The sequence below is a fragment of the Quercus suber genome, unplaced genomic scaffold (genome assembly GCF_002906115.3).
Source record: "Quercus suber isolate HL8 unplaced genomic scaffold, Cork oak 2.0 scaffold_465, whole genome shotgun sequence".
In the NCBI taxonomy this organism is placed as follows: domain Eukaryota; kingdom Viridiplantae; phylum Streptophyta; class Magnoliopsida; order Fagales; family Fagaceae; genus Quercus; species Quercus suber.
Window position 1 is genome coordinate 223392 of NW_027069916.1, and position 70596 is coordinate 293987.

The 70596-nt window shown below is 34.7% G+C and overlaps 7 protein-coding genes and 2 pseudogenes across 19 annotated transcripts in view; 6 read left to right on the forward strand and 3 right to left on the reverse strand.

Annotated features, from left to right (window-relative positions):
- The first annotated feature begins 4143 nt into the window (after nucleotides 1–4143).
- Nucleotides 4144–9492, forward strand: LOC112000512 (probable beta-1,3-galactosyltransferase 12). 6 transcript variants are annotated; one of them, XR_010624630.1, is made up of 7 exons: nucleotides 4147–4765; nucleotides 6055–6207; nucleotides 6298–6380; nucleotides 6497–6596; nucleotides 6735–6848; nucleotides 8314–8456; nucleotides 8939–9492. XR_010624630.1 is itself a non-coding variant. In XM_065762598.1 (6 exons), coding segments are annotated over exons 1-5 (744 nt in total). In that variant the 5' UTR covers nucleotides 4144–4358; the 3' UTR covers nucleotides 6813–6848; nucleotides 8939–9492. The 6 variants fall into 6 exon arrangements, 5 of the variants coding, with proteins under 5 accessions (XP_065618670.1, XP_023888421.1, XP_023888420.1 ...); XM_065762598.1 differs by lacking the exon at nucleotides 8314–8456 and having other exon boundaries at nucleotides 4144–4765; nucleotides 6812–6848; XM_024032653.2 differs by lacking the exon at nucleotides 8939–9492 and having other exon boundaries at nucleotides 4144–4765; nucleotides 6812–6848; nucleotides 8307–8456.
- Nucleotides 9493–11187: 1695 nt separating this feature from the next.
- Nucleotides 11188–12620, forward strand: LOC112029468 (uncharacterized). Of its 6 annotated transcripts, none has more exons than XR_010624631.1 (4): nucleotides 11188–11271; nucleotides 11792–11974; nucleotides 12070–12141; nucleotides 12232–12620. XR_010624631.1 is itself a non-coding variant. In XM_065762604.1 (4 exons), exons 2-4 carry the CDS (start codon nucleotides 11801–11803, stop codon nucleotides 12451–12453), a joined length of 459 nt encoding a protein of 152 aa, XP_065618676.1. In that variant the 5' UTR covers nucleotides 11188–11271; nucleotides 11796–11800; the 3' UTR covers nucleotides 12454–12620. The 6 variants fall into 6 exon arrangements, 2 of the variants coding, with proteins under 2 accessions (XP_065618676.1, XP_065618675.1); XM_065762604.1 differs by having other exon boundaries at nucleotides 11796–11974; nucleotides 12241–12620; XM_065762603.1 differs by having other exon boundaries at nucleotides 11194–11271; nucleotides 12241–12620.
- A 3153-nt stretch (nucleotides 12621–15773) lies between these two features.
- LOC112000503 (vacuolar-processing enzyme) lies at nucleotides 15774–18291 on the reverse strand. The gene is made up of 5 exons (XM_024032643.1): nucleotides 17999–18291; nucleotides 17661–17732; nucleotides 17058–17256; nucleotides 16556–16762; nucleotides 15774–15956 (listed from the first exon to the last, which is right to left on the reverse strand). The coding sequence occupies exons 1-5, from the start codon at nucleotides 18289–18291 to the stop codon at nucleotides 15774–15776; spliced, it is 954 nt and encodes a 317-aa protein (XP_023888411.1).
- A 5849-nt stretch (nucleotides 18292–24140) lies between these two features.
- LOC112000521 (uncharacterized) lies at nucleotides 24141–25580 on the forward strand. The gene is made up of 4 exons (XM_024032675.2): nucleotides 24141–24170; nucleotides 24774–24947; nucleotides 25048–25119; nucleotides 25213–25580. Exons 2-4 carry the CDS (start codon nucleotides 24783–24785, stop codon nucleotides 25411–25413), a joined length of 438 nt encoding a protein of 145 aa, XP_023888443.1. The 5' UTR covers nucleotides 24141–24170; nucleotides 24774–24782; the 3' UTR covers nucleotides 25414–25580.
- Nucleotides 25581–28861: 3281 nt separating this feature from the next.
- LOC112000505 (vacuolar-processing enzyme-like) lies at nucleotides 28862–31721 on the reverse strand (annotated as a pseudogene).
- Nucleotides 31722–37375: 5654 nt separating this feature from the next.
- On the forward strand, nucleotides 37376–38812 carry LOC112000520 (uncharacterized). 3 transcript variants are annotated; one of them, XM_024032669.2, is made up of 4 exons: nucleotides 37376–37475; nucleotides 37986–38159; nucleotides 38266–38337; nucleotides 38431–38812. In XM_024032669.2, the coding sequence occupies exons 2-4, from the start codon at nucleotides 37995–37997 to the stop codon at nucleotides 38632–38634; spliced, it is 441 nt and encodes a 146-aa protein (XP_023888437.1). In that variant the 5' UTR covers nucleotides 37376–37475; nucleotides 37986–37994; the 3' UTR covers nucleotides 38635–38812. The 3 variants fall into 3 exon arrangements, with proteins under 3 accessions (XP_023888437.1, XP_023888438.1, XP_023888440.1); XM_024032670.2 differs by having other exon boundaries at nucleotides 37990–38159; XM_024032672.2 differs by lacking the exon at nucleotides 38266–38337.
- Nucleotides 38813–51484: 12672 nt separating this feature from the next.
- Nucleotides 51485–53753, forward strand: LOC112000518 (GATA transcription factor 21). Its single transcript, XM_024032662.2, has 3 exons — nucleotides 51485–51800; nucleotides 52316–52627; nucleotides 53056–53753. Exons 1-3 carry the CDS (start codon nucleotides 51591–51593, stop codon nucleotides 53407–53409), a joined length of 876 nt encoding a protein of 291 aa, XP_023888430.2. The 5' UTR covers nucleotides 51485–51590; the 3' UTR covers nucleotides 53410–53753.
- Nucleotides 53754–64141: 10388 nt separating this feature from the next.
- Nucleotides 64142–65980, reverse strand: LOC136062892 (AAA-ATPase At2g46620-like; annotated as a pseudogene).
- Nucleotides 65981–69953: 3973 nt separating this feature from the next.
- LOC112016845 (glycine dehydrogenase (decarboxylating), mitochondrial) overlaps nucleotides 69954–70596 on the forward strand; it is a 10023-nt gene continuing 9380 nt past the window's right edge. The window contains exons 1-2 of the mRNA XM_065762584.1: nucleotides 69954–70076; nucleotides 70501–70586. The gene's annotated coding sequence lies outside the window, so the exon portion shown is untranslated. The remainder of the gene's footprint in view (nucleotides 70077–70500; nucleotides 70587–70596) is intronic.

Below are 70596 nucleotides of genomic sequence, written 5' to 3' on the forward strand. Positions count from 1 at the left end.
CACTCCTTTTTTTTTTCTCTCTCTTCACCATCTGCGCAAAACCAACGCCCTCATGCTTCTTCCTCTTCCTCTGAAACACACACTCCCACAGAAAAAATAAAAAATCAACAACAAGATCAACCACAGACACTACAAAACCAGACACACCCACACACGGACACCTCGACGGAGACAGAGAGAGTGGATCGGCGCTTGTGGCGGATTGGTGTGCTTGGATCGGAGTTTCAAATCGGCGTGCTTGTATCAGAGTGCTTGGATCGGCGTGTTTGGATCGGTGTTCTTTTCACCGTGCTTGGATCAGAGTTTCAGATTGACGCCGTGCTTGGATCGGAGTGTAGCTGGATCAGAGTTTTAGATCAGTGTTCTTCTCGCTGTGCAAGGGTTTAATTTATGTGGGTTTTTGCCTTTGTGATGGTTATGTGATGTTCGGCCATGGCCATGGAGCTCTAGCCATGGAGGTTTGGCTTTGTGACGGTGTGTGCGTGTGTGGAGGCAGGGAGTTTGGGATGAAAGAGGGGCAGAGATTTGAGATGAGGGAGATATAGATATTAAAGAGGTGGTATATAATAAAATAATAATAAAAATGATTATTTTAATAAATTGATGTGTATAATAGACAAACTGATGTACCAGAATGTCTAATCAAATTACATTCAGGTTATCTGTAATTGTTTATATAACCTTGATCAACTTAATATATATTGGATGTGAGACTCTCAAAGTCATTCAATCTAATCTGATATATGATCTGTCTGGGATATTACAACTTAATTCAAAAATTATTTCTTTTATCTTTGGATTATACGGGATTGCATTAAAGAAACTAGCACCCTACAATGGAGCATAATGCAAATCAAAAGTGTCATTTAAGGACATAAAATTTATTTGATCAAGAGTCTCAGGTTTGTTTGATTGGAGAATGGAGAAGTGAAAAAGTGATAGGATAGAAAATAGGTGAGAGGATGAAAAAGTAAAATGATAGAAAAAATTTAGTTTTTTCTCCTATGTATTTGGTTGGAGGTGTAGAAAAGTAGAAGGGATTAAAAATCCTTTTGTTTGGTTGGGGAGAAAAATAGGAAGATAGAAAATGTAGTTATATAAATTTACTACATAATATATAAGAAATAATTTATTTGTACTAATTAAATAATATAAAAATTAACACACCATACATGTAAATTTATATTATTTTTCTTTATTATTATAGATAATATAATCAATAATATATATATATATATACACACACCATATTGCTGGGTGGAAGCTAAAAATAAAAAATAAACTAGGCAACAAAAAACGTAGAGATCTCTTTTAATTTAAGAGTACATAAGACAGAGATCTTATGAAAGCTACAATGAAAAAACTGGACAACAAAAAACCTCCTTTGTGCTGTAGAAAGAGAGTGATGACAATAATAGGGGAAAAAGAAAAAAGAAAAAAAGAGAGAAGGATCAGAGACATTGCTGCAGAGAAGATACAAACAAAGCAAGGAGAGGCATTAGACGTGCGGTGAAATGACTGGAGCTCGGTGAGAAGCACCAAAAAAATTTTGGGCAATTTTGTCATTGTGCTGGATAGGCATTTTCATGCCAGTTTTCTCTCCAGCAGCATTCACATAAGATCTTCTAAAATCTTCTAAAATATATCTATAGTACAAATTTTACACATTTTATGCAAAAAAAACACCCACATCAGTGGGTGTAAAAATGTGTAAAACCGGTCATATTTTTCCATGAGCTACAGTACCTGTGTAAATATACACGGGTACTGTAGCTCATATATACATTAAAATAATATTATCATTTTACAATATAAAAACATCTTTTTTCTTTTTCGCTCTTTTTTTTTTTTTTTTTCTCTCTCTTCACCATCTGCACAAAACCAATGCCCTCATGCTTCTTCCTCTTCCTTTGAAACACCCACTTCTACAGAAAAAATCAAAAATCAACAACAAAATCAACCACAGACACCACAAAACCAGACACACCCACACACGGACACCTCGACGAAGACAGAGAGAGTGGATCGGCGCTTGTGGCGGATCGGTGTGCTTGGATCGGAGTTTCAAATCGGTGTGCTTGTATCAGAGTGCTTGGATCGGCGTGTTTGAATCGGTGTTCTTCTCACCGTGCTTGGATCAGAGTTTCAGATTGACGCCGTGCTTGGATCGGAGTGTAGCTGTGTAGCTAGATCGGAGTTTAGATCAGTGTTCTTCTCGCTGTGCAGGAGTGTAATTTGTGTGGGTTTCTGCCTTTGTGATGGTTATGTGATGTTCGGCCATGGCCATGGAGCTCTAGCCATGGAGGTTTGGCTTTGTGACGGTGTGTGCGTGTGTGGAGGCAGGGGGTTTGGGATGAGAGAGGGGCAGAGATTTGAGATGAGGGAGATATAGATATTAAAGAGGTGGTATATAATAAAATAATAATAAAAATGATTATTTTAATAAATTGATGTGTATAATAGACAAACTGATGTGAGTACTTTGTAAAAATAAGTGTGTAAAATAGAAAAAGTAGGTTTTAGATGTGTAAATTTATAAAATTTTTGCATGGACTGATGTGGAAGCTCTAATTCGGAAAGATGAGTTTCTGGTAAGCTCGGGAAGAAAATATACGAGCTCCACCAAAAAAATTTTCTTACTTTCTCTGCTTACCAAATAACACTTAATTCTATTTTCTCTCGTTTATTTTCTATCATCCTTATTCAACCTCAAACCAAACATACCTTAAGAACATAAAGTATAGTACATCGTTAGGTTGAATCCAAAATTTCACAAATTCTGGCATGCCTCTCCTCCCCCTTACCAAAGCATTGGTATGAATCACCCATCTGTCTCCTCAACCAAAACTTTGGCCCTATTATAATCCATTATGTCTGTTTTAACTTGTTTGGTTAAATTCTGATCAATTTGGTGATTTAAGTTGGTACGTGAACAAAACGTTAATTTTTGTTTTATTACTAATCTTTTTTTATTAATTTCCTTTTTAAAATATGAAATTTGAGTTTAGTTTGATAGGGTCTAGTTAATGTGTGCCTTTACAGCACACATTAACCATCCATTTTTGGAAAAATTTTTATGAAAAATTGAAAAAGATGTAAAACCAATGAATTATTTTTTCGTTTTTCCATAAAAAATTTCTTAAAATAGATTGCTAATATATGCCCTAAGGACAAGGACACACGTTAGTAAATCCTAATTTGATATTATTGATGTGAAAATTGTAAGCAATTTGAAGTATTGATTTGATTCATCATAAATTTTGTTCTTGATTTGATATTGAAATTTAGCCCTACTAAAAGAAGCTATTATTCATGACAACAATTTTAACGTAAAGGTGATTGATAAGTAGTGGACATAATAACTTTTGCTACCAATTGATTGATGAATGTAAATCTTCTTTCTCATTTTGAGAACCGAGATGGCAAAGTATGGTTGACACAACATTTCACATGTACCAATCATGATAATTGTACAATAACGAACCCTTCCCACGCACTATGGGTTGGTTTAGGAACCATCTGAAATTGAATTTTTTTTGTCAAAAGTATGATAAATAAAGATAAAAATTAGTTGAAATAATATTGATTCCTCATAAATTTTGTTCTTGATTTGATATTGAAATTTAGCCCTACTAAAAGAAGCTGTTATTCATGACAACAATTTTAACGTAAAGGTCATTGATAAGTAGTGGACATAATAACTTTTGCAACTGATTGATTGATGAATGTAAATCTTCTTTCTCATTTTGAGAATCGAGTGGCAAAGTATGGTTGACACAATATTTTACATGTACCAATCATGATAAACTTTCATTGTATAATAACAAACCCTTCCCACGCACTATAGGTTGGTTTAGGAACCATTTGAAATTGAATTTTTTTTTTTTAAAAGTATGGTAAATAAAAATAAAAATTAATTAAAATAGTATAGTAAAACTTATGAATATAAATAATATCTAAAAAATATAAAAAGACTTGTAAATAATAATAAAAATAAATTAAATAATAAAATAAGTTGGCTCTAAATTTTAGTTTCAAATTTAACCTGTCGGTGAGATAGACACGTGAACTACCAATTTAATACTTAAAACCCAAAAAAAGAAGAAGAGAAAAGACAAGAGTCTAAAAATAGTTTCAAGGAAGAAGATCCAAATCAACTGAAAAAGACACTAAAACTGAAACAACAACTCCTTCTTTAACTTGGTTTAGTACTCACTTCCAAAGCAAGATACTGTTTTATAGTCTAGACACTCATCAATATCTCTCAAAACTCAAAAGGCATTGTGGTTTGTGAGTGTGAGTTTGTCTTTCTGTCTCTCTGAAACTCTCTGAATCCCAACAAACCAAAATTCACGAAAATGCCACTCTTCTCCAACACTCACACTCACCGTTCCTCATCTCCTTCTCTCCCAACCTCATACACCTCCAAACCTCTCAAACCTCAAAAACCCAATTCTACCCTTGTCCCCACCAACCTCCCCTTGCCCATTCTCGTCTTTTCACTCCTTTGCTTTATCTTTGGCCTCGTCGGCACTATCCTTGCCGTTTCTGCTCTCCGGCGACCCATACCCGTGCCCGTTTTCCGATGTGGCAGATCCGAAGACACTTTCCGGGCTTTCTACTCGAAAGGTGACAATGGTGGGGGCTTGGTGGAGCGGCCTAAGCAACTTGGGTTCGTTGGTATTCACACCGGGTTTGGATCCTCCGATCGTCGCTTGGCTTTGAGGGAGACTTGGTTTCCTTCTGACCCAGATGGCCTTTTGAGGTATCTCAGCTTTTTGTTTAGCTAATTGTTGTTTTTTGGAAAATGGGTTGTGATCAGATTTTGCGTTGGCATTGCAAATGGAAATCAGTGGTGGGTTTTGCTTGCATGTGATTGCTTGTTCTTTGTTGATCTGAATTTAATTAAACTACTTTTCAAGTAAGTAAGTTAAAATCGTAATGGGATTGTTCAGTGTCACTCAAATAAGTTTGGAGAGAGAGAAGATTTTACAAAAGTTAAGGTGGCATGGTTTGATTGGTGTTAGTAAAAGTAGTAAAAGGATTCTCTCCGTTTAAAATGGATCTATTTCAATGATCTCATGGTTCAAAATAAATATTACAAATTTAAAAGTGTATTAAGTATTACATATCTAAAGCTGTATTCAATGTCGTCATTTAAAATGTGGCACTCTCTGTACAGTGTACTGTTTGATCCAAGAAATAAAACCTTAACAAATCTTGCCACATCAACTGTTAAGAAAAGGACCAAGAAAAGTTTTGTATTCTTACTCAAGAAGAAAGTGGGATGTTAATAACATGAAATATTGAGAAGCAATTACTAGCTTAAAAAATGTTAGTTTCTTTGTCTTCGGTTACGATTAAATAAATGTACTTGGTTTAGTGGAGTGGATGTTATTGGTTTCTTGTAACCCCCTTCATTGTTTTATCTGCTGAATTCCTGCTACCAGACTCAGAGTATTTATTTTTCGCTTGATCATCATGAAAAAAGAAAAATACTCTATATGTGCTTATTTATTTGTTTGTTTATGGTCTGGGCGAGGATTTTGTGGATATTAGTTGAAATTCATGGCTAGTGCATGGCATGAACCTTCTCTAGTTGTTGAGTTGGTAGCATCATTGGTACCGGTAGGTACATTTTTTATAAACATACCACACTTAACTTTTCTTCATTCATTTTCCTCAACAAGAGAGCTCCCAAAGAAATCCTGGAAATGTGTAAAGTCACTCAAGTAGCCTTATTGTTTTTAATCCTTCTTTCTTGTCAGTGTGGAGTTGGCATTTAAATGTGATGCTCCATTGTGCCTTTCTAAAAGAACACATTTGTGTTAGGTTAAACTTTCTCCATGTTTGCCAGAACTAGTTTTCCTGTCCAAGATATATGCTGTTGAAGTTGTCAATGGAAATGCTTCATTACTGTTGTAAAACATGCGATGCTTGTCTTTTCTATTTTAACTCACTATAAACCCTCTTCCATTCTATTTTCTTGTTTAACTTATCACAACTTTAATAATTTCTGCAATTGCATAGTCACTTCATTTTCATTTTTTATAGGTTGGAACAAGCTACTGGAATAGCTTTTAGGTTTGTAATTGGAAGATCAAAAAATGCAAAAAAGATGGCAGAGCTTCATAAAGAGATGGAGAAGTACAAAGATTTCATGGTTATTGATGTTGAGGAAGACAATTTAAACCTTCCCTACAAATCGTAAGGATTGTGTATATGCACTAATTGTCATGTTGATAATTGGATATTCCTGGAAGCTTATGCAATATTTCCTTTTCCCCTGCCTTGTAGCCTGACATTCTTCAAAGCAGCCTTTGAACTTTTTGAAGCTGATTATTATGTCAAAATTGATGATGTCATTTATTTACGTCCAGGTACATTAAAGTGCCTATAGATCCTTTAATAATGGTCTAATTGCAATGTAATGCTGTTGATGATATACAAACATTCTTATAGAATGCAATGTAATGCTGTTCCCATAATATGTTAGATCGGCTAGCAATTCTTCTAGCTAAGGAGCGAACACATCCACTGACTTACATCGGATGCATGAAGAAAGGACCAGTGATCACTGACCCTAAAATGAAATGGTATGTGGTTTTCCAAATTATTAGTTGACAATTTATTTTTTTGTGATTGCTTATTTACTTTTCTGAAATATATCTCTGTATGCCTAAAATTTATCAATGGAAAACCTCGTACCAATTTTATAATCACACAAATTTCAGGTATGAGAAATCAGGACATCTGATTGGAAATGAATACTTTTTGCATGCTTATGGTCCTATATATGTTCTTTCTGCAGAGGTGGTAGCTTCACTGGCAGCTGCTAGAAATAACAGGTCTGTAAACTTTGCCTCTATGAATTTCTTTGTGTTACTTGTTATTTTCTTTTTGCCAGTGATTGCTGTTTTACATTATTTGCCCAGAAGATGTCTTCATCCATCAGAAAAAAAGTTATCCTTTATAATCTACATATACACATATGTCTGTGTGTATGTGTTATATTTGATAAATAGATTTGTTCTTTACATATGGAGTTAGGCATAATTCTTGAAAATCAAGTAAACCACTTTTCTCTGCCGGATAGATTTTTTAATTACTTGTAGGTCCCATTGTATCTAGTAATTGCTGGCCTTGTTTGTCATGCATCCGTTCTAATTTGTTGGTCCATCAAAATTGATTGTTTGCTTGATTCAAACAATTAGAGGAGTAAAAGATGGTTCATTGATGATCATATTCACAATTCAAAATTTCCAATTTGAACTAATGTACAGCTTTGAAAGCTAAAATTCAGAACAAAGTCTAAACATTTATCTATATGGAAATATTATTGCTGTAATTTCATGACCATGATACCGTATTTAATAAAAGTATGCATGCCCTAAGTATGGGTTATATATATATAAATTAAGAGGGAGGAGGGAAATTTTAAAAGCCACCCTGCAAGAGAGGGGGGGGGGGGGGGGAGGGGGTGGTCCCTTCCTCCGCCAGTGCAGATATGCATGTAACATTTCTATGTTTTGGTTAAGGGGTCATCAAGACAAGCCAAGTTAATAAATCATGATTTGATGCTTACTGTTTAATGTTACAATCTGGCTTTACCAAATCCCACAAAGTTCCTTTATAAAACTGACAGCAAAAATAATACTAGCAAGATTTTTTAGGATGTGTGAAGTTGAACACTGCTTGAACTCTTGTGATTTCCGATGCTCTAGATCTCCTAGATTTACAATTTGTTGTGATTTACAGGTGCACTAACATTTATGTCGTGACATCTAAATTAAAAAGTGAGGGTGATATGTCAGGACAGTATTATTCAACTTTATTGTTATTATACTAACTCATTCTGTCACCTTAAACAAGCATCCTATGCATCTCTTTACGCCATCCTTAGTGTCATCCCTCTCTTATTGAGTACCTTTTTCCCTTCTCTTCTTTTTTTAATTTTGTAGATTTTTTGGTATTGCAAGTAATATTGCTTACTATCTCCGTTAGGAACTTGTTTCTTTTGCATTCCTTCCATATTTAGTTAATTACTTATTAAAAAAAAATTGAACTATAAAATCAGTAGCATCTATATCTTACAGGGGCATGAATTCCTATGCATCTTAATGGTATTCATCCATACTGTGGAATCAAACATTACCATGTCCATTATTTTTTTTTTTTTCTCTTGCCTGTAAGCGATATTTCTTTATTTGTGTAAATTGTGCTTGAGTGATGTCATCTATAGAGATGTATTTAAATTATTCCGACTTCCTACGGTTATCATTCTGCTTACTAGATGCAATTTCTAGTCTTCAGTTTGAGGATGTTTAGCAATGAGGATGTCACAATTGGGTCATAGATGCTTTCTATGAATGTCCATCATGAAGATAACCGGGCAATATGTGACCCTCGATGTACACCTACATCTATTGCAGTATGGGACATCCCAAAATGTTCAAGTAAATCATTTTTCAAACTTATCCTATTGGTTCGTTTCTAATAAATAGTGTACTACACTAATAGCGGATGCCTAATTTCATTTTCCTAGTCTAAAGCTTGCTGATTGATATGTGCTGCTTAAATGTTGACGCATGAAAGTGAAGGTTTGTCTTAAGAGAAGTGAGGCTGATGCAATTATTTAAGTCTAAATAGTTTTGATTTAACCATATGCCTTATAAAATGAGATCAACTTATTACATCTAACCATGTAGGGTTCAAACCTCAGACATTCACTTTTGCACATTGGTAGCTTGCGAAATGCAATGTTTTAACTTTTGTGGTTTTTTACAGTTCTGCATAGATACTGTCATTTTTTTCTTCCCTCACCATCTTGATGATTTTCCTCTTGAATGTTTTCAATTTAATGAACCTAGCACTGAAATCATAAGATATTTTTTTCTGTAGCATGATCTAATATATGAAAACTATTGAAAATATTCAGGTTTATGCAATCCAACTAAGAGGCTGAAGGAGCTTCACAAGATTGGTATGTGCTCCAGAAGTCCAACCTTGCCTCCTGATGTTGATGACAGATAGTGCCTCTCTGGTCTGAGATTATACTCTCTACATTCTGGAAATACATGAATATCAGTTGGGATATTTCTTGATTCCTGGGGGAAAATAGATTTTTAAAGGTACCTACCAGAAGACATGACATCTCCTTTGGCCTTTTGTATCCATCCATTAAGCCTTCTTGTACAAGTGGTGTATTCTTAGTGAGCATTTCTATTGCGCCATCTTCCGTAGATGATTCCACTCTTTACTTCACAGTACCAGTGAATGGGTTAGACATCATCAGTACCACAGAAATATATGAACAGTATTGCAATGTTTTTTTGTGCTGGATTCGAAAATTAATTAGAGGTGTGTACTAAGAGTACAATGTATCTTTGGATCACAACTGTTGTTTGTAGTTTTATGATAGCATCTTATACATGTTGTAAACTCTTGTTTTATACACTGCCAATAATAGCCAACGACATCTCTTTTTATTTCCCTATAAAGTAATCAAAGTATAAAATAGGAAAAACAAAATTGAGATAAGAGTGGGATGTAGGATTTTTATTCACGTCTAGCTGCCAGCAGCTCCAACATTTCCACTGATGGTGGTTTCTTAATCTTCTCTGCCATAGCGGCCGCATTGTAAATCATACCTAACTTATGTTAGCATTTAGCCGTTATTTTTCTACTTATACTTCATTATTATTATTATTTCCTTATTTGTATCTTAAACACACGTCGAATGTATCTGTAGATTCCCTACAACTCCTATTATTGCCTGAATTAGGGAATATCAAATTATCCTTGATTCAAGCGTAATCAGAGCTTCCTAGATCAACTATCATTGTGTATAAATATGAAGTCATCTGTACGTAGCTTAAAAGTTAAAACTCACTAAAAAAATATATAGATTACACAATTTATTTCATTTTCCAACCATTGCTTGACAAAGCTGTTAACTGCCATTGGTTGTCACCGGTCATTGTTATCCAATATCACTTCCAGCCAGGGCTGACCCTTCCACTAGGCTAATTAGGCCATTGCCTAAGGCCCCTCAAGTGGAAGTGAGGTCCCAAAATTTTAAAAAAGAAGGGGTAATAGAAAAAAAAAATAGTTTTAGATGAAACTCCAAAAAATCTTATATATCCTTGTGACCAAAGAACAAAAAATCTGGAATATCCTTGTAAACATTGGTACCCCAAAAAATTCTTTGGTCTAAACAAAATCAGTTATCCCAAAAGAATTCATCCTTAACCTCTAGACAAATCAAAAATCAACTAGATAAAACGCAAATCCGGTCTAAAAAATTACCCACAAAACAATCTCAAATCAAAACAAATCAAAAATCTTAAATTCCTAAAATGTACTCATACATTTTCTCTCTCTCACTCTTGCTCTCTGCCTCTTTCTCAGCTAGCTAGATGATGATAGTTTGCAAAAAATACTGTCTTAAACTTGAATATTTTCTCAAACATGATGTTTATTATGGTATTGATGGTTTAAATTTATTTTCAGAGATAAAAGTTTTAAAAGAAATTTACAAATAAAAGAATATACTCCAATTGACATACAAAATTATGTAAAAATGTTAGATTCATTTTTAAATACATGCATTGCTTATAGAATAGCCATACTTTGCTGTTAGCATAAAAATCACTTCCCTTTGGACTAATAATAGACTAATAGTTATGTACCACAGCGCAATGTGGCAAAATGTTCACTTCATGTGGACTAATGAGCAAAAAATTTCATTTTTAAGCCCAACCAATGTAATGAACACGACAACTATTGATCTTTACAATTTAATACTAAAGAAAAGACTGTACATTAGTTCATGGATCAGTGCATGAGGATTGACTCAGCTAATTAGTCACGTATCTTAAGCCATAAATAAAATCTTCATAAATTGGCACCTCCACCAAAGTGTACAAGGTCCTGTTAAGAAATGAATGTAGTTTATATATATATATATAAAAGAGGAGGGCCATGGCCCAATTTCTAGAGTGAAATTTTATTTGAATGAGGTAATTAAGTTTTGGAACAAGGAGGCCCAAAAAAGGAGGCATTAGTGAATAAATGGGCCTTGGTTTGCATAAAAATTAAAACCCCTAAATATGCTAGGGTAAAACCGTACTTTGACCTGAGCCAGCCAACCGACGGTATATATGGGCTTTTAGGGCTCTCTTTCTCTTATTTGAAAGCTCGCTTTCTGTGTCATTCAACAATTCGACACATCTCTCTCCCTCTCTCTCTCTCGCGCGTGCGCGCTCTCTGGTACGTTTGTCTCTCTCTCTTTCTCGAATTGTTTTTCTTTTTGTTTGGCTTCTTTAAATCAGGGTTTTGATCGACCAATTATTTATTTATTTTATTTTTTGTGTGGATTAGATTTCCGCTTGGTTTGTAGGTTTTGTTTTTTAGGGTTTGGTATTTGGGTTTTGGGGGTTTTCAGGTTTCGAGTGAATGACGGTTGGTTGTTGAATTATAATAAGTATTTTATATTATGTTTCCTTTGTTTGTTATTGTGTATGTATCTCTGTACTGTGTTTGAGATTTGTGTTCAAAACAAACAAACAAACCATGAATGCTTGTGTTGTGTTGTGTGAATCAGAATGAATGAAAATGATGTGTGCTCTTGTGATAAAGAGGGACTTGTAACTGTATGTATGTTTTTGCTGCTGGAATACAAACTTTATTTAACCCCTCTCCCTTTTGGAGAGGGACTTGTAACTGTATGTATGTTTTTGCTGCTGGAATACAAACTTTATTTAACCCCTCTCCCTTTTGGGTTTCGAAGTTAGGAATCATGGCAGGTGTGCAGTATGAGGACGGGTTCGTAACGTTTCCATTCTACGACCAAGACTTTCCTGATATGCCAAGGGAACCAGTGAATCTACCTACCAAAAAATTTACTGACTTTGGCTACCCTGACATAAATATTGGAGTTTGCGCTCCACCACCATGGACCCTCGCCTCGGAGGTATATATGTACTGCTGTGCTACTACATTGTGCGTTGTGAGTGTAGTGTATGTCTTTTTATTTTTTTATGAGGAAATAATTTTCTTTTTCCTCAGCTTTCTGAGCAGAAAAGAAATTTATTTACCTCCAATGCACAGTTGATGTTAGATCATTACAACAAAATTAAGGTTTATTTCTTCTTCTTCTTCTTCTTCTTAATATCCATCATCTATATGTGCTTTATTTATATCTCTTCTTAATTCTTTGATTTTGTAAAGTTGTTGTAGGATACAAATTTTGAATTTGTGAGACTTGTGAGGGTGCAGACATACCTCGGCAGAGGAGATGATCATTATATTCAATTCGAGGCCAAGCCCAGCGGTGCTGCTGACCGCACTCTGAAAACATTTGAAGCTGCAATATACGAGGAGTTTTCTCCCACTCCTCAAGTTTTTCCCGTTACTTGTGGACTAGTTGTCCCCAATTATCGACGCAATTAGTAGTTGTATCCTACTCCACTTCTCTCTAAATGAATTCAAGATTAGCTTAATCTTTGTGCTTGGGTCTTTTGGATCTTATTTTATTGTTGTGACGGTCTGTTTTCTGGTTTTATTCCAGCATAATATAACATTGCAAATTTTAATACAATCAAAATTATTTGTGTCTCTATCTTTCGCATGTATTCAATTGGCTGTTTATCTGATTGTTTGATTCATTTGACTCGAGCTTATCTAATTTTTTGGAAAGTGGTATTCAATGTGTTGTTTGTTTGTCACTACCTCTATGTCAGGTTGGTTAAGGGGGAGTTCATGGCTTTCTCCCATAACTTACGGAGATATAAACTCTCTTTGAATGAAATTTGTAGGCTATATTTGCATGCTTTACTCAATTGCACCTGCCTTGCCTTAAGCTACCTACCATAATTGTAAAGGACTGCATGATCAACTAGATTTATTCCTGGTTGAATTGTTGTTTTTACTAGATCTATTAGTCACTGGAGTTCCATTTAAAACCCAAAATTATGGACAGATGGATATCAAAGAAGGTGATGCATCAGATTTAGGAGCTAGATTTAGGAAAATATTCATTCCTTGATGACAATTGAAAACATTTTGTGCATCAGTAAAAACTAGAAGGTAAGTTTGTGAGTTCTTAAGAAGCGTGGCAACAATTGCTTTTGAGAAACTCTTTCCTGGCTGAGTATCCTTCACAAAGGTGGTGTTGCATCATAAAAATACATCAGTGCCCTGATAATAGAGCTCAGAAGTGTAGGAAAATTAGATAGTGATGCCCCAAAACCTAAACCAACAACAGAGAAAAAGAGGTCGGCAACGATGAGAAATTGAACGAGAATGGAGAGGAGGAGTACCGATAATCTGGTGGCAAAACGGCGACGTAAAAGGGAGCTCCGAACAAACGGAGAGAACAGCAACACGTGGTTTCTGATGAAAGAATGATTTGCTCACTTTGCCTTGCTAGTTGCTGCCTCTGGCTCTGGCTCTGGCTCTGGCTCTGGCTATAGGCTATTTCCAATCATTCATTGTTTTAGCTACGTGTCACTACAGGATTGGCTGACTTATGAACCCAGTGGAATGAATGAATCAAGCCCAGAAGGTGTAGAAGCATTGAAATCTCCGCTGAATGGACTTTTGAGTCATTCGGCCATTTCCGCTCACTTTAAAAGGCCTAATTTTGGGCTTGACAAAATTTTCAAGAGTAAAGCCCATAATAGTGAAAATGGATGATGTTTAGAATTTTCCTTATTATGCGGTAGGAAAAAAAATCCTATTCAGAATCAGCAGCAAGGAAAATTGAAACTTCTCTAATTAAGCATTTCTTTTCTACCCCCAAAAAAAAAAAAAAAAACCTATGATGAACGGAGTTGATGATTTTAAAGTAGAATAACAAGATCCACAAGGAGGGTAGGTTAGGAAAGGAGAGAATATAAGCAATATGTGTATTAGTGTATGATACTTAATAGTTTGTGGTGAGACACTTGGGTTATTGTTGTTTGAGGGATGAGATGGTTTTGAGAGTAGAATGGTAAATTGTGGATCTAGTGAGTGTCTTCTTAGTTTTTTGGTGTGTGTGTTTCTTCCCATTTTATAAGGATTAGCTTGATTTTGTTGAAAGTTGCCATGATTTTATCATCGAGAAGTCAATATCTTGTTTTTGCATTAGGGAAATGAAAATGCACAATCTTCAAGGGCTAGTTGCATCCTTAGTTTTGGAGAGGGAAAAGTTTCGGGTGCATTGAATGAAAATACGATGTTAACACATGACCAATTTTAGATATATATTCGCATTGTGTGGTGTCCAGTGAACTAGAGCATTGAATGCAAGCCAAAACCATTTTTAAAAATAAATTTTGGTTGAGCAATTTCTTTTTATTGAAAGGCAATAGAGATTGGGCATCCCACTAAATTAGCTGGCTTTTCTATAAATTTGGTGAATCAAGGCAACCTAGGGTAGTTATGCATTTTCTTCTAAAAAAGGGGTTAATATGCATTTGCTAAAAAAGTGAGTAAATTCAGCAACAATGGACCTTGGGCATTAATGCATGCACTCGTGGTCCATATCCACTATCCATACAGACCACCCCTCCTTTAGTTAGGCTTGGAATTTTCCTTGGGCTTAGGCCTAGTCCAATGGAAACACATTGATTTTATGGGTTCCTTATTCAGCAAAGCAACTGCCCAATTAGTAGGCCTATTTCTTCTTGGGCCATATCGGATTGACAAGCCTATTGCATTTTCGTCTATTTGCTAGCTTTAGGGTTAAATTCTAGCCTAGGTAGTTAAACCTCAACAATGTATATTAGCATATCAACCCAAAAAAAAAAAAAAAAAAGAGAAGTCAATATCTTGTTTTTGCATTAGGGAAATGAAAATGCACAATCTTCAAGGGCTAGTTGCATCCTTAGTTTTGGAGAGGGAAAAGTTTCGGGTGCATTGAATGAAAATACGATGTTAACACATGACCAATTTTAGACATATATTCGCATTGTGTGGTGTCCAGTGAACTAGAGCATTGAATGCAAGCCAAACCATTTTTAAAAATAAATTTTGGTTGAGCAATTTCTTTTTATTGAAAGGCAATAGAGATTGGGCATCCCACTAAATTAGCTGGCTTTTCTATAAATTTGGTGAATCAAGGCAACCTAGGGTAGTTATGCATTTTCTTCTAAAAAAGGGGTTAATATGCATTTGCTAAAAAAGTGAGTAAATTTAGCAACAGTGGACCTTGGGCATTAATGCATGCACTCGTGGTCCGTATCCACTATCCATACAGACCACCCCTCCTTTAGTTAGGCTTGGAATTTTCCTTGGGCTTAGGCCTAGTCCAATGGAAACACATTGATTTTATGGGTTCCTTATTCAGCAAAGCAACTGCCCAATTAGTAGGCCTATTTCTTCTTGGGCCATATCGGATTGACAAGCCTATTGCATTTTCGTCTATTTGCTGGCTTTAGGGTTAAATTCAAGCCTAGGTAGTTAAACCTCAACAATGTATATTAGCATATCAACCAAAAAAAAAAAAAAGGTATATTAGAAAGGAAGAAAAAGCACATAATGGAACACTGCTTTGAAAATTAACCAAAATGACCATTGCGCTTATTTTATTTATATTGACATAGGTCCAAAACAGCATAACAAGATTGCCTTCTGTTTTATTGGTATAACAAGTAAAGTTTTTATTTCTGTTAACGTGATGTGATCTTAAGAACAATGATCAAAATACAGTAAGGTTATAAACTTGTGTATAGTATAGGTTACTACATTTCAAGTTTTGGTCTTTCAAGTTGTGCATTGTGCTTCATTTATGCACTAAATCCGTTCTCCAGAGAGCTATAATGCCCAGAAGGAACGCTAACACAAACTTGAGTTGATGCTGCATCCATTTGATCCCTCTTAATCCTAGCATTACAGATGTTTGCAAAGGAGCGCATGTGTTTCATCCCATATTGGGATAGTGATCCACAATGTGTTTCAAAAGTCCTCACCTACACAGATATGATTGATCAGAACACACTATTATAGATCAGCTGAAGATTATTGACTATTATTAATTTAAGTTAAAATCCTCTAACTTGGTATATACCTAGATTTTTTTTTTCCTTTGAAGTAATTGAAAATTTTAAAATTACAATTTACCTTCTTGTAGTTTGGTCCTATTACAATTTATAATTAGTTCATAGAATTTCAGTTTTTACATTCAACCTCTTAAGATCTGGACTAAAATGAAAGCACTAGGCTCATCATCAAACCTCTAAAATTTCATTTCAAACCAAACTTTGGAGGTCAAAATGTAACAATTGAAAGAATTTGTGGGACTAAATTGTTATTGGGTCAAACCATAGAGGAGTAATTTATTTGTCCGAAAAATGCAAAATATATTAATTTGACTAGAACCATAATAATTTCATTTTAATTCAGAACTAATCGTGACCATGCCAAGCCACAAATTTACCCCTTCAAAAAATGTTTTATTTTTTTTAAAGTAATCTTGGTGTAGCCGAAGACCTGCAATATTGCTGCATGGTAGTCACTCACATGTCTGACTTTTTTAATAGGAATTCAAGCTTAGAGTTGGTAACGTTACCATTGCCTTAAGGCAGTCCCAGTCATCCACAAGTGGTTGCCCAGTAGGTTGAACAGTGTTGAGCATCTCATCACTTTTCACGATTCCAAATAGAAGCTCCCCAGTAAGTCTCACACTGCTATCTACATGCATTCTATATGACATTGCTTCAACAAACTGCTTCCGAGCTTCAACTTTCCTTGGAGAGCCTTTGGGAGCCTTTTCGAACTGTATGAGAAAATTTAGAAAGAAAAGTTTGAGCATGGGTATTTCACATCAATAAAGAAAAGCCTATATCTAGTGGCCTATGTTCCTTTCAATCAAGAGCTCCTTGTATATTGTTGTGAGGGAGTAATGTTACGGTTCCAATAATTTGAAACTCAATGTAGTAAAATTTGTAATATTTTTAGCATCATTTTTGTTTTTTGGTATTGTGTGTAAGACATATGTACTAAAATTTTTAGTATCCTTAACATTATTCAAGAAAAATTCAATGAGAAATTAAAAGAGTTGGAGAATAAACCTTATCCCAAAAATGGACGAGATCAGCATCTCGTTGGTTGATAGTTTGTGAAGGTGACCACAAGTAGTCTTTAGATTGATCCACAAAAGTGTCGGTACTATTTGCACCAATATAAAAAGAGAGATTGGCTTGGCTAAGACCTATATCACCATATTGCATGACATGAGAGCTACGATCTAAGTTGTTATTTATGTCCTCACTTTAATCTGTGAATGCCAGCATATTGAAATCATAAAATGCTATCAGCAATTAATATGAGCACAAACAATATCTGAACACTTTTGATATGATAGACAACTAAAATGTACCAATTAATCTTTTGTATTTGAATTGATCAATTTCATGGTTCAGATTAACAAGATTTATCCTTTATTCATATTTTATCCTTATATTTGTATCCATTTTTGACATGAAGGAAGTTTGCAAGATATGAAAAATAATTTATCGTGATTTTGACTTGTTCTTTCTACAAGATGAGAGATAAAATCCATTTGATTTAATCATGCAGATGGGTCATAAACTCACATTACTCTTCATTCTATTATTAAGCGAAGAGGAAGTGTCACTTGAACTAGAATTTATTGACCTTAGAATTTCAATAACAATATATTGCAGTTGGTTCTTACCAATTTGTACTGTTGTTCCAAAGTTTCTGTTCGCGGATTGTGTATGCCACTGCTTACAAACTCAAATTGTTAGAACTCGCACATACAAGTATATAGAAATTAAACACTATCAAGGTGTACACCTCATTCAAGAGCAAAAAAACAAAACAGTGTATACAAATAATTTTTGTTCTGCCTAATAAAACACCTAAACAGAAGTGATCAAATTAAGATAATCAACCCAAAGTGAACCTGATATTTGCAAGCTGATTTTTTTTTTTTTGGTCTCATATGACTAACATGATTGATACAAATTAATGCATATATTGTGCATACCTGTCTTCCATCCAAGCCATAGTATACAAGTCACCCAAACATGTGTGATATTCTTTGGGGGGAGGATTTTGAGGATCTCTAGGGCAATAAGTTGCCCAACCAAGCTCTAGCGCGCTCAAGGGCCGTGGGGCTATGCTGTTTGTAACGAAGCGAGAGCCAAAGGCCTGGGTCAGCCGTTTATATGAATCTATGAAATTCGTCTTTAAGCCATTGAACCACCTTATTGCCACTGAACCTAAGCTGGAAGGGAAAACCTTGCACATCAACGCCTCGTTCTTAGAATGGACAGTCATTCTTTGGTTAAACTGGCTCACATACTTCACGGAGTCTGTTTTGCCATTATAAATGGAGAAGGTTGGCTGCTAGAACCGCCGAGGAAGGGTGGCCCCTTCTATGTGGCACGTGAAAGGCAACTTGGATAGCTGATCCAGTGCCCTGCTCATGGCATCATATCCTAAGCCTTTAGGAGATGGGCTTTTACGTTTGCGCTCCCGGTAGTGCTCTTCTTCATGGGAGAAGGTTTCGCTTGGGGGGGTTCTCGATTTTTGCCTGTAGTCATCATCGCTTTCATTGTTAGAGGGCAGGTCGGGGCTAGGCTGAGGTCGCCTTCGTTGTGCATGGCGCAGCCTCTTCTTCAAATCGTCTATCTCTCGCTGCATGGCTTGTTCATCATTCTGCTCCTGGGTCGCGTGGCTCCTAACCTCTTTTGGTTGTATAGCCCGATTGTTGTTTTGTCCGTGGGGCACATGACTGTCCCCACGTGAGTAGCTTTTGCTGGTTTGAGTGGTATGCACACTTCCCTCTCAAAATCTTCCATTCTTTTCATTTCGATTGCGCTCGGGGTTGGCGAAGTTACCCTGATACTGGGACTTGACCGGTTTGGGCTGATGGGAGCCTACTTGAGGAGGGCCTGATCCTGCCATGCTTGGTCGTTGCCCTTACTAACACACAAGTTCTTCCCACAGACGCCCTATGCAATGAATTTGTAGAGAGTGGATTCAAGAGCTAGGCCCTAGCAAGCGGACAACGCCCTATGCAGTGTTTTCCACCACCGAACGCCGGCGAACTGAAACCGTCCTCAAGAATCTATCCTCGGCCTAGTCCGAGGAGCTTTCTAGTCGTCCCTCTTCCATAGGGATCCCCCTCTCAATCTATTTCTCCTCCTTTATATAGTCCTTCTCCAACGATCCATTTCCTCCACTTGCTGATCATCCATGCCTTCCCCTGACAACCTGTCCCATCAGCCACCTTACCAGAACTCCCAGCGAGTTGCAGCAACTAAGGAAACATTGCTCAGGGGTCATTTCCCATTAATGCTGCCTGAACATCAGTTGTGCGCATTTAATATGGAGGTGACAATTCAATCTTGGCTTTGCTCCTCGGCCTCCTACGGTCTTTGCTGGCCGAGGCCAGAGTCATCCTCGGCAAGGCTCCTGGGCAATTTAGGATTTCACGCTTCATCCCCGGGCATTTCCTCCTCCTCGGTATGGGCCTTGGGTCGGGTACAAAGTGGGCCGGGGTTGCCAAATTCTCAGGTCCCACACAAACTATTCACAGAAACCAAATACATTTGAAATTAAAATATAAAACAAGCACATGCAAGAAACACCAAATCTTAACAACTAAATCTAAATCCCCAAACCCGCAGGTTAAAAAAAGAGAATTTAAATCCCCAAACCCACTAACCAAATAAAGAAAAAATGGATGAAGAACATCAAAAATCACTGCTGTAATCGCCGTGGTTGTGGTCCCTGGCTTTAGCTATCATTAAACTCGGTGCAAAGCAAATAAAGGGAGCAATATTGAACCAAACTGGGTGAGATCGGAGAGGCTTTGTGGTAAGAATCTTAGATTTTTGTCTTCGTCTTCTTCGGCAAAAAGAGTGAGATTGAGAGGCTGAGAGCATAAGAGAGGGGCGGCTGACATTTGGTGGCCGACGGCGTGAGACATGAGAGGAGAGTGAGTGAGAGTGGGAGGGGCGGCTAGGGTAGGGCTGAGTGAAATGAGAGAATGATTAAGTTAGGGTTTATAAGTTTATATATATACTAGGGTTTTTTTGGTAATTTTCTTTTTAAGCGGGTCGGGCCGGGTCCGGGTTCGGGCCGGATTTTTGTAAAAACCTAGACCCATTTCGGGTTTATTTTTTAAACTCATACTTGATCCTAGTTTTAATCGGGCCGAGTAAAATCCAACCCATTAGGATCAGGCCAGACCAAGTATCTGCGGGTCGGGTAAAAATTACCATTCCTAGTAAAAATATAGAGAATGGCATGAGATTAGGCAAAAAGAAACAAAAATGAACCAAATTAAACTGGAAATTTGAGAGAGAGAGAAAGATGCATGTTACCTGTCTTGTGTTAGCCAAAAATACCAAAAATGGAACTAAATCCCCCTTTCTTTATTATTTGTTTCTCTATTCCTCTTTCCAGGGGCGGAGTTACGTTGTCCCTTGATTTCTTCTACCGTTAGGCTATGAGTCTGATAGTAAAAAATAAGTAAAAGGCTATGGCTCCCTTGAAAATAATGACTAGCCCCCCCAATTCTTTCTAGGATCTCTACTTATTAGTCCAATAGGTAACTCAAAGTCCTCAAATAAAATACTAGTTAGCTCTCCCAATTGTCCAAATGATTTGTTGTCAATCTAAATATCCAATAGACAATAATCCAAATATCTTTTACCACTCATTTTCAAACAAAAATTTACTTTTTTTTTTTTCCATCATTCTCAATCTCAAGAAGCCACCTACGGGATTCTCAAAGAAAATAGAATTATCACTGCTACTTTTTCTCTTGATACAAGCCCACACTGCCCCATGTTTCTTTCCTCTCATTATTGATGGCTCTAAACACATTAACTCTCTTCTCAACAAGGGTAGAAATCAAATAAACTCCTTTCATCTAAAAAAAAAAAAAATCCATAATTGCTTTCAATTCCAGCTTCTTCTTGTGTCTCAGTATTTCAAGTTTGTTTGTTTCTTCAACATCATATGGGCATTTAGATTTATGTTTTTTTTATATATATGATAATGGTCATTTAGTTTTATGAATATGCTTTGTTTATTAAGTTGTTCAATTTGTTGTATTGCTATATGATAATATATTATATCTCTTTCCATATCATCATTTTTTTTAAAAAAATTTGAAATTAGGAGCTGAATAATTCATTAAAAAATAAGAAAATTTTCAATATTATGGATAATGATGGGTTGATGGTGCTTAAAATAATAGTATGCAAATTTTTGTATGTGTGTATGGTAAAATAAATTGCCTTTTGTACTTCCATTAATATTTAAGAGTATGACAATATATCAAAGTTGATAATTTTATATTTATAAATTTATGAATTATGATTTTTCTATCAATATTGCAACTTGGCCCCCCCAAGTACGAATTTCTGGCTACGCCCCTGCCTCTTTCAATCTCTTCTAACATTTGTTTCTTTGTAACTGTATCAAAAGATTTTTAGAAAGAGTAGCCTCGTCTATTTTTTTTTTAGAAAGAGAGCGCGAGAGAGAGAGAGAGATGTGTCGAATTGTTGAATAAGAGAGAAAGCGAGCGTTCGAACGAGAGAAACTGAGAAAAAACCTCTAAAAGCTTAATCGGTTGGCTAGCTTATGGCAAAGTACAGTTTTACCCTAGCATATTTAGGGTTTTTACTTTTTATGCAAACCAAGGCCCATTTATTCACTTATGCTTCCTTTTTTGGGCCTCCTTGTTCCAAAACTTAATTACCTCATTCAAATAAAATTTCACTCTAGTAATTGGGCCATGGCCCTCCTTCTCTATATATATAACAAAAACTACATTCATTCCTTAACAGGTGGCCACCTTCGTAGAGGTGCCAATTTTTGAAAACGCAGACGCTATCCAAACGAGGCTGTAATAAAACATATAATGTATTTTGCATTCAACAACAACAATAAATATATATATATATATATATATATATGAAAAACGTAATTTAATAAAAATATTTAAATTAAATAATTATAATATTTTTTTATATAAATGGAGAAGATGTTATTAAAATTATTATTTTTTAAATATACCATAATCGGTTGAATAATTTGAAAATATCCAAAAATATTATTTTTTAAAACTGTACACCCCCATTCTATGGAACACATGTAACATTTTATATTAAGTTTAAAATATTATGTAAGTTTAGAATTGTAACATTGTTTTTTCTTTCCAAATATAAGTATAATGACTATAGTATTGAAACTAAGGTAATCTTTTGTATATTTATTAGTTTTATTGCTTTTTTAGAGCCACATCTCTAATTTTGAATGCCTATTTTGTTTTTGTTTTTTAGACCAAAACTAAAGAGTTTGGCTCAAATAGAATAAAGTTTCATACTTTTCAACCCAAAAATTATGGAAGAAAATGAATTTTTGAGCCTAAAATTGAAAGGAAACCTACAAAAAGAATTATTTTAAGACCCAATTAGTAAAAAATGGACAAAATGGACCAAAGTAGACCAAATTGGACCGAAGTTGATCAAAATGAGCCAAATATACTGATTGGACTAAAGAGGACTTGGGCCTAAGTTGACTGAAATGGACTGAAACACTACACTAATGTGGCTCAAAAAGAGCGTAACAACAATAACCACTATGTTTTAGCTTTTAAATATTATATAGATATGAGATATCATCTCTAGTTTTAGCAATGTGTCAACTTAGGCGCACCCAAGCCAAGGTTGGCGGATGACATCAATTATAGTGCATGCTCCCTACCTTATGCAAAAACAAGATATTGACTTTGCAAGTAATAAAGTCATGACAAAAAAAGAAGTCATGACAACTTTTAACCAAATCAAGCTATACTCCCCATAATAAAATGGGAAGAAGCTCAAACCAAAGAACCAAGAAAACACTTAGGAAGATCCTAACCTTATTTAGTTTGTAAACAATGCAGTAATTTTAGCATTTTTTTTTTTCAAAAAATAAAGTATGAATTTTTTTTTTTTTTGGTAGTTGTTGACATATTAGTTCGTAAGAGTCTGTATAATAAAATTCATAATAACTCTAATGTGGTATTTGGTACAGGGTAATGTTTTAGGATTCCTAGGAATGTTTAAAGATTCACATGTTTGGTTGCAAATCATGCTAGGGAATCAGATGCCAGGGGAATCTGGATTCCTCCCTTAAACCCCTCTTAGTAGGAATGTGGATTCCCTTTAAAACAGGTGGGAATCCAGATTCCCAAGTTTAAAGGAAATTGTATTTTTTATAAATTGACAATTTTAACCTTTTTTTTTTTAAATGACTTGGTAGTTCACATTCAAATCTAAGGATAGAATGGGAAAAATAAATAATTCATTTAAGATTCCTGGGAATAAACCAAATATAGGAATAACTACATTCTTAGGAATGTGATTCCACATTCCTAGGAATTTAGATGTCAGGAGTAATGTGGATTCCTTTGTACCAAATGCCACATAACATTACTCTATTCATTTTAACATTCGACTATAGGAAGACAGTCAATCAATTAACATAACTTAACCAACAAGAGCACAAAACCACCCTAGGCTCCCTTTAAGTGTTTTTTTTTTTGGGAAACAGCTCTCCTTAAGTGTTTTAATTAGCCTAAAAACATAATTTTTTTTTTTACAATGGTGAGTCCAAATGAAAATTATGTTACTTTTTTTTTTTTAGAAATAAAATGATGTTACTTTAATTACAATAAACAATGTCAATAATGGTAAAAAATAATGTATTTTTTACCATTTTACTCGAAATCCATCTTAAAAGCTCCTCAATCATATCGAGCTGCAGATGCAACCCATACAAAGCAAATTGGAACCACCTCCATGCTGTACAGTCATGCAAACATGTGCACCATAGATGTCATCGAAAACAAGGAGTACTTAGCACCAGNTAAGGAAGAAAGATGACTCGTTATTTTTGTAGTAAGTATCTCTTCTTCTTCTTTTATTTCTCCGTTTCTTCAAAAAAAAAAAAAATTCTTTCTTAAGATCTATGTTTGTATTTGTTTCCTTATGGGTTACAATCCTTGATTGTTTGCTAATTTGGGTCTTTTAGGTTTATGGTATTGTGGGTATTTGGGTGTCTTTGGCTTCTTCTTCTTCTTCTTAACTTTTACTTGGGTTTCTAATTTTTTAAACCAACTCGGCTCGCCTCTCTCATTCTCATTCTCACTCTCGGTCTCTCTCTCTCTCTCTCTCTCTCTCTCTCTCTTATTCTTATCACCCTCAATCTCTTGCTCGTTGTTCTGAAACCGTAACGTACGTATATGATTAATTTGTTTTAATCTGGTGAATTTAGGTCCTTCATATTTAGATCAACTAAATGAGACAAAATAAGATTTGAGAGATATAGATTTACCTATTGTGTCTGTAATTTAATTCATCTGAATGGAGGTTTTCGTATATTTTTATCCATTTTGCTTGGATTCGAAGCTTCTAGGGCACCCTTTGGAGCTTCCATAATGTTAATTTCGTTACACTTCGAATTTGGGTTTTGTGTGTTACTGTTATGTAGTTGATTTGAATGCTCTGCAACTGTTTGTTTGTTATTGCGTATGTATCTCTGTACTGTGTTTGAGATTTGTGTTCAAAACAAACAAACAAACTATGAATGCTTGTGTTGTGTTGTGTGAATCAGAATGAATGAAAATGATGTGTGCTCTTGTGATAAAATCTGTACTTATATATATAGGTAATAAAGAGGGACTTGTAACTGTATGTATGTTTTTTGCTGCTGGAATACAAACTTTATTTAACCCCTCTCCCTTTTGGGTTTCGAAGTTAGGAATCATGGCAGGTGTGAAGTATGTGGACAGGGGGTTTCCATTCTACAACCAAGACTTTCCTGATATGCAAAGTGAACAAGTGAAGCAACCTACCAAAAAATTTACTGACTTTGGCCTTGACTTAGGTATTAGAGTTTGCGCTCCACCAGCATGGACCCTCGCCTCGGAGGTATATATGTACTGCTGTGCTACTACATTGTGCGTTGTGAGTGTAGTGTATGTCTTTTTATTTTTATTTTTTATGAGGAAATAATTTGCTTTTTCCTCAGCTTTCTGAGCAGAAAAGAATTGAATTTACCTCCCAAGCACAGTCGATGTTAGATGATTACAACAAAATTAAGGTTTATTTCTTCTTCTTCTTCTTAATATCCATCATCTATATATGCTTTATTTATATCTCTTCCTAATTCTTTGATTTTGTGCAATTGTTGTAGGATACAAATTTTGAATTTGTGAGGCTTGTGAGGGTGCAGACATACCTTAGCATAGAAAATGATCATTATATTCAATTCGAGGCCAAGCCCAGTGGTGCTGCTGACCACACTCTGAAAACATTTGAAGCTGCAATATACGAGCAGTTTTATCCTACTCCTGAAGTTTTTCCCGTTACTTGTAAACTAGTTGTCCCCAATTAGTAGTTGTATCCTACTCCACTTCTCTCTAAATAAATTCAAGATTAGCTTAATCTTTGTGCTTGGGTCTTTTGGATCTTATTTTATTGTTGTGACGGTCTGTTTTCTGGTTTTATTCCAGCATAATATAACATTGCAAATTTTAATATAATCAAAATTATTTGTGTCTCTATCTTTCGCACGTATTCAATTGGCTGTTTATCTGATTGTTTGATTCATTTGACTCGAGCATATCTAATTTTTTGGGAAGTGGTATTCAAATGTGTTGTTTGTTTGTCACTACCTCTATGTCAGGTTGGTTAAGGGGGAGTTCATGGCTTTCTCCCATAACATACGGAGATATAAACTCTCTTTGAATGAAATTAGTAGGCTATATTTGCATGCTTTACTCAATTGCCCCTGCCTTGCCTTAAGCTACCATAATTGTAAAGGACTGCATGATCAACTAGATTTATTCCTGGTTGAATTGTTGCTTTTACTAGATCTATTAGTCACTGGAGTTCCATTTAAAACCCAAAATTATGGACAGATGGATATCAAAGAAGGTGATGCATCAGATTTAGGAAAATATTCATTCCTTGATGACAATTGAAAACATTTTGTGCATCAGTAAAAGCTAAAAGGTAAGTTTGTGAGTTCTTATGAAGCGTGGCAACAATTGCTTTTGAGAAACTCTTGCCTGGCCGAGTATCCTTCACAAAGGTGTTGTGCTTGGGTCTGTTGGATCATCTAAGCAATGAAATTCCGTTAACGTTAGTTCAACTGTAAAAGAAATTGTTTGCCACCACATGGTTCGGTTCATATAATAAACAACAAAGTAAGCAAAGTAGCATGATTATCTAAAAAGCCTAATATAAAAGAATAATTCACCTAGAATAACATAACCATAAGTCCCAACAAATAAAGTTTGATTGAAAGAATTAGGATCAAGAAGTTTAGTCGTGCTTATGCATGTAAGACAAGGCATATGCTATACTTTATATGACCTCCATCCTCTTTATCCAATCCAATGCCAAAGCTTCAACATTATTGGTTAAGACCAAAAACATGCTACGTTTATGCAAACAATAGCCATGTTTAACAATATTTCGATGTCGAATTTCTGTTAACATTTTGACTTTTTTTTTTGAAACTCTTGTCAAAACTCAATTCCTTAGTCTCTAAGTGATGAAATTTCTTTAAGGCAACCGCTTTACCACTAGGCAATTGTGCTTTGTAAATTCTACCATAATTGCATATTCCAATACAATATCTAACTACCATAATTGTAAAGGACTGCATGATCAACTAGATTTATTCCTGGTTGAATTGTTGCTTTTACTAGATCTATTAGTCACTGGAGTTCCATTTAAAACCCAAAATTATGGACAGATGGATATCAAAGAAGGTGATGCATCAGATTTAGGAAAATATTCATTCCTTGATGACAATTGAAAACATTTTGTGCATCAGTAAAAACTAGAAGGTAAGTTTGTGAGTTCTTAAGAAGCGTGGCAACAATTGCTTTTGAGAAACTCTTTCCTGGCTGAGTATCCTTCACAAAGGTGTTGTTGCATCATAAAAATACATCAGTGCCCTGATAATAGAGCTCAGAAGTGTAGGAAAATTAGATAGTGATGCCCCAAAACCTAAACCAACAACAGAGAAAAAGAGGTCGGTAACGATGAGAAATTGAACGAGAATGGAGAGGAGGAGTAACGATAATCTGGTGGCAAAACGGCGACGTAAAAGGGAGCTCTGAACAAACGGAGAGAACAGCAACACGTGGTTTCTGATGAAAGAATGATTGGCTCACTTTGCTTGCTAGTTGCTGCCTCTGGCTCTGGCTCTGGCTCTGGCTATAGGCTATTTCCAATCGTTCATTGTTTTAGCTACGTGTCACTACAGGATTGCCTGACTTATGAACCCAGTGGAATGAATGAATCAAGCCCAGAAAGCGTAGAAGCATTGAAATCTCCGCTGAATGGACTTTTGAGTCATTCGGCCGTTTCCGCTCACTTTAAAAGGCCTAATTTTGGGCTTGACAAAATTTTCAAGAGTAAAGCCCATAATAGTGAAAATGGATGATGTTTAGAATTTTCCTTATTATGCGGTAGGAAAATTCTCGATGATATTGACTACATGATTTTCATTTCCATAAAACAAGATATTGACTTCTCGATGATAAAATCATGGCAACTTTCAACAAGATATTGACTTGATTTTCATTTCAACAAGAAAGTCACTTGGGTTATTGTTGCTATTTCCATAAAACAAGATATTGACTTCTCGATGATAAAATCATGGCAACTTTCAACAACTCCTTGTGTTATTGTTGCTAGTCACTTGGGTTATTGTTGTTTGAGGGATGAGATGGTTTTGAGAGTAGAATGGTAAATTGTGGATCTAGTGAGTGTCTTCTTAGTTTTTTGGTGTGTGTGTTTCTTCCCATTTTATAAGGATTAGCTTGATTTTGTTGAAAGTTGCCATGATTTTATCATTGAGAAGTCAATATCTTGTTTTTGCATTAGGGAAATGAAAATGCACAATCTTCAAGGGCTAGTTGCATCCTTAGTTTTGGAGAGGGAAAAGTTTCGGGTGCATTGAATGAAAATACGATGTTAACACATGACCAATTTTAGACATATATTCGCATTGTGTGGTGTCCAGTGAACTAGAGCATTGAATGCAAGCCAAACCATTTTTAAAAATAAATTTTGGTTGAGCAATTTCTTTTTATTGAAAGGCAATAGAGATTGGGCATCCCACTAAATTAGCTGGCTTTTCTATAAATTTGGTGAATCAAGGCAACCTAGGGTAGTTATGCAATTTCTTCTAAAAAAGGGGTTAATATGCGTTTGCTAAAAAAGTGAGTAAATTCAGCAACAATGGACCTTGGGCATTAATGCATGCACTCGTGGTCTGTATCCACTATCCATACAAACCTCCCCTCCTTTAGTTAGGCTTGGAATTTTCCTTGGGCTTAGGCCTAGTCCAATGGAAACACATTGATTTTATGGGTTCCTTATTCAGCAAAGCAACTGCCCAATTAGTAGGCCTATTTCTTCTTGGGCCATATCGGATTGACAAGCCTATTGCATTTTCGTCTATTTGCTGGCTTTAGGGTTAAATTCTGGCCTAGGTAGTTAAACCTCAACAATGTATATTAGCATATCAACCAAAAAAAAAAAGAAGGTATATTAGAAAGGAAGAAAAAGCACATAATGGAACACTGCTTTGAAAATTAACCAAAATGACCATTGCGCTCATTTTATTTATATTGACATAGGTCCAAAACAGCATAACAAGATTGCCTTCTGTTTTATTGGTATAACAAGTAAAGTTTTTATTTCTGTTAACGTGATGTGATCTTAAGAACTATGATCAAAATACAGTAAGGTTATAAACTTGTGTATAGTATAGGTTACTACATTTCAAGTTTTGGTCTTTCAAGTTGTGCATTGTGCTTCATTTATGCACTAAATCCGTTCTCCAAAGAGCTATAATGCCCAGAAGGAACGCTAACACAAACTTGAGCTGATGCTGCATCCATTTGATCCCTCTTAATCCTAGCATTACAGATGTTTGCAAAGGAGCGCATGTGTTTCATCCCATATTGGGATAGTGATCCACAATGTGTTTCAAAAGTCCTCACCTACACAGATATGATTGATCAGAACACACTATTATAGATCAGCTGAAGATTATTGACTATTATTAATTTAAGTTAAAATCCTCTAACTTGGTATATACCTAGATTTTTTTTTTCCTTTGAAGTAATTGAAAATTTTAAAATTACAATTTACCTTCTTGTAGTTTGGTCCTATTACAATTTATAATTAGTTCATAGAATTTCAGTTTTTACATTCAACCTCTTAAGATCTGGACTAAAATGAAAGCACTAGGCTCATCATCAAACCTCTAAAATTTCATTTCAAACCAAACTTTGGAGGTCAAAATGTAACAATTGAAAGAATTTGTGGGACTAAATTGTTATTGGGTCAAACCATAGAGGAGTAATTTATTTGTCCAAAAAATGCAAAATATATTAATTTGATTAGAACCATAATAATTTCATTTTAATTCAGAACTAATTGTGACCATGCCAAGCCACAAATTTACCCCTTCAAAAAATGTTTTATTTTTTTTAAAGTAATCTTGGTGTAGCCGAAGACCTGCAATATTGCTGCATGGTAGTCACTCACATGTCTGACTTTTTTAATAGGAATTCAAGCTTAGAGTTGGTAACGTTACCATTGCCTTAAGGCAGTCCCAGTCATCAACAAGTGGTTGCCCAGTAGGTTGAACAGTGTTGAGCATCTCATCACTTTTCACGATTCCAAATAGAAGCTCCCCAGTAAGTTTCACACTGCTATCTACATGCATTCTATATGACATTGCTTCAACAAACTACTTCCGAGCTTCAACTTTCCTTGGAGAGCCTTTGGGAGCCTTTTCGAACTGTATGAAAAAATTTAGAAAGAAAAGTTTGAGCATGGGTATTTCACATCAATAAAGAAAAGCCTATATCTAGTGGCCTATGTTCCTTTCAATCAAGAGCTCCTTGTATATTGTTGTGAGGGAGTAATGTTACGGTTCCAATAATTTGAAAGTTAGTGTAGTAAAATTTGTAATATTTTTAGCATCATTTTTGTTTTTTGGTATTGTGTGTAAGACATATGTAGTAAAATTTTTAGTATCCCTAACATTATTCAAGAAAAATTCAATGAGAAATTAAAAGAGTTGGAGAATAAACCTTATCCCAAAAATGGACGAGATCAGCATCTCGTTGGTTGATAGTTTGTGAAGGTGACCACAAGTAGTCTTTAGATTGATCCACAAAAGTGTCGGTACTATTTGCACCAATATAAAAAGAGAGATTGGCTTGGCTAAGACCTATATCACCATATTGCATGACATGAGAGCTACGATCTAAGTTGTTATTTATGTCCTCACTTTAATCTGTGAATGCCAGCATATTGAAATCATAAAATGCTATCAACAATTAATATGAGCACAAACAATATCTGAACACTTTTGATATGATAGACAACTAAAATGTACTAATTAATCTTTTGTATTTGAATTGATCAATTTCATGGTTCAGATTAACAAGATTTATCCTTTATTCATATTTTATCCTTATATTTGTATCCATTTTTGACATGAAGGAAGTTTGCAAGATATGAAAAATAATTTATCGTGATTTTGACTTGTTTTTTCTACAAGATGAGAGATAAAATCCATTTGATTTAATCATGCGGATGGGTCATAAACTCACATTACTCTTCATTCTATTATTAAGCGAAGAGGAAGTGTCACTTGAACTAGAATTTATTGACCTTAGAATTTCAATAACAATATATTGCAGTTGGTTCTTACCAATTTGTACTGTTGTTCCAAAGTTTCTGTTCGCAAATTGTGTATGTCACTGCTTACAAACTCATATTGTTAGAACTCGCACATACAAGTATATAGAAATTAAACACTATCAAGGTGTACACTTCATTCAAGAGCAAAAAAACAAAACAGTGTATACAAATAATTTTTGTTCTGCCTAATAATAAAACACCTAAACAGAAGTGATCAAATTAAGATAATCAACCCAAAGTGAACCTGATATTTGCAAGCTGATTTTTTTTTTTTTGGTCTCATATGACTAACATGATTGATACAAATTAATGCATATATTGTGCATACCTGTCTTCCATCCAATCCACACTATACAAGTCACCCAAAAATGTGTGATATTCTTTGGGGGGAGGATTTTGAGGATCTCTAGGGCAATAAGTTGCCCAACCAAGCTCTAGCGCGCTCAAGGGCCGTGGGGCTATGCTGTTTGTAACGAAGTGAGAGCCAAAGGCCTAGGTCAGCCGTCTATACGAATCTATGAAATTCGTCTTTAAGCCATTGAACCACCTCATTGCCACTGGACCCAAGCTGGAAGGGAAAACCTTGCACATCAACGCCTCGTTCTTAGAATGGACAGCCATCCTTTGGTTAAACTGGCTCACATACTCCACGGGGTCTGTTTTGCCATTATAAATGGAGAAGGTTGGCTGCTGGAACCGCCGAGGAAGGGTGGCCTCTTCTATGTGGCGCATGAAAGGCGACTTGGATAGCTGATCCAGTGCCCTAGGAGATGGGCTTTTACGTTTGCGCTCCCGGTAGTGCTTTTCTTCATAGGAGAAGGTTTCGCTTGGGGGGGTTCTCGATCTTTGCCTGTAGTCATCATCGCTTTCATTGTCAGAGGGCAGGTCGGGGCTAGGCTGAGGTCGCCTTCGTTGTGCATGGTGCAACCTCCTCTTCAAATCGTCTATCTCTCGCTGCATGGCTTGTTCATCATTCTGCTCCTAGGTCGCGCGGCTCCTAACCTCTTTTGGTTGTATAGCCCGATTGTTGTTTTGTCCGTGGGGCACATGACTATCCCCACGTGAGTAGCTTTTGCTGGTTTGAGTGGTATGCACACTTCCCTCTCGAAATCTTCCATTCTTTTCATTTCGATCGCGCTCGGGGTTGGCGGAGTTACCCTGATGCTGGGACATGACCGGTTTAGGCTGATGGGAGCCTGCTTGAGGAGGGCCTGATCCTGCCATGCTTGGTCGTTGCCCTTACTAACACACAAGTTCTTCCCACAGACGACGCCAATTGTAGGGATTGGGTTTGAGCACTTCTACTGTTGAGTGAGTGGACTCAAGCCCAGGTAGCCCAAAACAATGAATTTGTAGAGAGCAGATTCAAGAGCTAGGCCCTAGTAAGCGGACAACGCCCTATGCAGTGTTTTCCACCACCGAACGCCGGCGAACTGAAACCGTCCTCACGAATCTGTCCTCGGCCCAGTCCGAGGAGCTTTCTAGTCTTCCCTCTTCCGTAGGGATCCCCCTCTCAATCTATTTCTCCTCCTTTATATAGTCCTCCTCCAACGATCCCTTTCCTCCACTTGCTGATCATCCATGCCTTCCCCTGACAACCCGTCCCATCAGCCACCTTACCAAAACTCCCAGCGAGTTGCAGCAACTAAGGAAACATTGCTCAGGGGTCATTTCTCATTAATGCTGCCTGAAAATCAGTTGTGCGCATTTAATATGGAGGTGACAATTCAATCTTGGCTTTGCTCCTCGGCCTCCTATGGTCTTTGCTGGCCGAGGGCAGAGTCATCCTCGGCAAGGCTCCTTGGCAATTTAGGTTTTCACGCTTCATCCCCGAGTATTTCCTCCTCCTCGGCATGGGCCTTGGGCCGGGTAAAAAGTGGGCCGGGGTTGCCAAATTCTCAGGCCCCACACAAACTATTCACAGAAACCAAATACATTTGAAATTAAAATATAAAACAAGCACATACAAGAAACACCAAATCTTAACAACTAAATCTAAATCCCCAAACCCGCAGGTTAAACAAAGAGAATTTAAATCCCCAAACCCACTAACCAAATAAAGAAAAAATGGAAGAAGAACATCAAAAATCACTGCTGTAATCACCGTGGTTGTGGTCCCTGGCTTTAGCTATCATTAAACTCGGTGCAAAGCAAATAAAGGGAGCAATATTGAACCAAACTGGGTGAGATCGGAGAGGCTTTGCGGTAAGAATCTTAGATTTTCGTCTTCGTCTTCTTCAGCAAAGAGAGTGAGATTGAGAGGCTGAGAGCATAAGAGAGGGGCGGCTGACATTTGGTGGCCGACGACGTGAAACATGAGAGGAGAGTGAGTAAGAGTGGGAGGGGCGGCTAGGGTAGGGCTGAGTGAAATGAGAGAATGAATAAGTTAGGGTTTATAAGTTTATATATATACTAGGGTTTTTTTGGTAATTTTCTTTTTAAGCGGGTCGGGCTGGGTCTGGGTTCGGGTCGGATTTTTGTAAAAACCTAGACCCACTTCGGGTTTATTTTTTAAACTCATACCCGATCCTATTTTTAATCGGGCCGGGTAAAATCCAACCCATTAGGATCGGGCCAGACCAAGTATCCACGAGTCGGGTAAAAATTACCATTCCTAGTAAAAATATAGAGAATGGCATGAGATTAGGCAAAAACGAACAAAAATGAACCAAATTAAACTGGAAATTTTAGAGAGAGAGAGATGGATGTTACCTGTCTTGTGTTAGCCAAAAATACCAAAAATGGAACCAAATCCCCCTTTCTTTATTATTTGTTTCTCTATTCCTCTTTCCAGGGGCGGAGTTACGTTGTCCCTTGATTTCTTCTACCGTTAGGCTATGAGTCTGATAGCAAAAAATAAGTAAAAGGCTATGGCTCCCTGGAAAATAATGACCGGCCCCCCCAATTCTTTCTAGGATCTCTACTTATTAGTCCAATAGGTAACTCAAAGTCCTCAAATAAGATACTAGTTAGCTCTCCCAATTGTCCAAATGATTTGTTGTCAATCTAAATATCCAATAGACAATAATCCAAATATCTTTTACCACTCATTTTCAAACAAAATTTTACTTTTTTTTTTCCATCATTCTCAATCTCAAGAAGCCACCTACGGGATTCTCAAAGAAAATAGAATTATCACTGCTACTTTTTCTCTTGATACAAGCCCACACTGCCCTATGTTTCTTTCCTCTCATTATTGATGGCTCTAAACACATTAGCTCTCTTCTCAACAAGGGTAGAAATCAAATAAACTCCTTTCATCTAAAAAAAAAAAAATCCATAATTGCTTTCAATTCCAGCTTCTTCTTGTGTCTCAGTATTTCAAGTTTGTTTGTTTCTTCAACATCATATGGGCATTTAGATTTATGTTTTTTATATATATGATAATGGTCATTTAGTTTTATGAATATGCTTTGTTTATTAAGTTGTTCAATTTGTTGTATTGCTATATGATAATATATTATATCTCTTTCCATATCATCATTTTTTTTTAATTTGAAATTAGGAGCTGAATAATTCATTAAAAATAAGAAAATTTTCAATATTATAGATAATGATGGGTTGGTGGTGCTTAAAATAATAGTATGCAAATTTTTGTACATGTGTATGGTAAAATAGACAGCTTTTTGTACTTCCATTAATATTTAAGAATATGACAATATATCAAAGTTGATAATTTTGTATTTATAAATTTATGAATTATGATTTTTCTATCAATATTGCAACTTGGCCCCCCAAGTACGAATTTCTGGCTACGCCCCTGCCTCTTTCAATCTCTTCTAACAAAAAAATTAGAAACCCAAGTAAAAGTTAAGAAGAAGAAGAAGAAGCCAAAGACACCCAAAATACCCACAATACCATAAACCTAAAAGACCCAAATTAGCAAACAATCAAGGATTGTAACCCATAAGGAAACAAATACAAACATAGATCTTAAGAAAGAATTTTTTTTTTTTTTGAAGAAACGGAGAAATAAAGAAGAAGAAGAGATACTTACTACAAAAATAACGAGTCAGTCTTTCTTCCTTACTATCTCCCATAGAAATTTGATTTGAGCCCAAGCCAATTTGTTCTAGAGAGAGAAAAGAGAAAGAGAGAGAAGATCCTAAAATAAAAAAAAAAAGAGAGAAGAGACATGGAGAGAGTTCCAGAACGTTTTGTTTGTTTTTTGAAGTGAAAGGGCTGAGTCCACATTGGTTGGTTGGGTTGTGTCGGGTTAAGGAGATTTTTTTTTACCTAATTCATAATGGTGGGTTGAAAAAAAATTTAACCCAACCCAACTCACACTGGTTGGTTGAACCCATGAGTTGAATAATTTTTTTTTTTATTACTATTATTATTAAATTGAGCAGAAAAAAATATATCACACCTACCACCGGAGTTGATAAACAAATTATACATTAATATATGAACTAATATACCAACTCAGTTATACATTAATATATGAACTAATATACATTAATATTTGCTTTTATATAGGATAGAGGAAGAGTTAGTTATTTAAAAAATTTATTAATTATATAATATTTATTAAATATATGGGCGGGTTGGGTTGGGTTTGGCGGGTTTGAAATTTTATGACTCAAACCCAACCCGACCCGCTATCCAAAAAATTTTTGTAACCCAACCTAACCCACTAAGCCCTAAAAACCGACCCAACCCGATGGGTTGGGTTGAGTCAAGTCAGTTTTGGTGGGTTAGCTGCACACCCCTGGTCCATAGAACAGATCATTTAGGCCTCAACAAGCTGACAAAAATTGACTAAACAAAATTTACTATACATAAAGGCATTTGCTCTTTTTATATAGTTATTAGTAGAGAGTGTGATTAATTGCGATAAATTCCTGAAAAAAAAGTATCAATTCATTGAGGGAAACAAAGAATGTCTGGGGGAACCTGAAAAATGTATATCATGGTAATCGAGATAAATATTTGGAATTAGTTGACTGAACTTACATGAATTCAGGCTTTGATTTTTGAGTGTTGATTTGCATATGATGAGCAGGAACTAATTTCATATTTGACATAACTAACAAGGTTAGACAGATTGATGCCATTATAATGGGACTTGCTATCGCCACATGATACTATTGTATGCTCATTTTTACATTTTGAATCTATTTATTTGAGCATTAGTCCTGGTTGAGGAATATCTTATATGCAATTACACATTTTCATATTCTTACAGCCCCTCATTTATGATCATGCAGGTCAAAGAGGTGATCATTTCTTTCTTTGTATTGATGGAACAAGGCAAAGCTACAAGACCAGCATGTATCAGCCTGGGCTCTTTGTACCCTTTTTAGTCATTTTCCCAGTAATCGTAGAATATAGGATGTGGATTCTTTATGGCATTATTGATGTAACTTTTTGTTAATGTGAAATAGGATCTCGATCTGCAGTGTGAGGAACTAATAAAAAAAGAGTTTGGTGAGAGTTGTAATTTTGATGTGGATGAACTGTAAAGACTGTTGTAATTTGGTGAGAGCTGTAATTTTGACGAGGAACTAATAAAAGAAGAGTTTGGTGAGAGCTGTAAGCAGCTAGGGATTGTTGCTGGGGTGAGACTCCCCACAGTTTATTCTCTCATCAAACTTGAGTGTACTTAGTGGATATTTAATTTTGAATAAAATAATCAATTTGTTGTTACATCATTTTGAGTTATATGATCTTACAAAGACCTTGAAAAAAGATCAGGCGGATGATTGGGACTGTTTATTACACCTATTAAGTATGAAAAAATCATCATTCTAAGTCCAATGTTTATCAAATAGTGCATTTCATTGATTGCAGTAATATTTTATCCAAGACTATATATGGAAGGCTAAGAAATGTTACATACGTTTTGTTGCCTATGGGGGTTTAATTTTAATGTTGCTTTATTGTGTGAATCTTCTCTGACTTGACACTTGATTTCAAATTCATGATAGCATTGGACGATATTTCTGCATGGGGCCAAAAGGGGCTAATGACATCATTGGCAGCACCACTGAGGAGCTTGTCCTTATGGCAAGACAGGGTAACTCTATTCGTTGATGCTATCTTGTAAATGGCGAGCTTATGTTGCTTATATTTGTAAAACTGGCACTTCCACCTACCAGGTGATCACTTGTTAAGGAATGAAAGTTGTTTATATATATAAATAATAATTTTAATAACATCTTCTCCATTTATATAAAAAAATATTATAATTATTTAATTTAAATATTTTTATTAAATTACGTTTTTCATATATATATATATATATATATGTATTTATTGTTGTTGTTGAATGCAAAATACATTATATGTTCTATTACAGCCTCGTTTGGATTGCCTCTGCGTTTTCAAAAATTGGCACCTCCACGAAGGTAACCACATGTTAAGGAATGAAAATAGTTTTTTTTATATATATAAAGAAAAAGGGCCATGGCCCAATTACTAGAGTGAAATTTTATTTGAATGAGGTAATTAAGTTTTGCAACAAGGAGGCCCAAAAAAGGAAGCATAAGTGAATAAATGGGCCTTGGTTTGCATAAAAAGTAAAAACCCTAAATATGCTAGGGTATAAATGTACTTTGCCATAAGCTAGCCAACCAACGGTATATATTAAGCTTTTAGGGTTTTTTTCTCAGTTTCTCTCATTCTCATTCTCATTCTCGGTCTCTCTCTCTCTCTCTCTCTCTCTTATTCTTATCACCCTCAATCTCTTGCTCGTTGTTCTGAAACCGTAACGTACGTATATGATTAATTTGTTTTAATCTGGTGAATTTAGGTCCTAAATGAGACAAAATAAGATTTGAGAGATATAGATTTACCTATTGTGTCTGTAATTTAATTCATCTGAATGGAGGTTTTCGTATATTTTTATCCATTTTGCTTGGATTCGAAGCTTCTAGGGCACCCTTTGGAGCTTCCATAATGTTAATTTCGTTACACTTCGAATTTGGGTTTTGTGTGTTACTGTTATGTAGTTGATTTGAATGCTCTGCAACTGTTTGTTTGTTATTGTGTATGTATCTCTGTACTGTGTTTGAGATTTGTGTTCAAAACAAACAAACAAACCATGAATGCTTGTGTTGTGTTGTGTGAATCAGAATGAATGAAAATGATGTGTGCTCTTGTGATAAAATCTGTACATATATATATATAGGTGATAAAGAGGGACTTTCTTGTAACTGTATGTATGTTTTTGCTGCTGGAATACAAACTTTATTTAACCCCTCTCCCTTTTGGGTTTCGAAGTTAGGAATCATGCCAGCTGTGAAGTATGAGGACGGGTACGTAAAGTTTTCATTCTACAACCGAGTAAGGAAAGCTGATCCAACACCAGTGGATCCATCTTCCACAGAAATTACTTACTTCCCTAACATAAATATTAGTCTTCCCCCTCCACCACCATGGACCCTCGCCTCGGAGGTATATATGTACTGCTGTGCTACTACATTGTGCGTTGTGAGTGTAGTGTATGTCTTTTTTTTTTTTTATTTTTTTTTTATGTGGAAATAATTTGCTTTTTCCTCAGCTTTCTGAGGAGAAAAGAATTTTATTTACCTCCAATGCACAGTCGATGTTAGATCATTACAACAAAATTAAGGTTTATTTCTTCTTCTTCTTCTTAATATCCATCATCTATATATGCTTTATTTATATCTCTTCTTAATTCTTTGCTTTTGTAAAATTGTTGTAGGATACAAATTTTGAATTTGTGAGACTTGTGAGGGTGCAGACTTACCGCAACAGAGGAGATGATCATTATATTCAATTCGAGGTCAAGCCCAGCGGTGCTGCTGACCACACTCTGAAAACATTTGAAGCTGCAATATACCAGCAGTTTTATCCTACTCCTGAAGTTTTTCCCGTTGCTTGTGGACTAGTTGTCTCCAATAATTGATGCAATGAGTGGTTGTATCCTACTCCACTTCTCTCTAAATAAATTCAAGATTAGCTTAATCTTTGTGCTTGGGTCTTTTGGATCTTATTTTATTGTTGTGACGGTCTGTTTTCTGGTTTTATTCCAGCATAATATAACATTGCAAATTTTAATACAATCAAAATTATTTGTGTCTCTATCTTTCGCATGTATTCAATTGGCTGTTTATCTGATTGTTTGATTCATTTGACTCGATTGGAAAGTGGTATTCAATGTGTTGTTTGTTTGTCACTACCTCTATGTCAGGTTGGTTAAGGGGGAGTTCATGGCTTTCTCCCATAACATACGGAGATATAAACTCTCTTTGAATGAAATTAGTAGGCTATATTTGCATGCTTTACTCAATTGCACCTGCCTTGCCTTAAGCTACCATAATTGTAAAGGACTGCATGATCAACTAGATTTATTCCTGGTTGAATTGTTGCTTTTACTAGATCTATTAGTCACTGGAGTTCCATTTAAAACCCAAAATTATGGACAGATGGATATCAAAGAAGGTGATGCATCAGATTTAGGAGCTAGATTTAGGAAAATATTCATTCTTTGATGACAATTTAAAACATTTTGTGCATCAGTAAAAGCTAAAAGGTAAGTTTGTGAGTTCTTATGAAGCGTGGCAACAATTGCTTTTGAGAAACTCTTGCCTGGCCGAGTATCCTTCACAAAGGTGTCGTGCTTGGGTCTGTTGGATCATCTAAGCAATGAAATTCCGTTAACGTTAGTTCAACTGTAAAAGAAATTGTTTGCTACCACATGGTTCGGTTCATATAATTTTCCTTTTAAACAACAAAGTAAGCAAAGTAGCATGATTATCTAAAAAGCCTAATATAAAAGAATAATTCACCTAGAACAACATAACCATAAGTCTCAACAAATAAAGTTTGATTGAAAGAATTAGAATCAAGAAGTTTAGTCGTGCTTATGCATGTAAGACAAGGCATATGCTATACTTTATATGACCTCCATCCTCTTTATCCAATCCAATGCCAAAGCTTCAACATTATTGGTTAAGACCAAAAACATGCTACGTTTATGCAAACAATAGCCATGTTTAACAATATTTCGATGGCGAATTTCTGTTAACATTTTGACTTTTTTTTTTGAAACTCTTGTCAAAACTCAATTCCTTAGTCTCTAAGTGATGAAATTTCTTTAAGGCAACCGCTTTACCACTAGGCAATTGTGCTTTGTAAATTCTACCATAATTGCATATTCCAATACAATATCTAGGTGCAGTTTGGATTGCACGTCTGCGTCTGGCGTTGGCGTTTTGGTTCTCTTTTTTTTTTTTTTTTTTTCCCAGCCGCTTGTGTTGACGTTTAGAGACAAAAGGTACAGTATATGAACAGTGTATGCACTGTTTATGTACTGTGCATACACTGTTCATGCACTAAAAAATATTAAAAATGGGTCCCACCTGTACTATTCACAATTTAAAAATTATTTTGCTACAGTGTTTTCAGTTTTCAGTTTTCAGTTTTAGCAACAATAAGTTCAATCCAAACGGACCCCTAATGTCAAAGTCCTTTCTTGCTTTAATAATGTCTTCATAGGCAAATTTGCCATCATAATTCCATATCAAGAATATGTCCCCATTTTTTTTGTTTCCCTTGACTTGGATTCAATTTTCCTAACCCCGCATCGATAGATGAAAAAATACAGAAGTGAAACCACAAGAAAAAAACTCAATGGAACAAGAATTTTTATTTTGTAATCAATTGATGTATTCTTGTTTGGGGAAGATGAAAGACAAGGAGGGAACTTTTGATATCACCACATAAATCTTTGTTGCCGATAAGTGTGTCATAACTATAATTTTTGAAAACATCCGGAATTTGACCCTCCAAAGAACCGTATGACAAGTTAACATATGTTTTTTTTTTTTTAAAAAAAAAGGGGAAATTTTTCCTGTAAGGTTATTGTAGCTAAGGTCAATCCAACGAATTGAACAAGGGCCACCAATTTGAGAGGGAATGGTTTGAGTTAAGTAGTTATGGCTTAAAAACAAAGTGCACAAAGAATGGCAATTAGCTATTTCAATGGGGATGGAACCACTAATTTGATTCCAATCAAGGTTCAAAATGCTCAACTGAGTCAAATAACATATAGTTGAAGGTATTTTACCCGTAATGCTATTATTACTGTGGTACAAGTAATTTAAACTCTTCATATTGCCTATTTCTGGTGGAATGGAATTGTTCATTTGGTCTGAATCGAGATCCAATTTTGTCAAATTGGTTAAATGACCTAGAGGCGAAGGTATTAGACCAATGAGCTTGTTATGTTTGAGGGACGAGCTTCAAATCCTTCATGTTGCCTATTTCTAGTGGAATGGAGTTGTTCATCTGTTTAGAATTGAGGCACAATTTTGTCAAACTGGTTAAATGACCTAGAGAAGAAGGTATTGGTCCATCGAGCTTGTTATGTTCCAGTTTCAATACTAACAACTTCTTTAGCATTCCTATTTCTCACACTATAGAACCATTGATTTCATTATAAGAAAAATCCAAATTGGAATGATTAGTTAAAAGGTCGAGAGCTGAAGTAATTGGTCCAACAAATGTGTTATTACCAAGATCTAATTCAAAGAGATTCTTTGAATTTCCTAGTGCTTTGGTGATGGCACTAGTGATGAGATTACTAGAAATGAAAAAATCCACTGAGTAAGATCGGCAAGTGAAAGTGGCAAGTTACCTGTAAGGTTATTCCAAGCCAAATCGAGATACATGAGTTTCAAAAGATTACGTATCTCTTGTGGGATGCTCCCTCGAAGTCCAGTATTATAAAGATAAAAGAATGACCAAATTTGGGAAGGATGTGAAGTTAAATTTTCTAAACTTATCTCCCAGATTGAACCCACTCATGTTAATCTTTGTAACACTTCCGCCATTATTGCATTTAATTCCACGCCACTCACAATGAATAGAGGTAGCGTTGGAATAGCTACTCCTCCATTCACTCGATCTCCCGCAGAGCCTTTGCTTCGAAATCCAGCGCAATAACCATATTTGTAGCATGCATGAAGATACAAAGTGCCCATGCTACTACCAGAATGGAAATGAAGACAGAGGGAGCCATGTTAAAGTTTACTTGATGGATGAATGCAAGGGAAAATGGTTGATTGTTATACTCATGACTCAAGACACCTTTATAAGTGAGATATGGATAGATAAAGACTACAAAGTCACTTTTTCTTTTTCTTTTTTACTTTGAAAAAAAATACCTACGTAATTCTCATGAAATATTCTCCCTTTGAATCCTATTGAAGTGCGGAACATTGAAATCTACCAGCAAAATTTCCTGGAATTATCTAGGAAATTTTTGCTAATTAGTCCACATGATGCAATTGAAGTGAACATTTGCCACATTGCGCTGTGGTACATAACTATTAGTCTATTAGTCCAAGGGAAGTGATTTTTATGCTAACAGCAGAGCATGGCTCTGCTATTTGAAGTGAACACTTGCCACATTGCGTTGTGGTACATAACTATTAGTCCAAGGGAAGTGATTTTTATGCTAACAATAAAGCATGGCTATTCTATAAGCAATGCATGTATTTAGAAATGAATCTAACATTTTTATATAATTTAGTATGTCAATTGGAGTATATTCTTTTATTTGTAAATTTCTTTTAAAACAATTATCTCTGAAAATAAATCTAAATCATCAATATCATAATAAACATCATGTATGAGAAAAGATTCAAGTTTAAGACAATATTTTTGTAAATTATCATCATCTAGTTAGCTGAGAGAGAGAGGCGGAGAGCAAGAGTGAGAGAGAGAAAATGTATGAGTAAATTATAGGGATTTAAGATTTTTGATTTGTTTTTATTTGAGACTGTTTTGTGGGTAATTTTTTTAGACCGGATTTGTATTTTATCCAGTTGATTTTTGATTTGTCTAGAGGTTAAGGATAATTTTTTTGGGATAATTGATTTTATTTAGACCAAAGAATTTTTTAGGGTACCAATGTTTACGAGGATATTCCAGATTTTTTGTTCTTTGATCACAAGGGTGTATAAGATTTTTTGGAGTTTCACCTAAAACTTTTTTTTTAAAATTTTTTATTATCCCTTTTTTAAAATTTTGGTGCCTCCCTTCCACTTGGGGGCCTTAGGCAATGGCCTAATTGGCCTAGTGGAAGGGCTGGCCCTAGCTGGAAGTGATATTGGATAATGGTGACCGGCGACAATCAATGGCCGTTAATGGCTTTGTCGAGCAATGGTTGGAAAATGAAATAAATTGTGTAATCTATATATATATATATATATATTTAGCGAGTTTTAACGTTTAAGCTATGTACAGATGACTCTATATTTATAAACAATGATAGTTGATCTAGGAAGCTCTAATTACGCTTTAATCAAGGATAATTTGATATTCCCTAATTCAGGCAATAATAGGAGTTGTACGAAATCTTCAAATACATTTGACATGTGTTTAAACAAATAAGGAAATAATAATAATAACGAAGTGTAAGTACAGAAATAATGGCTATATGCTGACACAAGTTAGGTATGATTTACAGTAAGGCCGCTATGGTAGACAAGATAAAGAAACCACCATCAGTGGAAGTGTTTGAGCTGCTGGCAGCTAGACGTGCAGTGTTTTTATTTTTTATAACTATTGAAAGTGGGAATTTGGGTGTCAAATGAGAATGGAAACGGTAACATTACTTTAATGCAACACTAGAAAAGGGATTACAACAAGGTTGTACACAAACTAGCTAAATATGCTAGATGTAATGAAGCCAATCAAGTCTGGAAAGGGGTTTCGCTTTCAATGGTGCAACACCTAGTCAAACTTGATGGCACCTAAAGCTTTTCTCTGCTTTTTCTCTTACTTCTTCGTCCCAGTTGTAACAATACTAATGCTTTATGCTAGAGGTCTAGACTCCAAAACCCATATTTGCAGTTTGTAGATGGTAAGGTATACCTTATACCTGTGTCTGTTTGAGCCTTTGGGGTGATGTTTAGTGTTATGGTCATTGACTCATTATTGACCTCTGTGAATCTGTTTTGGACTTGCATTATAGAGGGAGACATTAAGAAAGCTTGAGATTGGAATGTGAAAAAAGGCTTTTAATTTGGAGGAATCTATTGCACAATACTCCTAATAAATTTATAATGTTCACATGGGGGGACATCTTGGATGTATTGCCCACCAAACACCAATGAACTATTGGCTATTGTACAAGAAGAAAAGTAAGGGAATTGAGTACAATTTAACGGAATCTCTTAAGGATTGGACACATCCTGGAAAGTGCAAAGGGATAAACATGTATTTCTAATTGTGAATAAATATATACACACAGAGTGACAGAGTTAGGAAATATTTTTTGGGGGCCAAGGTAAAAACAATAAAGTTCTTATGTATAAAAAATTGACTAAAAAAAATCTTAATTTCACAAATTAACTTTAACTTAAAAAGGTTGATTTTTTACACTCTTCATGACACTAAAATCACTTATAATTGATGCTAAACTAAATTGGTGCAAACAACATGAGCGGCCATTTTTGCATCAATCGTAAATCTTTCTCCCATAAGTTAATATGAAATATATATGAAATCCTAAATATTAAATTTTAGAACCTCAATACCTCAAATTGATAAATTAAAAAAAGTTTATAATGATAATTTAATTTAATTATCCAAGCCACTAACATCAATTAAACAAACAACTAACAAATTACTATTATCAAATTATAATTACTTCAATTTAAGTACTAAACTACTCAGCCATGCCAAGGACCTACAACTACAGTACTCTATTCTAGTCCTAGACCCATAATTACTTTAGTTTTTAGGATTGGAAATTTGGAATTGTTGTAAATATTTTTTGTCAAAAATATTAGAGCATTCTTATTAAGTGTGTCAAACGCCAAATATTTGGCATTTGACTCACCAAACTCTAAAAACCTACCTCCATCAAGTGTTTTAAATGCCATAATATTTGGCATTGATGAATAATGCAATCTCATATTTAAGACCGTACTGTTCACCAATTGTAAAATTTATATTATTTTTTTTATTCAGGTGGGGCCCACTTTCTTTTCGTCTTATTATTTCTTTCTCATTTCCGTTTCTTCTGTCTCTCGTTCTTGCTCTGAGCCAACCATTTCTTTGCTTTCTCTCTCTCTCTGCTCGACGTCTCTGCCTCCCTCTCCGACGAAACCTAGGCCGAAACATCAAGGCAAGCTGATCTCTATCGTAGTGGTTTCTTTTTCTCTTCTTTTTTTAAGATTGTGATTTGATGGTAGATTCAGCAATGGTTGTGTGGGTTATGGATTTGGCGTTTTGGGTCATGGGTTTGGGTATGGGTTTGGATTTGGCGATTTTGTGGGTTTGGGTTTCTGGGTCTAAGTTCATAGGTTTGGGTGTTAGACTTATGGTTAAGTGATTAAATTCACCATTTCCTAACAGTTTAAACTTTTGGGACAATCAATAATTTAACATGGTATAAGAGTAGGAGATCCTGAGTTCGATCCCTGACTTTACTCTACCTCCCATTTAAAATGTTAAATTCCCACTTGTTAGGCCCCTACTTTTTAAGGAGAAGTTTAGGCTCACAAGTGAGAGGGAGTGTTAGACTTATGGTTAAGTGATTAAATTCACAATTTTCTAACAGCTTAAACTTTTGGGACAATCGGTAATTTAACACTGGGTTTGTGGGTTTGGGTTCATGGGTCTGGATTCGTGGGTCATCGACATGACCGGTGTGGATCGTCGAGTTGACCGACGTGGATCGTCACTTGATTGGTCTCATCAGCGTGGGTCATCGACTTGATCGATGTGGGTCTCTGACCGTTGTGGTGGTCATTGGAATTGTGGTGGCTAGTGGCCGGCGGTGGGTATGATTGCTAGGTTGAGACAATGAAACCAAGAGGGAGAGAGGGAGAGATAGTAAGACCCGAGAGAGAGGATGAAAAAAAAAGGAATAAAAAATTATAAAGAAATAATATTTAAATGAAGTTGTAAAAAAAATAGAAGTTTTGATGTTTGGTATATTGTAAAATGAGGTGTTAACATTGAAAAAGTAGTGTTTTGAGATTGTAAATGCTAAAATTTTTACAATTGTTGATGCAAATGCTCTTAGGAGGGGGCAATGGTGATTAAGTTCTTCCTATTTTTATTTTTTATAGTACTATTTTTCAAAACTCAGGGGGCCATGCAACTCAAAACACCACCCCCCCCCCCCCCCCCCCCCCATTTTGAGATTGTAAATGCTAAAATTTTTACAATTGTTGATGCAAATGCTCTTAGGAGGGGGCAATGGTGATTAAGTTCTTCCTATTTTTATTTTTTATAGTACTATTTTTCAAAACTCAGGGGGCATGCACCCCAAACCCCCACCCCCCGGCCGCGGGGGGGTTGAAACAAGGATATATCTTAGGGGTAAGCTAATAATATTATATTAAATGAAAAAGAAGGTTTGAATGAAATTATGAAACATCAATGCACTTTGACCAAAAATAATAATAACAATAATAAGAAGAAAAAAAAATTTGAACTGTATTTTTACTGGCTTATTTTATTTAAAAATGAATTTTGTAAAAGTAAAATTATATTTAGGGAAAATTTTTTGAACTTAAAAAAATGTATATTATATATATATGAGATGAAAAAAAGCCCGAAATTTTATTATATATAGGTTAAGGAAAAAAATGTTTAAAAATATTTTTTCAGAATCACAATTTTTAAATATCTGATTTGCTTCCTGAGTAGTCGACCAAAAATTTCAATTATTTTATGCTAGATTGGGCATAGATGGCCCTAACTCAATGTTATTTTTTTTCTAATGGTAAGTACAAACTCAGTATTAGTGTTGATTATCCATAGTCAAGGCACATTAGAGTGGTGTAAAAAAAAAAAGTACAAAGAAATTAAGTCCCAATTGCAATAAGAAAGGGGCGGGGCCCTTTACAATGGAGGACATTGTCATCTAGCTCAAATGTGATATGACCCTCCAACTTAGGAACAACCAAAATCTTGAAAATCTAAGGCATATGTTCACATTATTACATTGCATGATATATATTGTTTGTGATGGTCTCTCTAGCTTGACAAATCTAATCTTACCTTGTTCTAACATTCATGCTATATAGGAGTGACTCACAGGTCACATACGTAGCACCCATATTGATCATATAAATTATAGGTCATGCCTTGTTAGGTTATCGATAAAATTATGCATAATTTTATCGTCTTATTTCTCAACCAAGTACGTTATCAATATGCAAAACTTGGTTTGGGTGGTTCCAACGTAAGGAGCTTTGTGATTCACTTATTTTTTTAAAGGTATATATCAACGTAATAGGAATCAAATAATTTTTTTCGTCTTGTTCTCAAATATATAGTTGAAAAAGTTTGGAAACTTAATTTTCAAGGGGATCTTTCAAGCAGGAATATCCATCTACAGTATTCAATAAGAGCGACTTCTTTAAAGAAAAGTATTGGTTTTCCAAATAACACCAATTTTGGAATTCGGATCATGAAAATGGATTGGAGTCTATTAAGGTTACCATACTAAAAATTACATATTCTTGTATAAACTTCGAATTGAGTTCAAGTTACACCTGGTGTAACTCTAAATAATATTAAATTACTCAATATTTTTTAATTGAATGCAAATATTGACAAATCCACCGTTAGATTACATTATCTTTGCATATTTTTCATGCCTGCAAAATTTCAAGATAATAAAAAATTAATAGCCATATCATCAATCAATTATTAAAATTCAAATTTTTGTAGTTTAAAATAATGCATAAAAGATGAATTTATAGATCAAATGGTTAATAACATCCGATTGATATGAAAATTAGCATGCATGTTAAGAACGATCTAGAACATGTAATTCAATGGTTAGAATTTCAAAATATTAATTCAATAACAAGTTATTGAGTAGTGTAACATTACTTAGAGTTGCACAAAGTGTTACTTGAACCCAACCTATAAACTCCACATTAGATTTATTGTAATATACAATTTGATATAGTAAAAATGTAGTCATTCAATCTTTCCATTATAGTGGGTTCCAGTTAACTTAACTGATGAAGTCTTTAATGGTTAAATAAAAAATCTGAAGTTCAATATCCACCCATACCAAAAATTGATTAGTATCTTGGTATGATGATAAAAAATTATCATCGGGAATGGACGTTATAAGTTAAAACTCTCTAAAAAAAAAAAGTCTTTCCATTATATTTATTTATGTAAATCATTAAACCGATCGAATTTACATTAATTCTAAATGATAACCTGTCCAATTCAGCACAAGGTAATAATTCTCTTAGTTTTGCTCTTTCTACATATACTTTTTTTTTTCTATTTTTAACATAGAAAGGCAATATCTTCAAAGGTTGACCATTCTACGTGGAATTGAATTTACATGGCATTAACTTTTTACACCTGCGGCGGTTCATAAAATTGAATTGGTTTTGTCTTTGTTTGCAGCTATTATGAATTGACTAAAAAGTTTTTAGATTTTTTCCGATGTTCTAAAGTTGCAGCTCTCTCTCTCTCTCTGAGCATGTTTGAGACGTGTTCTATATATCAAACGGTGTTTAAATACTTATGTTTAAACACCATAATACGTACAAATTTTCACATATTTTTTTATTCACACATATTTTCACAAAACTTAAACAACATTACTAGAAACCTCCACAACATTTGTCATATAGTATATAATAGTCACCTTTTTAGTTACAACGTACGACTGTCTCAATGCACAGAATATTTGAACTCAGCCCACATTTTTTTTTTCCAGCGGTTTTGAAAGCTGTCATTGGTTCTAAAAAGAACTCATATTATATATATTTGTTAATATAGGATATTAGGATCCAAGGAAGAACAAATTAAGATTCTTTTTAATGCTTTAATCATGATATAACTAAGAGAGACGAATAAGTAGACAAGAACAAAACGTCCTCTTATGAAAGACTTGGCCAAAATGAACATTTGCCCTTTCGCCAAAACTTTTCAGTAAAATGCCTATGTTCTGAAACTATTTAGTAAAATGCCCATTTTCTAAAAATTGAGTTATGTGAAATTAAGCTTAAAAAATAAAAAATAATACATGGAACTCGAGTTTCATGTAAAATTTCTCACATTACTTGATTTTTATCAAATCGAGTTTTTTATTGAAACTCGATTTTCTAAAAATTAAGTTTCAAAATAGGGGTATTTTGCTACATCTTTTGGATAAAATGGACAAATACCCATTTTGCCTTGAAAGACTGAGAGCATACAAAAAGTAAAAAATTATCCATATCCTCAAAATCTCAAATCAAGTAATTATTGTGTTGCTCATGTAAGCTAGTCAATTGGATAAGTAACCTCTATATAGTCCGAAGAAGGAAAAAAAAAAAATATATATATATATATATATACACACACATGTTCATTGTTTTATAATATATTTTGTTCACTCTTATTGTGATAGGAGTAGAATCATTTTTATCTGATATACTATTTGTGGGGCCTGTTAGTTAAAAAGGTATAGTAATCCTCAGAAGTGGGCTCGGGGCCCAAAGGCCCAAATCCGAGAACACGTAGTTATCCGAGGACAGCCTAAAAAAGTTTTATTCTTATCAAATGGGTGGTATAAAAGAAACGAGTAGATATTATATACAGCGGCATAACACACGTCCGAGGACACCAAAGTCCGAGGTCAAGGTAACCTTCATGTTAGCGGAAAGACTCCGCCAAGTTGTATCTGAACTGGAAATTGGATATAGCTTAAGGAGGCGTCGGGGAAGGTAGCAAATATCTTCTAAAGGCTATCACCTCCACATTAAATGCTTTCCAACTAACGCTCTGGCCGCATTAATGTGGAGGTGATACCTGAACAGTAACTAAGCAGCTTTATGACCACTAAGCTGAAAGTTCCGATAGGTACTGGATGGGACAGAAAGGAGCTCCCAGGATAAGAACTACACGTGTACGATGGAAACAGGGGGAAAACGGANAATGACAGACAAGATGACAGAAATAAAAAGGACTGGGCAATTTCATCTTTTAATTGAGTCTGGTAAATGAAGGAAAAAAATAAAATGAAAAGATCAGAATTAGCTAGGATTGGAAGCAAAAACTGTGGGGACAAGAGGCTGTCACTGTCCCTAGCCTGTAAGAAATTGATTGCTTTTGGCAAACCCTAAGGAGGAAGATGCTCCCATGCAAATCCTTACCCATATCTTCAAATCTTCAAAAACCTCTGAAATTCCTGCCCATTATTCAGAACACCAGAATCTGCAAGAATTTCAACGAAACTAATTGGAATTTTTCTGCACGGAGAGGTCATATTGCCCAATGTGATTGGTTTGACATTGATAAGGATATACATTTCTTAATTACTTTTTTCTTTTGTGTTTTAAAGTTGAAATGTCAATATTGTAAAGTTTCTTATTTATGCTAAAAGATTGCTTATTTCAAAAGAAGATAAAATTTAGATTATTTGCCAAAAAAATTTGAAACAAAAAGTAAAAGCAAAATGCTAAAAACCTTTTGCCTTTACCCAAGCAGATGTATTCATCTTAAAAAGAAATAGCTATTCATTTATCTTTTATTTAATAACATTTAAGTTTTAGTTTCAACTTTTTGGTACGGTAATATTGGAGGTGGCTCATATTTGTTTATGGATTAACTGACCCAAAGATAGTGACCATATAATTAGAATGGTTTGTGAGCCGAATAATAAGTTTGGGTTCAGGGGGGACAACCACCTTCTTCCTTCTCCCCCCAAATGATTCAATGGGATCTGGAGGATTTGAATTGGGTAGAGATTGTGCTCTATATAAATATTCTTATAACCCTAATTTTCAATATAGTGGGGGGATATATTGATAATCATTCACTTCTATGAATGTAAGCACACTACGTACTGAATCTCGTAAAATCCATGAGTGATTTCATCTTGCTTAACTGGTTTTTCATAATAAGTGACACGTAACATGTGAAACAAAATTGTCCCATACAAAATGTCAACTTGAAAAATTGTTTGCTTGGTGGTCCCTTTTTATGCATGTTCAAAAGCAGGTGATATATATGGTAACTTTAAAGTCAAATTGATAATTACCCACTTCAGGAAATGCCTTTGATCGTAAAAAGTTATCCTGAGAAATATCATTTTATCTGTTACATACAAAAATTTGGAATATTTACCATTACTCCTTTCTGCATATATACGTATCAAGCAGTGTTAATAACAGAATATTTTTTATAATGTTTTTCTTGAACAAGTGCTGATATATATAATCTGATATGATTAGAACGATATCATTTTCATCTAGATTTATCATTGACTCTACTTCTATTATGCACAAATCACAACAAACCATGCAATTAGTTGTAAGAAGAAGTTATAAAAAATGTCTTGATTTTATACTTATTCATACATATTTGATGAGTCACTACTGTTCAGTCACAAAGTTAGAATAAACTAAAGAGGTTTTGATCAATGATTGTGTGGACATAAGAAACATTGTGATGACTAGACATGGTAAATGAATCAAACTTTAGCTGATCTTTAAGAAAAACATATATACCAATTGATATTTACCAAGTAATTAATATGTGTTTGAAGTTTGAACTGCTTTGAGATTGAGAGGTGAAAAACTACGGATAGGGTAGTGTCATACTGGGGTCGAGTAGTAGCATTCTACAGTGTAAACCACACCCCTTTTTCTATTTGTCTTTTCTAAACTTGTTTTGTTTGGGCGACATGAAGTCACGTGAATAACTTTCGGACCTCTCTTCTTTGCCCTTTCTCTCCTTTATAAACACCATCACCACCATTTGATCAGTCCCTTTTGGCTTTGTTATTCTTTCACCTATCCCATGTTGTCCACCTTTGCTGGACACCAGCTATAACATCTCTCTCTCTCTCTCTCTCTCTCTCTCTCTCTCTCTTCAATGACTCCAGCCTATCTGAACCCACCATCATCTCCTTGCCCTCTTGTAGAGCAAAGAGAAGAAGATCAACACCTTAAGCTCTTTATCTCACCACATGATCATCAAGCCTCATCTTCCCTCTTAGTTCCTACTTTTTTTGAGAGGAAACAACATGATGAAAAGGGGATTAAATTTGAAGAGCCACAGCTACAAGAACATGATGATGAAAAGGCAAGCTAATTAAGAAACATGTATTAATTTACATATTTCGATTAAAAAGGTTCATGCTTTGAAATAATTGATTTTACAATTATTCTTTTGATCTTATATATTCCTTGATCCTTTATTTCATCTTAAACCAAAAAGTTCAAAAGTGTAGTCAAGCATTTCTTTTTAATCCTTGATCTCTTTACTAAACATTATACGTTCCCTAGTGGTGAAAAAAATATATGTGATGGTTTGGATTTCTATTTTTTTGGCCCCTCAATTACCTAGTGATCTAATTACTTTCATCTTTTATTTTTATGACCTTAATCTTATAGCAGTGGAAGGTTAGTATTCTATAATTTGATTTCTTGGTGATATTTCAAGATCTTAAGCTAATGATTAGATTTCTATTGCCTTTGTGTCCTCAAATTTTCTTTTGATCCTGTTTTTTAAAACTCTTTTCTTGAACATAGATTAATAATCCCATATGTTATGGATCAACATGTGATCATCAAGCATCTTCATTTTCTTCATTTCAGTCTGTGGAGGAAGATATTAGCAAACACCACAAATTATCCATATGCCAAAGCCAAGGTGGAGATCCAAGTAAAAGTACAACTGGGCCAGTACAGTGGATGTCTTCAAAGATGAGGTTGATGCAAAAAATGATGAACCCAAATTTCCAAGATACAGACAAACCAGCAAGAACCATAAAGAACTTTCCAAGTGATCAGCGGCATGGAAATGGAGAAATCAACTCGCCTAACTGCATCAACAACACTATTAGGGTTTGTGCTGATTGTAACACCACCACTACCCCTCTTTGGAGGAGTGGCCCTCGAGGTCCCAAGGTTATATATCTTTCTTAAACATTTTTGGGCATAATTTTCTAGGGCTAAGAATCAAACACTAAAGCAGATCATCCTCACAGATGCCCTTACCATTGTGTTATGTTTAGTAATATTAGCACTTTATGTGTAATGTTTAGTAATATTAGCACTTTATGTGTATATATTATCATCACAAAAACCACATACCAACAAAGAAATCTTAAATAGGTTAAGCTTGATTTTGCTTAACTTGACAGATAGCTGAGTTTAAGCTATTAGGAGTGACAACATAGTTTTAACTAAGGACCACCTGTTTCTAATAGCAGGATGAATTACTATATGTTCCATAAGTTTAAGCCATTAGGAAACTATGACTTTAATTGCCTAACCATTATTATAACATATATAGATAGCTAATTAAGTTCTTTATATGCAACATGTTATTGCAGTCACTTTGCAATGCCTGTGGTATTAGGCAAAGGAAGGCAAGAAGAGCCATGGCAGAAGCTGCAGCAGCTGCAAATGGTATAGTAGTTTCCACCAACAATTCAACAACGAAGAGTTATAAGGTGCACAACAAAGAAAAGAAATCGCGTAAAAGCCATGGAGCACAATACAAGACTAAGTGCAAGCTCATGGACACTTCCCACAGCAAAAGGAAGCTTGCTTTCAAGGATTTAGCTCTAAGTTTGAGAAACAATTCTACTTTTGGAAGCGTATTTCCTCAGGATGAAGCAGAAGGTGCACTCCTGCTAATGGAACTATCTTGTGGCCTTGTTCACAGTAAAAAATTTTGCATTTAGTTTTAACAAGTTTTTTCTTTTCTTTGTTGAAGTTTGTCTCCTCTCCATTTGAAATGAACCCATTTCATGGTTGAAGTTTAATATCAAAAAATTTAAAAGTGTATCTAGTATCATGTCATTTAAAGCACATGATACTCTATACACTGAGTTTCAGAAGAAAAAAAATTTACCGTGAAATGAACTTTTAAAATGGAGAGAATCTTGTTCTCTTTCTTATATGCGTGCAATTAAGTGAGTGAGTCTGTGAGAGATGTATCTTTTGAGCAAGTTGTAAACCAAAAGATATGGGTTTGCTTCATTATTACCGTTTATCTTGATAGTAAAATAATGAGGATAATTATACATCTTCAGCTACGTACTTTGATTCACAATTACCTTTGTACTCGTAGCTAGGCCCCATTTCCATGTCAAGATTCATACATAGATTAATTGAATGAGAAATGTTAGTTATATCTGTTGTGTGTGTTCGTGACTTTGTGTCCTCAAAGTTGCTCCAGTTTTATCGTATATGGTAACGTGTCATCAAACTTCCTAGATAGTCATGTGACCAGAGTGGAAATCAGTCCATGTGGTCCTAGTAAAAATACTGATTGAATTGATTGGTTGCATTTTTTCAACTTGGGAAAATCCAAGTAATGCTATGCCAAAAAAATGGGCAAAGTTAAGTTCTTTTTTCTAACTTCTACTAAAGTTTTCTTCTTCCCCTCTTATAATAACTACTTTTTGGTGTTTGGGATCTTACTACTGCTTAAAATGAATTTAAGAGTATTGGTCCATGGCAAAGGACAATTTGCATAAGTTGGTACGAAAAATTATCAAAATATGTTATGCAATTTGTTGCATGCAGCATGTGTGCCTTCAAGCTAGGTTACATTAATAGATGAGGACTACACATACATACGAATTCCATTGGCTTTATACATATATCTATTTTTGATAAACTTATACATATATCTATTGATACATAAGATACCGTCTCAAATTTAAGACTATCATATGGCTATTATATAGCCAAGGTCAGTTCATGACTAAAATTAGAATGAGTAATACCATTACCATATACATAAAATTCTTATTTTTTTCATAAATTTTAAGGTGGTAAGTTGTTACATTTTTTTTTTTAATTTTTTTTGCTTATTAGGAACTTGTCGCCTCAGTAATTATGGAAAAAAAAAATTTATGTAGACTTGTTGTTTTAGAATTGTTGAAGTTTAACATGCATGGTGTTTGGTTAGATAGAATAAGGAAGTTGTATCTTGTATAATGATTGCATGTAATATCTCTCTCACTTGGAGTAGGTCTCACATTTAACGGACTCATCTCTATGTGATAGAGTAATACACAAAGCTGTTACACAAAATAATAAATCGAAAATAGGAGGGAAGGATGTGAATGAGAGAAGAGGGTGGAAGAGCTACTATTTCCACCTTTTGGTTGAAGGCAGAGAGCACAGGAAAAGAGATAACGTGGTGTACTGATGCTGTTTTAGTTACATTAGTCTAGTGGTGAGGGCCACCCAAATGAAATCAGGCAAAAATAGAAGGGAATTTGTGATGTGATTCCTTTATCGCCATTAGGAAATTATCTTTACACGCTTGTGATGTGCCTTCGTTTACTACCACACATTTCTTGCAGCCTGCTGTTTCAGTACTCACCCCTTGAATTTTTTGTAGGTTGACAATTCTTCGTACATCATCATCCATAGAATATTGTCATATGTGCCATAAATCAAAAAATCAAAACTAATGCATATATTCCAATTTGTGATAATTTGGTATAGTATTAAACCAAAAAAATCAAAAATCAAAAATCAAAATCAAAATCAAAACTATTGAATTTATGTAGTTATAACTTATAAGTCCCTTCAAAAATAATTATGAACGAAAAAATAACTAGAAATTTAACGCAAAAAAATGTAGTTTATGGCAACTAGATTTTTGAGGACTGTCAACTTTACTATTCTACTTTTCTTTGGATCATATTGTGTAGCTTTCTGCCTCTACAATTAAATAGAACTGTTTTCCCATTTTTAATGTAATTATATAGAGATTATGCGAGCTTACTGTTATCATTACTAATGTGGTTATGACATTTCTATTTTCCTCTTTAAATTTTTATCTTAGGATGTGCAGTATAGGAGTGTCAAATATTTTTAGGGAGTATACCAGTGCATATCTTTGGATGAGAACATCACATGGTCCGACGACTATGTACATGTTTATCTTTTTGGTCAATTGGATAGACTTCAACTTCGCAGGATTGTTAAGAATTTTAGATGAGATTTTATTTTTGTATTTATTTATAGTTGTAAGTTGTAATTCGGTTCCTTTTCCATTTTTTTTTTTTAATTAGGAAAGAAGGTAAGCCATGATTATATATATATATATATATAATTGAATTTAATTCTATTTTTTATTTGAACACTCAATTAAAATCTTAATGTGTCATATTTTCTACAAATAATAAAGTTTATATAGTTTCATATAAAAAATAACAATATTAAAAAACTTTCATAATGATCAAATTTCATTTTTATATATATTATATACATACACAATTATAATAAATAAATGTCTCTTAATAAATACCACAATATCAAATTTCATATTCATATATAAAATTAAATGAGAGAAAAAAAGTTTTTTTTTAAAAAAAAATCATATTTTATTGAATTTCTTTGAGTTGCTGACTAGTATATCTAAGTAAACGCATGACAACTCATCTGCCTAAGAGATCATGGTAATTAATCCAATGCCTGTGGCATATTTGTCTCAGCCACCCCAGCCGGCTAAATAAGAGACATCAATTGTAATACATTAATTACAGAGACACGCAGTATCGCATATGCACTTATGTCTCATTGAACGTGAGTAGTGCGGCTCTACATGTGAAGCAAGTGATGTGGCGCCTAAGACCCCAAGTAGAAAAAAGGCCCCAAATTTTAAGTAATAGGATTTTTTAAAATATTATAATAGTATTGCAGAGTTAAGGGCCAAAAATTGTATATTGGGCATTGGGCTTTGTTCGAGGAGGTTGACTGGTCCGAGGACTGATAAACAGTAGTAAGAATGCCAAGTTCCAAGTCCCATGAATGAGATGCAAACGGAGAGAATGAGAAAGGTAGTCCTAGGAGGCTCACCTCCTCGGATGAGCAAAGCACAGATCAAATACATGTCCTATCATTCAAGGTGACCTTCTAGGATGTTTTACTGACAGTGACGTGTATTGTGAACACATAAGAGGGATGGAAACTCAAAAATATCTAAGGAAAAACTATTGCCACTGCATTATATTTTCTGTAGCTAACTTTCTAGCCACATTTATATGAAAAAACTCCTGAATAGTACTGTCTTAGAGCATTCACATCAGCTCTTGTAAATTCTATGTCTATTTTACATGAAAAAACCTACTTTTTCTATTTTACCCGATCACTTTTACATTACACCCACATCAGTTTATCTATTTTCCACATTTATTCAATAAAATATTCTCTATTTTACAATTTTTTATTATTCCTACCTCACTGCCCCTCTCTCTCACAGACCCACAGCCACCATCATCACCGCCCAGCCACCATCATCAGCAACCAAAACCCACACAAATCAACCAAAATCAACATCAGATCAATAGCCACCATCATCACCGCCCAGCCACCATCACCACCATCATCAGCAACCAAAACCCACACAAATCAACCAAAATCAACCTCATCACAACCACAAATCAACATCATCAGAAAAATCATTGATCGATCACCGCCGCCATCGATCATCGCCACGATCGACCTAGCCACGCCGATCATCGACCTCGCCACGCTCGCCACGCTCATCGATCATCGCCGATCATCGACCTCGCCACGCTCATCGATCATCGTCGATCATCGCCGCGATCGACCTCGCCACGCTCATCGATTGCCGATCATCGCCGCGCTCATCGATTGCCGATCATCGCCGCGATCGACCTCGCCACGCTCATCGATCATCGACCTCGCCACGCTGTGACCCACAGCGATCGATCTCGCCATCGACCTCGCCACGCTCCGGTGGCACGCTTTGAACGAGAGAGTGAGAGATGTGAGATAGGCATGCTTTGAACTGAGAGTGAGNCATTTTTTGAAAATTAATAATCTAAGTAGGTTACATTATAAAAAAAAAAAAAAAAACAAAAAAAAACAAAAAAACAAAAAACTATGTAAGTAATTTAGAAAGATCGAGTCAATATCCAAATTGATTAATATATACACGCGCATGAATCTTAATTCAATATTTCTCCTTCTAATTAAGGCTAGTTATATATCGGGGGAGAAGAGCTTCAACTAATAGGCATGCTTTGAACTGAGAGTGAGAGATGTGAGATAGAGAGGCAACGTCTGAGATAGCTGAGTGGCAGTGAGAGAGAGAGAAAAAAAAACTATTAAAAAAATAAATAGATGAGCTACAGTACCCGTGTAAATTTACACGGGTACTGTAGCTCGTTTATAGTTTTAGACATATTTGAATGATTTTAAAAGAACTGATGTAAAGGGTTTTTGGGTGCAAAATGTGTAAAAGTGGTCAAAATGTGTATTTTACACATTTATAAAAGATCTGATGCTAATGCTCTTAGCTATCACAACTCATAGAGAGCTAGAGAGGGTGTCCGATGGAACAAGCACTCAAGTAGTAGCTTAGACGATCAACAAATGGAGGGTCAAAATCATTAAGAGGGAGATATATAATGTAAAAGGCCCTTGAAGGGAAGAATATTGGGAAATCAAGAAAGAAACACTGTAACAATCTATAACCAAACTTGTAACCATACTTAAAAGCATTATATAAGAACCAGTCTTCTTGAATTTTGCCAAGGACATTTTTCTTTAGTTTAAATTTGTTTATTTTCACTCTTTTGTCATCAAGCCTACCTAACTTGTTGTTTAATTAACTAAAATCCAGTTTTCTAACTTATTCTCTACAAATTCATTGTTTTGGGCTTTTTGGGTCTAAGTCCATTCGTATCTTGAGTTAGGAATTCAAATCTGGTCCTTACAAGTATTAATTAAATCAAAATATTAGCCAATAAATAAAATAATATTTTTTATCAAATAAAAAAAATGTTACCTCTGCAACATTTTTCACAACACTTTCAAAATAAATCCTAATTGGTAGGTTGTTACAGGATATTATTGTTTACAAAAAATTAATGTTAGTAATGAATTCAAATTAGAACTAGTAACAAATTAACACCTATGATTTGTTATGAAAATATTATAAATGTAGCATTTCTATATATATATATATATATATAAAATCACAACATTTTTCACAAGTTGAATTAACAAACTTTTACTAACTTTTATCTAAGTCTATCACTAACATCATTTTTTTACTTACCACTATCAATCTACCACATTGACAAGTTTGAAATTTTTTGTCTATAGACTTTCAAAAAAAAATCTACGTTGTTTATGTTAATTAGTAGTAATTTTGCATTTAAAACAAAATAATAGAATTTAAGTAATATTTAATTTTATAAAAATCATATTTAAATATATAAGGCCTTAATTTCAGTTTTCACCTTATGCTCCCAAATACATTAAGCCGCCCCTGCATGTGAGTCTCACACCTATAGAGCCCACATGTCAGTAAAACGTAAGTCTCATACTTTGAGTGCATACAAAGCTTTTACTTTTAATTATAGTTTGAAAATCGAAGGTAACATATATACAAAAATGACAACAAATTAACACTAAACTAAACTACTGTAAAGATGTTTTCATGGGAATTGAAATATTGAATCCAAGTCTGTCACATGATGACTAATACAAGGATTTAGATTTACTTTAATTAGTCCTTTAAATGCTATGTTAATCAATACAGTGCTCAAATTCTATATGTTGTCACTCTTAACCAGCCCAGCTATATATGAAAAACTGGCAGTTGGCAATATTTTCTTTCATATTTCTTGTTTCTTTATTATTATTATTATTATTATTATTATTATTATTTGTCTTGCTGACAAAATAAAGTACTAGTTGAAGATTTTAATTGAAGTTAGTTTTATATCCATTTATGGTCTAGTCATCAAAGAAGCAAGATAATTTATAATTTATATAAATCTATGGATCAACTACAACAACCTTATAATCTCAAAATCTTGGAATTGGTTATGAATTTTTAACAGGCTAATTATGGTAGATCACATGTATTTTAATAAACATGCATGATGCATATGTAATGAATTCGTTCATAATTAAAAAATAAAAGTAAAGTAACTGAATTATTTCTAATGACCGTCAATCTATTGCAACTCTCTCTCTCTCTCTCATTTGGACATGTACGTGAACAAGATCTGTTGCATCAAACGCTTATAAAGGAAAACTTTGCAGCTATGGACTACCAACTGTCATTCTTGAAGGACATTAAGGGATGCTAATCAAGCTAAGACCCGAAAGGCCCAATTCAAGCTTGGGAGGAGGGACTTCAAAATGTACCAATCAATTCAATAATATATTACATGGACAAAATTGCAAAATGCCCCTTCTGGGCAAACTAAGCAGCATTTTGCCATCTTACTCAAACTAATTAGGGAAATGTCCTTCTTTTGAAACTCGATTTTCTCAAAATCGAGTTATAAAAAAAAAAAAAAAAATTGGAGCCCTATAGAGGCCTTTTTAAAGACCTATAGTGACGTTTTGTAACTCGACTTCCAATAAATCGAGTTATAGGCAATTTTTTTTAATTTTTTTTAACTTATAACTCGATTTTATATAAATCGAGTTACAAAACGCCATTATAGGTCCTGAAAACGTCACTATAGGCTCCTTAAAAACGCCGCTATAAGGTCTAAATCTATTTTGAGAAACTAAATTTTCAAAAGATGGGTATTTTCCTAATTAGTTTGAGAAAGATGACAAAACGCTGCTTAATTTGCCCAAAAAGGACATTTTGCAATTTTGTCACATATTACATTATAACATCATCACTTGAAAACAAATATAATAATAAATAAAAACAAAAAACCCAATTGGCCCTTCTGTTGCAGTTGTAAAACGTCATGGGACAAAGGTCAAGTAGATCAAGTCCACCGACAAAAAGGATTGTTATAAATTAAGCAAAAAAATTAGAGTATGGTCTCTACGAGATCATCCTCACGTGCCTTGTTATAGAATCTCCCTTTAGTATAGAGAATATATACAGAATAGCATTTGATAGCTCAATAAAGTAAAAAAAATCAGCTCAAATTTTGACACTCTGATTGTTAGATCCAATTTTACTAAATTATAGTTGACCAACCAAATACAAAAATAAATAAAAACAAAAAACCCAATTGGCCCTTCTGTTGCAGTTGTAAAACGTCATGGGACAAAGGTCAAGTAGATCAAGTCCACCGACAAAAAGGATTGTTATAAATTAAGCAAAAAAATTAGAGTATGGTCTCTACGAGATCATCCTCACGTGCCTTGTTATAGAATCTCCCTTTAGTATAGAGAATATATACAGAATAGCATTTGATAGCTCAATAAAGTAAAAAAAATCAGCTCAAATTTTGACACTCTGATTGTTAGATCCAATTTTACTAAATTATAGTTGACCAACCAAATACAATTTTTTTTTTTTTTTATTGTCAATTTTGTCAGAAAATAGTTATACACTTATCTTTACAATCGCACAAAATATGCATCTCTTTCTTTCTTTCTTTTTTCTTTCTTTTTTTTTCCCATCTTAAATCAGTTTAAATTACAGACAGCTCACGAGATTATCAAGAAATCTTGTTAGTTGTTTCTCCAAAAAAAAAATATATATCTTGTTAGTAATGATGTCTTTCATTAAATTATACATAATAAGCATGCTTAAGAAATACAGTACATTACCTATTTTAAGATCTAGACATTGTTGGCATGTGGGTGATGGACTTTCTATTAATGTCTATTGGGATAGGTGGATTCCAAAGTACCCTACAAATAGGCTTTTCTTGTCGGTGAGGGATGATGAAGAGAAAGTATGAGTGTCAAGTTTGATTAACCAAGACTTCCATGTGTGGTGAAGAGATTTTATTATGGCTAACTTCAATCGAGAAGAGGGGGAAGCTATATGTGATATTTCTCTAAATCGAAGGCAAGTCCCTGACTCTATTTATTGGAAGCATAGTAAGGATGACATCTTCACAGTAAAGTCGGCTTACAAGGTTGCAAGGGCTCTCTTGAAGAAGGATGATTGGGTTGAACTATCATTAGGAAGTGGAGTTAGTAGGGTGTGGGCTGCTATATGGAAGCTACAGATCCCCAACAAGATAAAGGTGTTTTGGTGGAGGGCATGTCATGATACTCTCCCAACCAGAAGGAACCTAAAGAAGAAACGAGTTTTGTTGGATGAGTTGTGTCCGTTCTGTGCCACATTCCAAGAATCAACCATTCATGTTTTATGGGAATGTACAGCAACTCAGGATATTTGGCATGGTAGTTGTAGGGTCAGTTTTGGTAGCCCAAGCCCAAAAGATATAGGTTGAAGGCCCAGCGAACCCAGGACAATAAATTTGTAAAGAGCGGGCGAAAGAGCTAGGCTGGTTATGGAGTACACAATAGTTGGCTAGGTTACTTGCAGTGATGATAACGTGAACTAATGCTTGAACAACTCCATGCATGAATGTCCGAAGAGATATTTTATTAAGTGAGCAGTGATTACAACATTCAGAGTTACAGTAAAGCTTTTCTCTTTCTTTTTCTCTCTCTCCTCCGTCCCCCATTATCGGGGACCCTTCTTCTTTATATAGCATCCTCTTCTATCATCTCCATCGCCACCTGCTCTTCATCCGTGTATCTACTCAAGTGCATGTCACGTCATGTGTCTATTTTAGTTCTTTGTGAGTGGCGGTAGCCGAGGTTACACTGTTCAAGGGTCTTCTCCACATAAATGCGGCCAGAAAAGCTGTTGCAGTGCATTAAATGCGGTGGTAGCAGCTTTTCCTTTAGATATTTTTTCTTTAGTTCTGATCATCTCTGGATCCACCCAGAACTTATCATTATCATTGAGATTGTTAGGGAGGTTATTCGGACCTTCCACATGTTTGTCTGATCAAGGCTATTTGTGGCCGAGGAGTAGGACGTCCTCGGATCGGCAGTGACCTCTTCGGAGGTATTCCCCCATTACTTTTGGCTTCCTGCCTTCAGATGGGCTTCCCTACCACCTATTGCTCCTCAGAAATACAATAGTCCTTAACATGGTGTCCCGGGCCCATTAAGTAGATTTGGGCTTTTTCCCCCCACAGTAGTGTTAAGGCCTTGCAGAAGTGTGGGATGGGGCAACTTGACTTTGTAGCTCTGTTGGAGTACTTGCTGGATCGGATGGACAAAACTGAGGTGGAGCTAATGTTAGTGCAGGCATGGTTGATTTGGAATCAGCGGAACAGAGTGGTGCATGAAGGCAAATTTCTGGAACAGGGTTGGTTGAATAAGCGTGCTGCTGAGTTGCTTGAGGAGTTCCAGCAGTCATAAGATAGTTTACAAGCTAATGAGGTGTTGGGTGCGACTTGGCAGGTACTGCAGAAAGCTGGGACGGGCTGGCAACCTCCACCATAGTCCATGTATAAGCTAAATTACGATGCAACTGTGTTCGCAGATTATGCCAGTTTTGGGTTCGGTGTTGTGATCATAAACTATGGTGGAGAAGTCATGGCAACAATGATAGCCAAGGGTCCGACAGTCTAGGGCAGTGACGAGGCTGAACTGCTTACGTGTCATAAGGCGTTGGAATTTGCAATAGATGCTGGCTTCATGGTGCTCATAGTGGAAGGTGATAGTGTCAATACTACGAGGTGTATTGCTTCAAGCAAGGATAACCAGTCAGCTCTTAGGCACGTTGTTGGTGACATTAGGCATCTGATGGGAGCTTTGGAGAGGATTTCTATGAGTTGCACTAAGAGAAATGGTAATAGGGTGGCACATGTGCTTACTAGATATGCCCAACATGTTAATTTTGATTTATTTTCGATGGAAGAGGTTCCATCAGTTGTGTTTGATTTTGTAAACTCTTATGCTTCTTTGATTTAATTGAAAGTTTGATTCCAGTTTAAAAAAAGAAAGAGAAAAAAGAAATACAGTACATTATTAATAATAAATAATAAATACAGTATACAACATATGCACATACTATATAGTTGTTATACTATACATTTGTAAGGATATGATATATATATATATATATAATTATTGTTTCCTTTAAATGATAGGGGGGACAAATAATTAAGCCCTCCCCCACACCACAAAACCCACTTCTTGTTGTTGTTGTTGTTGTTGTTATTTATTTTTTTTTAATTTTTTTTTAAATAAAAAAAATCAGAGAAATTGTTTTAGATTTATATGCTGCATGTGATTCATTCAAAGGTGGGTGGATTTTATGTAGTTTATGACTCACGTGTAACATATTTCATGTAAATGCATTTTTTTTTTCTTTTTATATAGGAATGTAAATGCGTTGCTTGTGCCCTTGTGGCTTATGCCACATAGCGCTCATGTCCAAATCATATTTTCTAAGTTTTAATATCTTTTAACAAAATTCTCTCTTTCTTAGTATATTTACTTGTGGAGTTGTTTTATTATTATTATTATTATTATTATTATTATTAAGAAAAAAGCTGCAATATTTATTAAGAAAATCTAGCCAAATAAGCAAAAATAACAGTGCTAAGGTGTAAAAAAACATCCTTTATCCATGTTGAAAGCCACTAAAATGTTAAGTATGCATAACAAGATTATAAGTTACAAAGCTTCCTCAGAGGAACCTGATAAAAGTTTAGCCTCATCAACGAGGTGACCAAAAGAAACAAAGGAAGTATCTTCCCTAATCAAAGCTGAACAAATAAATTCATTTAAGATTGGACAAAGTTTAGCTACAAAATCGATTGTAGTCTTAGGCTACAAACTCACTCAATATCTTTTTATTGGAGATGAATTTTGACAAATCTACCATTGAATTACATCTTCTTCTTATATCCTCCATATTTGCAAAATTTCAAAAAAATTAAAGATTAATAGCTATGCCATCAATAAATTTTTAAATTGCAAGTTTTTGTAATTTAAAATTATGCATAAAATATAAGATTATAGATTATATAGTAAATAATATCCGATTGACACAAAAATTGACATGTGTATTAAGAGCGTAAAGAACATGTAATTCAACGGTTAGATTTTCAAAATATACTATAATATTTATTTTATTGAGTGAGTTTGTTGCCTAAGGCTACAACTAATTTTGTAGCTAAACTTTGTCATTTAAGATTTAACTCAAGTTTGTGGAAAAAGGAAAATTCCATGAGAAAGCTTCTCTAACCGATCCCATTGGCTGCTACTTGGAGTAAATAGCAAGATTCTTAATTCTCTTACAACTTCTTAATCCGATGATGAATCGAGCGTGTTTGAGCACAATCTCAATTGGAATCCTTGTGATTCCATTACATCTTATCTATATAATAAGTATGTTAACAAAAATAAATAAATAAATATGTTAACAATAAGTACCATCTTGAAGAACTAACTTAGTGAGATATCAACCTTTGGTGATAAGTAAACATAATTGATTTTTAATTATAGGGGAAATTGCACTTTACCCACCTGTGGTTTGACCCATTTTAACAGTGCCCACCCGTGGTTTAAAAGTTGTCACTTAACCCACCTGAGGTGACCTCTGTTAGATCCCCGTTATCCACCTCTGCCATTTCCATTAGAAAATTTCTTTTACTATATAAGACAAAATTAGAACTGAATTAGAACCCTTAAAAAAAAGGAACGAGCTTTCTCCCTCTCTCTACCTTAGAACCCCCAAAAATCCCAAAACCTATAATCTCTTTCTCTTTTTACTTTGATTGCTATATATATATATATATATTTTTTTTTTTTTTGTATTTTCTGGTAGGATGGGAGAATTAGGAACAAAGCCATTATAATTTTGGGTACTAAGGTAGAGATATTTAAACCCCGAAAAATCGCACAAAGGGAAATAGATATGAACATCGATTCGACCCGGTCTAAGAACAGCCATCTTAATGAGCAAATGTTCTTTACTATTCATTGTGAACACCATCAATCTCTCTTCAGCGATGCACGAGTTCAATATCCCATTCATAAACTTCATTATCATTGATAAATTCTCGGTCCTTGGTTTCTCCATTAGAAACCGATCAAAATCTTCGATCACAATAATAGAATGACTCGTCGTTCCTAATAATAACGAGTTCAGATCCGAAACTTTCGAGACCTTGGAGACATCGATGTCATAAACATCGTAGGACAAGAAGTTAGCCATGGCTGCCACGAAGCTCGATTTCCCTGTCCCCGAAGGACTGTACAAGAGAAAGTTGTGCCTCCAAACACGCCTAGACGATGGTAATACTATTTGCCTTTGAGGAAAGATTCGAGGTCGGACTTTACCTTGTTTTTGAGATCTTCTTCCATGTAGATGGTTTCGAAAGTCGAAGGATGCGTGAAATGAATAGATCTTCACCGTCCGTTGCCCTGCTGGTCTTTGCTGGGGGTTTTTCTTCTTTTTTTTTTTTTACAAATCTGGGTTTTTTTTTTTTTTAAGAGAACCCAGCAAAAGAGAAAGGGTTAGAGTTTTAGAGAGAAAAAGCCTAGGGTAAAGATAGAATCCAACAAACTGGTGGATACCATTTATTCTTAATTTTTGTATTTTATTTTGTGATCGTTTTATGAAGAATTAAGTAGTCAATTTTTGGATTTAGCAATGGAAGGCTAGCGAATCTGTGGGTGTATGTTCACATGAATTTATGGCTTTGTTTGTGACTGTAGGTGTATTGGTTTTCTTGTCATTGTAAAAGTATGTTTGGCAATTGCAATGGGCATTGGGTAAGAATGTTAAACGCATCATTCCATATACATTTATGAGTTTTGATTGTGAAGAAGAAGAAGAAGGAGAGAAAAGAGAAGAGAAACATAAAATATAATGAAAAAGACACATTTACCCCTATTGTTAACGGTGAAAAGGAAGAGGTGAATAACGGGGGTCTAACGAAGGTCACCTCAAGTGGGTTAAGTGATAACTTTTAAATCACGGGTAGGCACTGTTAAAACGGGCCAAACCACAGGTAGATAAAGTGCAATTTTCCCTTAATTATAATTGCTAATACTTACAGATAAATTTGGACTCTTAATGGCCATAAAATTGGATTAGAGGAGATCATTGCAAAAGTGAATATAAGTGGCCTTTATGGTGTCTAAAATTTTAGTTGAAATTTATATTTCCTGAAAGATAAATAATAGAGTTTTACATAAAGTAGACCATCGGTACTAGAGTTTAATTTTAAAGTAAATTATTTTAATAAGGGAAATGCTAACAAATGCTCTTAGAGCACTCATTAATAATCCATTTGCGGAAAATTTTTTATAGGAAATGAAAAAAAAAAAAGTAATTAATATTTTGACAGCTTTTTTCATTTCCCATAAAAGTGGTATTAAAATTTTCCTAAAATGGATTATTAATGAATGCCCTAAGGGCACTCGTTAGCATGACCCTTTAATAATTATTAAGAATATAGACACACATCGCAGTGACATAATAGCCTAACAGTTTCAAGAACCCAACTTTTATTTAATAATTATATAGCATGATTTGATGTGATTTTTTAAAATGGGAATATGATATGATATGTTATACAAAAAGTAATACTAATTAGGATAAAAATCACACTAGCAAACACGCTCTAAATATCAACAAGAACATTCAGACCCTTTTGAGTATTTAACTATTTTTTGAAGTGTATATAGTCCCTCTAATTCCACACATAGTAAATTATTATATAAAAAAAATTCCTTGAACTAACCCCAATTCACTAACAAGATATTTTGAATCCAATGTCTAATGCTCATCATGCTGAAAATATCAACTGTTTTAGCTGTTTTTTTAATTCCAAGACATCATAAACATAGTACTCACTCCCAAAACCAAAATTATTGGTACAAGGAAGTCCTTGTGTACGAACACTCATACCATAAATTAATGCCTACCGTATTAGATTTTCATTCAGAAATAGTAATGATTAAGAGCATTCGCATTTGAAAATTTTAAATTATTTTATTTTATCATCTCAAAATCTATTTTATCATTTATATTATATTATGTGGGAGGAAAAAGCCCAACCTTACATAGTGGGCGTAGGGCCCTGTTTAAGGATTACTATGTATCCGAAGAGAAGGAATCGGTTGAGATAGAGTCCATCTGGAAGAAGGATACTTAGAAACGAAGGAGGAGTACAATCCGAAGAGGTCACCAACAGTTCGAAGAAGTCTTACTCCTCGGATACGAATATTCTTGATTAATCAAACGTGTGGAAGGTTTGAATGATCTTCCTAGCAACCCCAATGATAAAGATAAGTTCTGAGTATGTCAGGAGACGATAAGAACGAAGAAATATATAAAGAAAAAGTTACTACTACCGTATTAAATGCACTACAGCAACTTTTCTGACCGCATTTATGTGGAGAAGACCCCTGAACAGTGTAACCTCAGCTACCGCCACTCACCAAAAGTTAAAGAAGATACATGACATGACATACACTCAAGTATGTACCTAGATGAAGAACAAGTGAACGATGGAGATGATGGGGAAGGATGCTATATAAAGAAGAAGAGCTCCTGATAAAAAGAGAGAGGGAGAAAAAATTGCCAAAAGAAATAAAAGAGAGACTTTACTGTACCTCTGAGAACTGTAAACACTACTCAATTTATCATAAACCTTTTCGGATTTCAATTCATTTCATCTTTACGTGTATTTTTCTGCTGGTTTATACTTGTAGGTTATAATCAATCGTTGTTAATTCCATAACTAATTTAGCTCTATCATCCACGCTCTACAAATTTATTATTTTGGACTTAGACTACAAATCCTAATCTTACATATCATTTTATAACATTCTCAATATCTCAATTTTTAATTTTCTATTCTACTTATTAAAATAATATTTTTACATAAAAAAATAATATATTTTACAATTACCATCATTTACGATGTAATACATTATTTATTCTTTATCTCCCTCTCTTTCTCTTTATTCAAGAACCACAAATTTACTGAAACTGCCGCCGCCACAAGCCCACCAATTTTACAATCAAACGGCCCTGATTACATATACAATACCGAAGCTAGTATAGTACCAAAACAACATCTCGCTCACTTTTGAAACGTACAATGTCAGCCACGTTTTATTACTCGGAGGATGATCCAACCATTTTACCAATATTACCCTCTAACCAGATCCATGGGTCCCACCAAAACCAGCGAATAGAAAATTTCCAAAAAATAAAAAGAAAATTCAATCAAATACATATCACATTCTGACATTGATGGTTCTCCGAGATTTCACACCATATGGTTCAAAAGCACCACTAGATTAGATCCGAGTGGACTCCCACTGCCTCAAACCTAACCAAATATCTTATATACCACCTTTTGTTTTTATGAGACTAAATTATAAATTATATCTCTTAAATTTGATATGTTTTCAATTCAATCCTTTAAATTTTATGTTTTCTAAATTTTAATTTATTATTATTATTATCTTACCGATTATTTCAAAACTTAAGCTGATGATTTTTCTTTTGGTTTATAGCTAGATAGATAAGCATTTAGCTCATAGCATTTATGAGCAAGATGACCTATAATTCCTTAGTATATATAAATGGGTCTTTCTTTCTTTGAACTCTTTTAACTTTTATTCGTTTTCTCGCACGGCTAAGTCTACCAAAATGATTTTTTTTTGGTAGAAAGAAAAATTTTAAAAGTAATGACAAGATTTGATGGAATTAGAGAGAATAACAAAAGAACTAAATTTAAAACTTATTAATAAAGACTGAAATGAAAAAAAAATTATATGGAACTTAAAAGATTAAAATAAAAATAGATTGAAATTAGAGAGCAGAATTTATAATTTTACATTTTTATTATATTGGGAGAGACATAGAGATAAGCCTAATGTGAAAGAGATTCTGCCACCAAAGAAAGAATCTCATATACCCTTTAAAAACCATCCAAATATCCTTTAATTTCCCTCTGAAGTGATTTTGATCCATTGAAACTCAATCTCATATCCTTCATTTCCTTCCATACATTCGGTCACTCACTTACCTCAGATTTTGTACACATTTTTTTTGTGGACTAGTATGTTATCCCTGAACAGGTCTCTTTCTCCTCTAGGTGCTTAGTCACCCACCACCCATCACCTCTCCGTCAGATCTTTGGACTCATATTTTGATTATTTTTCTTCATATTTTTTATTATTATTATATTTATTTGCATATATATATCTATAAGGTAACATAGAAAAACTCACTATACTATCAACAACCCACCACACAACCCAACTCACTCACTCCAATGGAATAATAAAAAAATCAAAACAAAACAACTTTAGTTCCTGTTTTCTTTGGTCTTTTCATTGTTCTCACCAACCCCATTTCCTCTTTGCTTTTGCAGTTTGTTCATTTTTGTTTCTGTTTCTGCAAAAACAGAACACACCAAAAAAAAAAAAAAAAAAAAAAAAAAAAAAAACACATTTGCTAGTGATTCCAAATAGTGATTCCAAACCCAAATTCCTCAATCTGCAGCTTTGTTTCAGCCGCCAGTTCTGGAGTTCTATAAATCGAGCTGACTACATGGCCTTGCGCTTGGGCTTCATCACTGTATGTGTGTTTTTTTTTTTGGTTTAAATGGAATGTTTTATCCACTTATATCTTTTGATCGAAGATAAATATAAAATACTGTATGTTTATATATGCCAATTATTAATCCTTATCTGCATCATCCTTCACTTCGGTGGGCTATTGCCAAAAAATCAAGTAAACAATAGCACCTAAGAGGTTGGAGGACTGTAAATTGCGTTTATTATTATTTTTTTAGTAGTGGAAGATTGAGTTGACTTCATTGTCCATGTTCTAACTTTGAATGGTATAAAATATCCTATTGCCACATTTGCATTTCTTTGGTTCTTATTTCCAATTTTATTTAATCTTCAATTCTTAAAATGCAAAGAGAATGTGGCAGGTCATGAGACCAAATTTTCTTAGCTGACTCTGTTGTTTTTGTTTTTTGTTTCTTCCTTTGTAGACTCATCAATTTCCTCTAACATATAATTTTCATAATTATATGCTTCGAAGCATGGAGGAAGAATTTCTAGATATTGTTGGAATTAGGTATTATTTT

Coding starts and splice junctions, on each gene's coding strand:
- LOC112000518 (XM_024032662.2), top strand. CDS start 51,591: ATGACTCCAGCCTATCTGAACCCACCATCATCTCCTTGCCCTCTTGTA. Junction 51,801..52,315: donor AAGAACATGATGATGAAAAG/GCAAGCTAATTA, acceptor TCTTCATTTCAG/TCTGTGGAGGAAGATATTAG. Junction 52,628..53,055: donor GTGGCCCTCGAGGTCCCAAG/GTTATATATCTT, acceptor ATGTTATTGCAG/TCACTTTGCAATGCCTGTGG.
- LOC112000521 (XM_024032675.2), top strand. CDS start 24,783: ATGGCAGGTGTGAAGTATGTGGACAGGGGGTTTCCATTCTACAACCAA. Junction 24,948..25,047: donor CATGGACCCTCGCCTCGGAG/GTATATATGTAC, acceptor CTTTTTCCTCAG/CTTTCTGAGCAGAAAAGAAT. Junction 25,120..25,212: donor ATGATTACAACAAAATTAAG/GTTTATTTCTTC, acceptor CAATTGTTGTAG/GATACAAATTTTGAATTTGT.
- LOC112000512 (XM_065762596.1), top strand. CDS start 4,359: ATGCCACTCTTCTCCAACACTCACACTCACCGTTCCTCATCTCCTTCT. Junction 4,766..6,054: donor GACCCAGATGGCCTTTTGAG/GTATCTCAGCTT, acceptor CATTTTTTATAG/GTTGGAACAAGCTACTGGAA. Junction 6,208..6,297: donor TTAAACCTTCCCTACAAATC/GTAAGGATTGTG, acceptor CCTGCCTTGTAG/CCTGACATTCTTCAAAGCAG.
- LOC112000503 (XM_024032643.1), bottom strand. CDS start 18,291: ATGACTGTCCATTCTAAGAACGAGGCGTTGATGTGCAAGGTTTTCCCT. Junction 17,733..17,998: donor ATGGCTTGGATGGAAGACAG/GTATGCACAATA, acceptor GTTTGTAAGCAG/TGGCATACACAATCCGCGAA. Junction 16,763..17,057: donor TCGTCCATTTTTGGGATAAG/GTTTATTCTCCA, acceptor TTTCTCATACAG/TTCGAAAAGGCTCCCAAAGG.
- LOC112000520 (XM_024032669.2), top strand. CDS start 37,995: ATGCCAGCTGTGAAGTATGAGGACGGGTACGTAAAGTTTTCATTCTAC. Junction 38,160..38,265: donor CATGGACCCTCGCCTCGGAG/GTATATATGTAC, acceptor CTTTTTCCTCAG/CTTTCTGAGGAGAAAAGAAT. Junction 38,338..38,430: donor ATCATTACAACAAAATTAAG/GTTTATTTCTTC, acceptor AAATTGTTGTAG/GATACAAATTTTGAATTTGT.
- LOC112029468 (XM_065762604.1), top strand. CDS start 11,801: ATGGCAGGTGTGCAGTATGAGGACGGGTTCGTAACGTTTCCATTCTAC. Junction 11,975..12,069: donor CATGGACCCTCGCCTCGGAG/GTATATATGTAC, acceptor CTTTTTCCTCAG/CTTTCTGAGCAGAAAAGAAA. Junction 12,142..12,240: donor ATCATTACAACAAAATTAAG/GTTTATTTCTTC, acceptor AAGTTGTTGTAG/GATACAAATTTTGAATTTGT.